Below are 70,789 nucleotides of genomic sequence, written 5' to 3' on the forward strand. Positions count from 1 at the left end.
AATCACCTCTGTCCCTCCAGGTAAAACCTAAAGAACATAGATTGAGTGTAGTTTATGGAAGCTTTGAGTTAGCTCTCATGTAACTTAGGTGCATTTTATGCAATCAACCAAAAAGTCTGCTATTTCCAGGCTCTAGGCACATGAACATATAAATCAAACTAAAATGACAATTCACCTACAAAATCTCCTCCAAAACAGCTGAAGCAATGAAAGCCTAAATGGATATAGAGGATATCAACAGGGTGCTTTTTACAAGCACAAAATTCAAAGGAAAAATGGTTAGATTATGTCTAATACTTCTAAATAGATTTTATGACTATTAGTGGCTGGTGGAACGGAAGCTTTACCTGCTCCATGGACTGGTGATATTTTGCAATTACATCAAGTGTCAAAATATTTTCAAAATCATGGTGGTGTAAGCTTTTTAAAGTGTTACCACTTTGCAATACTCAGTAGAATCCAGTGACTGTAAAGTGAGTTCAAAACCTCTGCAAACTTAGTTTAACTTTTTAGATCCACACTATTTGGGCAATTCTGCCTAATGAAGTGACAGAACGTAGGTTACAGCATCCAATCGTGATCTGCATTTATGGATATCATTTGACAGTTACAAGAGGAGGTTGGCTGAGCCATCTTATAGGATCCTGGTTTTCAGAAGCTGTGGATCACCTGCCTTCTCAAAAACAAGGCCCCTGCAAGGTGCCTCGATTTGGGCACCCACCAGCACTATTTGCTTTTGAAAATGGAGGCCCGTAGTTTTAAAGAGCTGGGAAAAGCAAGGTGGCCGTCTGCATGCGTAGGGGTTACACGAAGCACAGGCAGAAGGCTGGCATGGAGGGAAGACAGTTTCCATTGCCTTAGTGCTGTTTTGTTTTCTCAACAGATCAAGAAAACAAAAGTAGGAGCTTATTGTACATCTTAGGCAACAAGTACTCTCAACTCTACCTTCTTACTAGAAGAAATATCCTACATGGCTTCAATCTCGCCTAGATATTTAAGAAAACTCTACCTCAGTTCTTGCTTTAAATTGACAATACCTGTTTGGGGAAACCCAGTCATGTAAATTCACACCCACAGAGGTCTTTTCAGTACTGTGTATAAGCAGTAACAAATGCACTCCAACTTCCAGTAGTTTTTGTAAAGGTTTATAGTCCTTTGCAATGATTGCATGATACATTTTCTTCCCCCACAATACAGTCCTTAAACCAGGAAGTGCCACTGGCAGCTTAGGCCCCACCTTCTAACAGCTGGTCTTTGCAATCAGATCTATGCTAGCTGCAGAACATCAAATGCACTTTCAACATCTCCATTTAATATTTACATTCAAGCAATTAATAATAGGAAGCTTATAGTTTAGACATTTCTAGTAGCAGCAGTTTCTATAATAGCTTGTTTAGCTTTAGATAATGAACTTATTTTTTTCACATAGAAACAACACATGTACAGTATCAAAAAATATATACCAGGGAATGGTCCTGCAGCTCATGAAGACAGGTCAAAGGAATGAGACTAACAAATGCTGAATGGTTAAAAAGAACAGAAAATATTTGTTTGATATAGTTTATAAGGGGATCTAGGGACTCCATAAATCTAGGATTTATATTTCATTATATAAATACCTACAAATAAATATATTAGCATGGCCAGAGAGGGACCAGCTTTCAGCTCAAACAATACATTTCAATAACACCACGTACAAACGGGGGCAAGAATCACTCGACAAGTTAGCACTGTTAAAATATAATACTATGTAACTCTGAGTAACTGGCCGGCCCCATCCTCGTGTGTCCTGATACCTGCAAGTCCTGGGCACGCCCTGGGACTGCAGCGATGGAGCAGCAGTAGAGGATACCCCCAGCATAGCAGGGGTAGAGTCACTGTGTCCCACCCACCCCTCCTCTTGGGCAGGGAGGCATCTGGTGGGATCCTCCCTGCATGAGTGCTGCAGTCACCGTGGTGGGGAGGGGAGGGAGATGGGTGTCAGGGCAGTGACAATACCTTAGAGGGGGTCGAGGGGCAGGCAGCTCCAGGATAGTGTCAGGTCCCTCCCCAGGGGGAGCAGCCTCTGCCCCTTCACACTGTCACATACTCCTTGAAGGTCACGGTCAGGCAGTTCGCGGTCACATCCGTGATAATTATATTTCCAAAGAAGGGCTTGAACTCCTGCAGGGGCTCTGCCTCTCCCTCCCCGTCCGCCTCCTGCTGCGGCGGCTCTACTGCCGGCTTCTCCGTCAGCACCTGCGCCACCTCTGGCTTCACCTGCGCCACAGCCAGCTCACCCTCACCCCGGGGCTTGACACAGCGCAAGTCTATGGGCTCGTCCAGGTCCGAATCCAGCAGGATGACCTCTGGCTGGGAGGTGGCTGGAAGAGGGTGCTCGGGCCTCTCTGGTGCTTGGGGGCTCAGGCAGGTGGGGGCGCTGATGCTCCGTGAGGTGAGGCGCTTCTTGCCTGGCTCCCTCTCCTCATGCGGCTCAGAGAGGCAGCGCTTCCTGGAGCCCGGGCTGGAGAGATTCAGTCCCATGGGGGCAGGGCTGTGCTCCCGGCTGGGATCCAGGGACCAGGGCACAAGGTTGGGCTTGGTGGTGAGCTGCAGGGGCTGCTCAGAGGGAGGAGGTGCTTCCTTGGCAGGGGGAATCTTTCTGGGGCTCCTTCCGAGCTCTGTGAGGGGTTGGCCCCCCTCAAGTCCAGCTTTGCTCTTGTGGTCAGTGCTGGCCACCCTCTCCTCCCCATGCTTTCGCCAGGCCTCCTGCTTTTCCTCCCCGCCCTTCCTGGGAGTCCTCTCCTCGGTGGTCCGCTTCCTGGGCGGTTCCCCAGACTTGATCTTCACGGCCTGCATGCCATTCTCCATGTACTTGCTCATGACGATCACAATGCGCCCGTTCTTGTTCTTATTCTTGACAATCTTCATTTTGCCCCCAATGCCGTTGCTGGTCACGCCATCACGGGAAGGCGGCCCAGTGCCACTAGACAGGTTCTTCTCTGCTCCATTCTTGCCCTCTGTAGCCAGGTTCTTGACGGGGCTCAGCAGGCTCTTGGCTGGGCTGTGAGCCCATTTGTCTGGATGGGTGACCAAGGGGCTTTTGCTGTGGTCCAAGCAGGCCTGGCTCTGTGGCTCCTTGCTGCTGGGCTGGTAGTGGGGCTCGTACATCTTGGGGTCAGGCTGGTAGTGGTGGTGCTTCTTGCTGTTCAGCTGGTAGTAATACTTCCCTTTGCTGTGTGGCTGGTGCTTCATGCTGCTCTCCTTCCCATTGGGCTGGTACTGGTGGTGCTTCTTGCTGTTGAGTTCGTATTGATGCTGCTGGCTCTTGCCGGAAGAGTTCAGCTCGAGCTTCGGCCTGTTGTCCACAGCAGGGTCCTGTAGCCCAGTGAGGACATTGGAGCGCCGTGCGAACGAAGGGAGCTGCAACACAAAGTCAGCAAGTTTAGCAAGAGCCCGTCAAGGGGCTGCTTCAGACAAGAGATCAGCACTTCTGCAGGAGTCCATGCAACAAGCTCATGCACACCCAGTAAAACGGAGCTGTCACAGCAGCTGGCAGGAAGGGACACTCTAGGCCTGAACATAAAAAGCGGTGGCCTGTTCCTGACCTAAAGGCTCCATGTTGTTTGAGATTAAATTAGAGGCAGTAAAAAGTACCCTTCAATCAGTTGTCCCTATTAGGCAAGGGTAAATCGTAGGTGAAATACACCCAAGGAAAGAGTACAGATTGCTGAGAAGAGGGGCAGCTAAAAATGCAAACAGCATCATCACAGCTTAAGAAAGCACTGTGTGTACAGCCACCTTCTTCTTGCCAAAGCAAGTCTTCAGCAAGGCTTGGCACCGCATGTTACTGCCACCTTCCGTCACATGGGGCAGAAGCTAAGTTTATAACCAGAGACAGATACATACAAATACAATGACGAGATGGGGAATGAGATCTGCCAGGAAAGAAATACCCAGGAACTCCCCTGCAAGGTAGCCACCAGGAAGTGTATTCCTGCAGCAATGGGCTCCTTCCTTCTCTTCACTGTTTCTGGGGCCTGTCCCAATTTATGCTCATTGTTACACTGAGATATTGTGCATGTTTGATTGAATGATGAAGTCAGATTTGGGACTGGGGGAGTGGTTGGTTGTGGAGAGGAGTGGGAGGGGCTTCATCTGGCATTTAAAATTAACAAGGGATTTGTATGTACACACTGATCCTGAGCATGATGAAACCAGATGAAATTCTCCTCCCTGGAGATGGGAGGAAACAAGGGAGTTTATATTAAAAACAAAACGAAGTGGCTTTAATCAGTCTATTTGCAAAGATCGCCATTTAGAGATTGCATTTACTTTCCGGAGTGTGAATTTTCCTAAAAATGGCTTTCCTTAGGGAAAAAAAACATTGTGGCTCATTGAATTCACCTGAACGACCAGCGGCTTCGGTTTTGGTCCTCGTTTGCGGTATCCCATCAGCTGCTCCTGCCGCTCCCTGCAGGAACATAAAAATCAATCGCGATGCAATTACTTTCCTACAGCACGCTGGAGAATTGGGGGGGGGGGGGGTCGTTAATTCTCGGTACACATCACTTAGATAGAGGCACATTACAATAAAGAACAGGGGCCAACAGTGTGTAAAGCAAAGACGCGAGCTGCTGAGGCTCGTAGGGGAACTTTTCCGCGAGCCAGCAGGACTGGTTTGTCCTGGGAATCGCCAGCGAGCTGCCCAGTCTCCCTCCCGCACACACTAAAGACCTCCCCGAAAAAACCAACCAGCCACAGCAAATCCCTCGCTGCGGTTCCACAGCCAAGCGCAGATCACACAAAAAGCAACCGGGATTTCCAGAGGATGCTGGAGCCCAGCTGCCCTCACGCCGTGACAACGGCATCGTATGCAATAGCAGACCACGAACTCGAGCGCTGGGCAGAGGCAGGGAGCCGGAGCCCCCCGGCGCAGCAGGCGGGACCCTGGGACCGGAGGCCGGGCGAGCTGTGCGCGGCATGTGCCGCCCGGGACCCGCGCGGCGGCGGCGAGGCTAATGATCTCATTAGGATTCACAGGACGAGCCCCGCCAGCCGTCACTCAGAATCGCTGCCTTAAAGGCCAATGTCTCCGCGGGGGGAGGGGCCGCTGGGGCTGAACCAGCCAATTGCAGGGGGGGGAGGCCGGGGCCCGTCCCCCGTAGCGCGCCGGGCTCCGCGGGGCCTGGCCGGATCCTGGGCAGTGCCAGCATCGCTCGCTGCCTGCCCGGACGGGGGCCTCAAGGTGACTAGCCCCCCGACCCGCGCGCCGGGGGGCGGGCCAAGTGGGAGCGGGCCCTGGGCACTGCCCCGCTAGCCAGCAGCCGGGGAAGGGCCGGGAGCGGCTCGCCCGCCCGCGGCTGCACGGCTGCAGTCAGCGCATCTGCTCCGCGCCAGTGCGCCCGGCGGTGCCTGGGCCGCGGAGCCGTGAACTCCCTCGGCAGCGCCTAGCACTCGGCCGGGCAGGACGCGCCCAGGCGGGGTCGCTCCGGAGCCGGGGAGAGACGCGTCCCCGGCGCTAGCCGCCTGCCTGCCACGGGCTCGAGTCTACAGTTTGCGCCAAAACACCGCAGGAAATAATGCGCCAAACGCGAGCGGGGAGCAGCAGCGCCGCCGCCTCCACGCGGGGGCGTCCAGTCCCCCCAGGCAGGCAGGCGGGCGGGGGGGGGCTGCAGGGATAGGCTGGGGCCGTTAGCCGAGGGTCATGCACCCTGCACCCAGCTGCTCTCCGGGCAGGCGGGCCTGCAGCTCGCGAGCTTGTCCCTTGGAAGGTGCAATCTCCGTCCCGGACAGGGCCGGTTCTCCCATCGCCCCGCTACTGCACACGCGACACCCCCTGCCCTGTCCCCGCAGCCGAAATGCCCGGAGCCCGCCCGCCAACCTGCGGCCCCGAAGGGGTTAAGTGAAGTTCCGTGACGCATTCACAATTGCACAATGCCAGCTCGCTGCGAGCTGCGCTCCGGCTCGGCTCTGCAAGGGGGCCGGGGCCGCCAGTGCCCAGCTCGGCGCAGGGCATTCCGCCTGCAAGGCCCGGCTCCCGCGCCACCCGGGCTGCCTTAGTCCTCCCGCACTAAACCCAGGCCAGGCAGTGGCCCCACTGCCACCCGCCCCTTCCCTCCCCGCGAGCTCCAGCAGCGCCGCCTGGGTTCTGCGCCTGCCTCCCTCCCCCGCTGCAGGCCGGGTCCGCGCAGGAGCGCAGCGCTCACCTGTTCTGGAACGCGATCAGCAGCCTGGGGTCCAGGATGTTTTCCTCCGGTTCCCACGTGTTATATCTTGCAAAGGGGAGAAGAAACTCCATTGAGCAACAGACCGGGTTCCCCCCACCCAAGGGAGACGGGGGGTGGGGTCTCCCCTCGCCGGAGAGCTGCCAGGGGCCATCTTACAGGTTAGGCACATTGAATCCACGCGCACCTGGACCCACTGCGGAGGGCGCGTTTGGAACTCCAGCTACCCGGAGAGGGGGAGGGGCGGGGGTGTTTATTTAGCGCAGTTGTTATTCCCGAAGAATCCTAAGCATGCCAGGATGCGATTTCCCAAAGCCCCTGTCCGAGCCCCACTGACACCCGTGGTGCTCATCAGGGTCTAAGCAGCAGAGTCCAAACCCCAGAGCCAATGCAAGCCCCTCCCTGCAAGACACTGTCATGCAAACCCCAACTACTCCGCCACCCGCAAACATCTCCTTCTCTTCGGTGCTCGGAGGCAGGGTTTGCCTCCCCCCCCGCCCCGTGGCAGCGCCCCGGTGGCAGCCCCCTGCCTCCTCCTCGGCCAGGATCGGGGGCTTAGGACCGGCGGGGCGTTTTATTTCGTGTTTTAAATTATTTTCCCCCGTCTCGGTTCTGCAATATGGAGCCTGGCTCCCGAGGAGGGAAAGGGGGAAGGAGCCATTTTCTGCTGCACATCAGTCACCGTCTGCCTCTCTCTCCCTCCCCTTGCTTCTGCCGGGCTCCCCGGTCCCCTCTGGCCTCTCCCCAGCCTCTTTTGGAGCATGCATTGGCGGTGGCATTTCCCGGCGCAGAAAGCATCGGGGGGGGGGGGGGGGCTCTCTGCAGCTCGGGCTGGGCCGGGGATCCTGCGCCCGCAGCCCCGCTCCCCGCCTGGGTACTTACTTGGGGGACCAGCCTCTCCATTTCACCAGGTACTCGACTCTGCCCTGGGGGGGAGGGAAAAGGGAAGGCGTCAGCTGCAGCCCCGCTGCCTCGGCGGAGCCCCGACCTCCCTCCCGCACCCCCCGACTCCCGCTTGCAGCCTCCCGCTCCGCCTCACCTTGCGGATCCGCTTCTTCTCGATGCTCTCCACGGCGAAGACGTGCTCCCCCACCGCGGGCAGCTCCATGCTGGGGAGGGTCCGAGCGCCCGGGCTCGCCGCACTCCGCCTCCTGCGCCCGCAGACACTGAGCTCCAGCCGCCGCTGCACCGCAGCTCATGCAAATCCCGGCCGGAGACGTCAGGCGGGCGGGGCCTCCCCGGGCCGGGCTGTCCGTCAAGGGGAGTCGGGGCGCGCGGATTGGCGCAGATCTGCCGGGGAGCGCGAGGGGGAGGAGACTGAGAAAGGGGCGGGGTCAGGGGATGGGGGGGGATCTGGGGGCTGTTGCGCTGCGGGCGGGGGCAGCGCTCAGCCAGGGGTCCCGTGTCCCGCCGGCTCCGCGCAGCGCTTCCAGCAGCGGGCAGCAGAGCGACCGGGGGAGCAGACACCTGCCCCCCATCCCGTCCGCCCCCAGCGGGGGCTGGGGGGGGGGGGCGAAAGGGGCAAACGCGAGGCGAGAAGCAGGTCGGCCTGGAGCCCCCCAGGAAGCAGCGGGGGGGCGGGGGGATGTTACACTCGGCGCAGAAATAATCCCAGCCCCGGGTTCCGTCCGATCCCGCATTCCCGAGTCCTCCGAAATAGCGGCTCGGGGATCCCCGAGCCCTTGCGCGCGGGCTGCGGGCAGAGCGCTTGGAGATCTGCAGGGCGGCGGGCGCGATGCCGCCTGACCCCCGAGGCGCCGCCGGAGGACGGGTCGGGAGGGAGGGAGATGGAAGAGGAGGGGAGCCCAGGGAGAGCGCAGGGCTAGAGACGTGCAGGAGCCGGGAAGATGGAGGGAAGGACTGATGCGAACCAACGGGCGCTATAGAGAAAGGCGGGAGGAGGAACCAGAAGTGCTGGGGCTAGAAGAGGATGGGCCGGGAGCTAAACCAGGTTGGCTGGGAGGGAATGGAGGGAGGAGGCCCCACGTGGTACCGAGAACCTGACCCGGGGGGGGGGGCTGAGAGAGAAAATAGGACTCCGAGAAATGGAGCCGGGGAGTGAGCCGACGAGAAAGGAGGGGGCAGGATGGAGGCAGAGCGCAGAGGAGGGCGGCGAGCTGTGGAAGTCCAAGGCCCAGGAGCCCTGGCCTCTCCCCTGCGGCGTGCCCGGGATCCCGGGGAGGAAAGGCTTGCCCTGCACAAAAAGGGGGGTTGCTCTTTGGAGGGTTTAATGGTGGCCTCGAAGGGAAGCGATGGACACAGGCCAGCCCGCGGCTGGGGAGCTCCCGTTGCTGTCCGAATCCACCGCGTCCCTATCGAACACATTGCCAGCAGAGCCCGAGGCAGCGTCCGCCGAGCAGGGCTGGCAGAGCCGCGCTCAGCGCCAGCCAGGTGGGAACCACATGCAACCCGCGAAGCTCCTGGCAAGTGCTGAGGGAGCGCAACCGCCGCCGCCTGTCCACCCGTCAGCCGCCTCGCTGCCCCCGCGCCGCGGCGTGCAACGGCCTGCCTACCCGGAGACCGGGACCGGGGAGGAGGGGAGCGAGCGGAGCAGGAGGGAATTCCCCAAGCCCCAGGGGCCTGGAGACAACGGAGCGCTGCAGAGGCCCCGCCCGTTTGCACTGGATCCAGGAATCGCTCCAGAGGGACGAAACGATTTCCCTGGTCAATAATTGAATGCGCATTTGCAAAGTGCGAGGCAGGGTCTGACTATCTCCCTGGGCGCGCCCCGGTGCGAGGTGCAGAGCTAGTGACAACTTACTTTCTCTCCTAAGGGAAGCCAACGTGCCAGGGCTGGGACAGTGCCGAGCGACCCCTTTCTAGCCATGCCCTGGGAACCGGGGCGCGGAGGGAGCACGGGAAGCTGACCCGGGAATCTCGGGGCAAGGGGCTGTACCGCTCGCCGGGCGGAGGGAAGGCGCATCCTGCGCGCTCCGGAGCTGCCCGTTTTGAGCAGCTCGCAGAGCGGTGCATCGCTGTTTATTTCCCATCTACAAGCGGAGGCTCGTGCGGGGCCAGCGGGGGCCGGATCGTGAGAAACCAGCCCCGCAGCGCAGCGGCGCCTTCCCGGGTGCACAGCCCCGGGAGAGTGGGACCTGGGCGAGCGCGCCCCTCTCCGTGTCACCCACCTGCGCGGCTGCTTGAGAGGCGGTCGGGCTGGGGCATTAGCAGAGCCCCGGGCGCCTGGGTGGGACTTGGAGCTGAGGAGACCTGGCCAGAGTCCAGCGTGGAACCTGCGCCGTTGGGGAGCGTCGGGCCGCCCGGTCAGTGGAACTGGCCAGGTCCCCCAGCGATGGGCAACAACGGGATTCGCCCGGCCGCAGAGCAACGCGGGGCAGCTGGGAAGGGGATGGGGGGAGAATTTCCAGAGCGCCTCTGTGAAATCCCCGCTCCCTGGAGCGCGATTAATCCGGCCCTTGGGAAACACATCTCCGGACTCGAGTGCTGGGGATCCCGCGTGGGGAGCTCCCCGGGGAGCCGGATTTCTCTGTCCCAGGAGAGCCCTTCCCTGCCGCCCCTTCCCCGCCCCTGGACTGAAATACACCGCGCGGGCTGTGCGTAACACCAGGCCCAGGGCTAGCGCATCTGGGGCTGTCCAGTGGGGAGGGGACCGCGGCTTTCATTGCCCTTCGCCTCCCTTCTTCGCAGCTGGAGCCTTCGCGGGAGCAAACGGAGGCAGAGAAGAGCCGGTTCTAACACCGAGGGAAAACAATCACACGAGATTTCATCGCAGGGGGAGACTTTTGGTTCTTGTTTTTATTTAAAGACAATCCCCCCCCCCGAGCTGCGTGGCCGGACGGACGGAGGAGTGAGCAGGAGAGCCGGGAGGACGGAGAGTGACAAGCAGTGACATGCCCTGGGCTGGGGCTGGCGAGGAACCGTGGAGGAGGCGCTCGCTCCGTCTCAGCACAGAGATCGCTTTTCGGGGAGTCCCGCGGGCTTTCCGGCCAGGGGACGATTTCCCCACTGGTGTCAGGGTGGAGGCCTCTGCGGATCCAAACCACTTCTCCAAAAGTCCGGGGAAAGCCGGCTTCAGTCTTCCTCTGACACCAGTGGGAGCTGGGCTCGTGGGCATCTTCCCTGCCCACCCCACGCACGGGCTCGCGCCTTTCCCCCTTGGGGATACAATTTAGGAAGTCGCGTCTCCACCTGAAGCCGAGGCGAAGCTGCGGCCGGGGACTCGCCAGGGGAGGCTCAGAAGAACGCAGCAAATCAGAGCGCGGGGCTGGCAGGTGAATCCTGCAGAGCCAAGCGAAGCAAGCGCGAGGCAGGCAGGAAAATGTCAACAGAGTCTTGGGGCTCTGCGCAGCTTCGGACGTGTCTCGAGGCCTTTCTGGGCCTGCCCCCGCCCCCGCCCCCAGCTGCAGGTAACTGACACGGGCTCGGCTTTATTCCGTGCAGGGAGCCTGCGCCGCTGCCTGCGCTCGGGGCAGCGTTCCCAGCCACTGGCCCGGCCAGTCGGTTACCGAGGGGGCCCGGCGCTGCTCCCTCCAGCCGCGAGTCCGAGGGGACATCTCCCCGAAAGCGCCGTGCCCCGGGAGTCAGGCGGCACAGAGCAGGATTCCCCGCCCCAGTTAATTAAACTACCTTCCCCACGCGGGTTTTCTCGGCGCGTGGAGGCGCTTTGGGACCCGCGCAGATACCGCACCCGGGAATGACCAGTGAACGATTCAGCAGGAGGCTGAAACCCCCCCCCCCTTAACATGCCCAGGAGGGCGCCCCAGAGCCCGCCCCGAGGTGCCGAAGCTGGAGCTGGGGGTTGGCTGGTGACCTGAGCTGCCCCCGCTGCCCAGGCCGGACACGCTGCGAGACTCCCCTCGGGTGTGCCGGGGGGGGCCGGTTCCGAGGGGCCAATGACCGCGAGGGGAGCTCCAGGGCAGGCGGGGAGGCTCCCTTGGGTTAGTCAGCCCCAGGCGGCTCCTGTATTGGGAGGCGGGTTCGTGGGGGCCGAGGGGGAGTGACAAGCGCGCAGGGCCCGCCGTGGCTCGGGAGAGCAGAGCAGGGATGGTCACTGGGCCATCGCACGGCGGGGGGCTGGGCCCCTTTCACGGGGGGAGAGACGGGATCACCGGACATCCCCGCACAGGGACTCCCCGCAGGGTTTGGTGACGCCAGCCAGGCCGCTGGCGGCCACGTGTGAAGTGCGGTGCCTGGGCAGAGAGCAGCGAAGCTCCAAGATACAACGAGACAGGCCATTCGCCCCAGCCCCGCCCGCCCCATTAGCAAGTCCCGCGGCAATGAAGCGGGCTGGAAGCAGCCAAGGAGGAGTTCTCTGCTCCTGTCTCCAGCCTTCCCTTATGCGGGGGGATCTTCAGCGCGAACCGCGTGTGAGTCCGGCGAAGCACCGGGATGGGATGATCTTGACTGCCCTGGTTCTCCGTGGGAAGGATGTAAAAGCGTCCCCATCTCCTAGCCTCCGCCTGCAATTCCAGAGGGGCTTTCAGCCCTCCCGCCTTCCTTACAGAGGTGTGTTTGTTTTGCTAGTGAGTGGGGGAGGAAGGCAATCAAATGCCCATTCATGGTCCAACTGACAATCGATGAGCCCCTTCTTCTGCGCCTGACACTCATCCATCTCCCTGCAGCTCCCGTGTAGGACAGGGAGGGAGGCGGAAACAAAGCGGACTTTGGCAGCTAGTCGGAGTAGCTAGCGAAGGACGGCCGAAGAGGCCAGGATGGAATATAACGCTTTAGGGCGGGGGCGAGTCTTTCTGCAGAAGGAAAAGGCGCAGGAGCTGCAGCTGCGCACAGAGCGCAAAAGTGGAAGAAGCCGCGCAAACGGAAGAGCGGCGCTGCGGGCCCACAGCAATCTGAGGGGTCAAGGCAGGGGGCGCGCACATCCAGCTGATCACCTCACCCTCCCTCCCCCAGGCTCCAGCGCCCCATTCCGGGGCAGTTCGCGGGGTGACTGCTGCGGGCAGGGCCCAGCTGCCTGGTAGGGCTGGAGTGAGTGGAGCGGGGTATAGCGAGCAGGCTTTGCTCCTAGGCAGCACAAGGCACTTGTGCTCACCCTTCTCCTCCACCTGGAGCTGACCAGAAGACTCCCCAAGGTGGGGCCTCCATGTGAAACTCACTGTCCGGATGGCTGCTATTGAGAACATCCTCCCACCAGAGCCCTGGCCAAACAGGGGGTCAAGAGCGGGGTCACAACCAGAGTGCCCTGGCTTGAGAGCAGGTGGCCAGGCCACAGCAAAGCCAGGCGAGAGGCGGACACGCAGAGTGGGCTGATCTGGCTGCCAGGGAAGGCTGTACCCCCTTCCTTCAACAGAATTCCTCTCCCCCACCCGAGTCGTGGTCACAAGTGGGAGTATCCCCTCTCCCTACAGCTAGCAAAGCCCAGGTCTCCCTGAAATCCTGGCTGCCTGACTCTACCTGGGGAACAAATGGACAGTGACCAAAGCAGCTGCCTAGTTGAGATGATCTCTAACATACCAATGCTCTTGTCCTTGCAACCTTGAGGAGACTTTCCAATAGTCACTTACCACAGGGCCTCAGCTGCCCACTCCCTCTCGTGAACAGCAAACTCCCAGACAGGCCTGGTTCGCCTCAGCTTCAGAGTAAAATGAATCCCTGCCCTGAGGAGTGTAGAAGCCAGAGACATCACTGAAGTCCTGAAAGCCTTGTGCCGGCTCTCGACCTAGACTCACTGACTTCAAACTCCAGACTTACACTGGTGTAAATAAGAGCAGATTGGGGTCCTGCTCCTAAGTGGGTGAGCAGATCACTCTGCCCCATAGATTTAAGGGGGAAAACAATGAAACTCGAAGTGAAGTTTAGTTAGAAGATTTCATTGAGCAGTTAGCAGAAAAGAACATGACAGAACAAAGAAATGGTTTGTCACTTACAGGAGGACTACAAAAGGGAGTGCTGAATGTCTCAGTGTATAAATACCTGTGTCTAAGAGCACAACAAAGACAGTGCCTGTGCTATCACACAACTGAGCCAATAAAAAGCAAACTGATATTACAATTTTGATTTCCCTGGTGGTCTGAAGGGGCTTAATGTAAGAATTATTATCCATTGGGAATAGCAGCTGAAATAAAGCACATACTGGAAGGATTTTTTTTATTTTTTTTTTAACTAAAGAGCAATTTTCCTAAACTATATTTTCATTGACATGTATGCCCCTACAGCTTGTTAACCCCCTTTGACATGCCAACCTTCTGCTATTGCCAAAAAAGACAAGTGGAGCAAAACCAAATGTTTGCAATAAAACTAAGTGCCAAGGGAGTGGAACGCTGTGATGCAACCCCCTCAAATCTGGGTGAACTGGAAAATGTGTTCAAACATGTGCAGTTAGAAACACAGCAGAGAAATTGGGGCATCTCAGCAGTCTTGCCACACTTATCCCAAGCTGATTTCCCAGAACTTTGAATGGCTGGATGTGTTCTGAACAGCTCAGTGCTTCTTCTTCAGGCACAACCGAGAACAGGCAACAAAAGGGTCCAAAGCTGCCTCTCTCTATTTTTCTAAACACATTAATAGATTTATTCTGCATCTTCATGAAATCTGCCTCAGGTGCAAGATGCAAGCTATTGCTAAAATATAAAGGTGAAAACCACAGTGAGAACCAGCATTAAAATCATTTTAATAATTCCATTTCTGACAATTCAAATAGTTCACTACCAGATCTGACACTATAGATTTCTGCAGGATGCTCATCTGGTTTCTGTTATGAGGCTGATTGCACATGATTTGACAGTAATGATTATAATAGTGGTGATTTTGTATTTTTTGCCTCACTCAAATAGTGGAGGTTCATGAACTGATACATCCTTTCCCTTGTAGTTTCTAAAAATGATGCCTTATTTCATTCCATAGACAGTGAACCACATAAAATATCCCAAATAAAGAGAGCTGGCTCTTCTGAATATTTTTAACGGCTGTCTCTTCTTAGCCAGGTGTTGGGAATATTGCAAATGTGTGTGAGAGAGAAAAAGGTTTTCAAATGTAAAGAAGTGAGAGAGATGTTGCTGCCTTTCAAATACTAGGATAATGGTAATTTAATAAAACACATTTTATTTATTATTTACTATACAGCAACAATGTGAAAATGTATTTGTCTCTAAACTACCCCAGCACAAAGAGCTATTCCGATTACTATTTATCTGTAGAACAGAGTAAATGTACATGTGTGCTCATTTTAAGAATCTAAGCTTCTGCCCTCAACTCTACTGCAACTAGACAGAAATAGATAGAGAAATTGATTGTAGGAGCCCATTTCGATTGTAAACTCCTAGGGCAGGGACTGTTTTGTATTTGATGTTTGTGCAGAGCCCAGCACGATGAGGCTCTGATCCTGATTAGGGTCTCTGATGGGTACTGCAATACAAATAATAATAGCCAGAGACAGATGGATTTCCTGCAGGTGTTAAGGAATCAGGCCAAAAGCCACTTTGTTCAAATACTTTCAAGCCATGTTCCTTCCTTCTACCACTGCGCAGCTGTCTATCTGGGCTTAATATTTTAATTATTATTTATAAACGTTTATCTTGAAAAAGACCTGGGCATAAGTGACGGATTTTGGGTTGAATTTTGTCTCTCTGAAAGAAAGGATGTACCATCTTCTCTTCCACCTACCGTACCAATATCTTCTGCAGACCTGCTATACACTGGCTATCAAGCAGCACTGATTACATATGCAATCATTTTTCATGTCACTCATTAGACTATATCAATAGCCACAATTCAAACAGATTCTTTTTTAAACTCTAATCCTCGAATCCCCCAGAGAAGACACCAAGGCTATGGTATGGGTGTTCAGATTTTCTTTCTGTCCTCTACAGAAGGGCTGGTGAGGTCTTGGGAACCATATGGTATTGAAGGCAAAAACAGGAAGGTACAGTAAAACCCCAGAGTTACAAACCCCAGAGTTACAAACTGACCGGTCAACCACACACCTCATTTGGAACCAGAAATACATAATCCGGCAGCAGTAGAGACAAAAGAAAACAAAGCAAATACAATACAGTGCTATGTTAAACATAAACTACTAAAAAAATAAAGGGCAAGTTTTAAAAAGATTTGACAAGGTAAGGAAACTGTGTCTGTGCTTGTTTCATTTACATTAAGCTGGTTAAAAGCAGCATTTTTCTTCAGCATAGTAAAGTTTCAAAGCTGGATAAAGTCACTGTACAATTGTAAGCCTTCGAAAGAACAACCATAATGTTTTGTTCAGAGTTATGAACATTTCAGAGTTATGAACAGCCTCCATTCCCAAAAGGGTTCGTAACTCTGAGGTTCTACTGTAATTCATAAAGAGCTCCAATATTTCCTCCATGGGAAACCAGCAGGGCTTGGACTTTGCAACTAGCCTTTGTGACTGTGTTCTTGGAGGCCTGGGGGAGGGGATGTTTCCAGCTCTCACTAGATCCCATTCAGTCCCACAAGGAGTCAGGCCTGTGTAGGTGCCTTTTTGCCTTTGTCAGGCCTGGCTTGCCTTTGCTGTTGAAGCCTGGGCCAGTCTGAAATGTGGGTGATAATATCCCCTTTCCTGGGTCACACACCAGGCTGAAGAGGGAAACAAGGAAAGGATGAGTAGGTAGGCTTAAAAAAAAATCAATAGGATGCCATGAGGTAAGACGCGCACAATGAAACCCTGCTCCAGGTTGCCAAGGCAAATCTGTCAATAGAGTATTGAACAAGCAAATCTGACTTGCAATTATTGTCTCTTTCGAAATACAACCTTTCCCTATGCCTCACAGTTCAACCCCAATGTTAGCACTGCTGGGCTCAGCTACAGCAAGAGAGAGTGATTCACAATGGGGAGAAAAGAGAGAGTGCCTGCTAGAACAACAGCTGGAATTCAGCCAAAATCCCATACTGGAACCCAAATCATTTCCTACAAACCAGGGGAGTGTCCCCACCACAGCTCCTTTGGCTAAAGTGACACCCATCCATCCCCCATGTTATGGACCTTTTACATAAGCACTTTGCCCTTCACTTTTACCTTTTGGTGGAGGCACAAAGCATGTTGGAAAATAACCTATTCACCACAACATACCCATGTAGTAGACAAGGATTGTTATACCCTTTGTTATAGAGATTAAACTGAGGCACAGAAAGGCCAAAGCATAGTCATGGGCAGAAACATGGACTGTAAAATTATATCTCCTTTTTCAAGAGAGCTGCTTTTCCCTCTCCATTCTTCCTACTGAACCCAGTATTCATGCCCTACAGCCCCTGCCTTGACTGGTACAACCTCCTCCTTTCTGGCCTTCTGATTCTCCCACCACTCCTCTTGAGTCTATCCAATGTTCTGCAGCTAAAGCCATCATTCTCCCCTCACTCTGGCCCCATTAAAAGCCCACTGCCCTTCAAGGATCTGTCCACCAGTGGGTGCAATTGTAGGAGTGCGTGTGCTAGCGTAGACCAGCCATTGGCCTTAAACAGCAGATCTAGACGGCACAGGTATACAATGCTGGTGGCTACTAGCACCATGTCCATGCTGGAACTCCCACCATTGTTATCATCAATGGAGTTGCACCAGTGGCAGCAAAAGTGGTAAATTATAGGGGGAAAGGGCTAGTGTAGAGAAAGCCATTGAGAATTGGGTCAAGTGTGAGCATCATTTGTAAACGGAAACAACTTCACAAGCTATAAGGAAAGTTTGAAGCTTAAATTGCCTGTTAAGTCAGACTCCTTGGCTTTGGGAGCTACCGATCAGTTAAATTTCAGAGTGGGAGCCGTGTTAGTCTGTATCAGCAAAAAGAACGAGGAGTCCTTGTGGCACCTTAGAGACTAACAAGTTTGTTAGTCTCTAAGGTGCCACAAGGACTCCTCATTCTTTTTGCGGTCAGTTAAAGTAAATTCTGTCTTCTTGTACTGGTTTCTCAGTGAGCTGGGAGAGAAAACTCTCACCCTGGCTGCATGTAAAATCCACAAGAATGAGACACTTGTGGGACACATACAATGAACTTTTGCAGACAGATTAACAAAGCACAATGGAGCTTGCTTTCATGTGGCTGATGGAGAGGCTGGGAGGCAAAACATACATGGTACCATTTGCAAGAGGAGTAGTGCAGAATTTGCAGATGGGGTGCGGCAGTTTGGAGGTCAAAATCTGGCGAGGCAAAGCTCCTAAATTCTCCCAGTTGGTGTGATGTTCTAAGGATTTATTCCTTGTTTTGAGATGACTACATTTCATCTCTCTATTCCTGTTAATTCTCCTACTAGACAACAGGCTACTTGGGAGGAGCAGAGAAATGACAGCTCAGCTCTCTGAAGCTGGGAGGCAATGCAGGAGACTTGGGTCCTGGTAGGAAGTAAGTGTGAGAGGGACAGACTTCTTATAAAATTGACAAATTTTGTACATGTTTGAATGCAAATGCAAGAAGTCTAAACACTAAGATGGGTGAACTTGAGGGCCTGGTATTAAATGAGGATATTGATATAACTGGCATCACAGAAACTTGGTGGAATGATGACAATCAATGAGACACGATAATACCAGGGTACAAAATATATAGGAATGACAGAGTAGGTCACGCTGATGGGTCAGTGGCACTATATGTGAAAGAAAGCATAGAGTCAAATATAGTAAAAATCTTAAATGACTAAAACTGTATCGTAGAATCTCGATGGACAGGAATTCCATGGTTGAATAATAACAGTATAGCAGCAGGAATATACTGCCGACCACCTGACCAGAATGGTGACAGTGATTGTGAAAGGCTCAGGGAGATTAGAAAGGCTACAATACCAGAAAACCCAATAATAATGGGGGATTTCAACTATCCCTATACTGACTTGGAACATGTCACCTCAGGACGGAATGCAGAGATAACATTTCTAGACACAATTAATGACTGATTCTTGGAGCAGCTAGTCCTGGAACTCATGAGGGGAGAGGCAATTCTAGAGTTAGTCCTAAGTGGTACACAGGATGTGGTCCAAGAGGAGAATTTAAACAGCTAGGTGATAATGACCATAATGTAATTAAATTTAACATCCTTCTCAGGGGGGAAAATACCAAAGAAACCCACCGCAGTATTTAACTAAAAAAGGGGAACTACACAAAAATAAGGAGGCTAGTTACATGGAAATTAAAAGAACAGTTACAACAGTGAAATGCCTGCAAGCTGCATGGCAAGTTTTTAAAAACACCATAACAGAGGCTCAAACTATATCCATACCTCAAATTAAAAAAAAAAAAAAAAAAAAAGGCAAGAGGACCAAAAATAATGCCACCATGGCTAATCAACAGAGTAAAAGAGGCAGTTAGAGGCAAAAAGACATCTTTTAAAATTTGGAAGTCAAATCTGACTGAGGAATATAGAAAGGAGCATAAACTCTGGCAAGTCAGGTGTAAAAGTATAACTGGACAGGCCAAAAAATAATTTGAAGACCAACTAGCAAAAGACACAAAAACAAACAGCAACATTTAAAAAAAATACATCAGAAGCAGGAAGGCTGCCAAACAATCAGTGGGACAACTGAACGATCAAGATGCTAAAGGAGCATTCAAGGAAGACAAGGTTGCTGCGGAGAAGCTAAATGAATTATTTGCATCAGTTTTCATTGCAGAGGATGTGAGGGAGATCCTCACAAGTAAGCCATTCTTTTAGTTGACAAATCTGAGGAACTGACCCAGACTGAGGTATTGAAACAAATCAATAAATTAAACAATAATAAGTCAACAGGACCAGACAGAATTCACTCAAGAGTTCTGGGAACTCAAATATGAAATTGCAGAACTACTAACTGTGGTGGTGCATCCGATGAAGTAGGCTGTAACCCATGAAAGCTTATGCTCAAATAAATTCGTTAGTCTCTAAGGTGCCACAAGTCCTCCTGTTCTTTTAACTGTGGTTTGTAACCTACCACTTAAATTAGTCTATGTACCAGGTGACTGGCAGATGGTAACGTAACGACAATTTTTAAAAGAGGCTCCAGAGGTGATCCTGGCAATTACAGGCCAGTAACCCTAACTTCAGTACCAGCCACATTGGTTGAAAACTATAGTAAAGAATAGACTTATCATATACATAGATGAACATGGTATGCTGGGGAAGAGTCAATACAGATTTTGCAAAAGGAAATCATGCCTCACCAATCCATTAGAATTCTCTGAGGGGGTCAACAAGCATATGGACAAGGGTGATCCAGTGGATACAGTGTACAAGGACTTTCAGAAAACCTTTGACAAGGTCTTTCACCAAAGGCTCTTAAGTAAAGTAAGCAGTCATGGGATAAGAGGGAAGGTCCTCTCCTGGATTAATAATTGGTTGAAAGATGGGAAACAAAGGATAGGCGGTCCGTTTTCACAGTGGAGAGGATCTGTACTGGGACTAATGCAGTTCAACATATTCACAAATGATCTGGAAAAAGGAGTAAACATTGAGATGGCAAAATTTGCAGATGACACAAAATTATTCAAGATAGTTAAGTCCAAGCTGACTGTGATGAGTTACACAAGAATCTCACAAAACTGGGTGACTGAGCAACAAAATGGCTTATGAAACTCAGTGTTGATAAATGCAAAGTAATGCATATTGGAAAAACATAATCACAACTATACAGACAAAATGATGGGGGTCTAAATTCACTGTTACCAGTCAAGAAAGAGATCTTGGCATCATTGTGGCTAGTTCTCTGAAAACATCCACTCAATGTGCAGCAGTAGTCAAAAAAGCAAACAGAATGTTAGGCACCATTAAGAAAGGGATGGATAATAAGACAGAAACGATCATAATGTCACTATATAAATTCATGGTATGCCCACATCTTGAATACTGAGTGCAGTTCTGGTTGCCCCATCTCAAAAAAGATATATTAGAATTTGAAAAAGTACAAAGAAGGTCAACAAAAGTATAGAGAAGGGCATAAAGTACAGAGTCTGGAACATCTTCCATATGAGGAGAGATTAAAAAGAGTGGGACGATACAGCTTAGAAAAGAGACAACTAAGGGGTGAGATGATAAAGGTGGCCTATACAATCAGGACTAGTGTGCAGAAAGTGACTAGAAAATGTAATTTACCCATTCACATAACACAAGAACCTGGGGTTACCCAATGAAATTAATAATCAGCAGGTTTTAAAAAAACAAGGCAGTACTTCTACACACCACGCATAGTCACCCTGTGGAACTTGTTGCCAGCAGATGTCATGAAGGCAGGGGTGCTGGAACAAATTTTATAGTGGGGATGCTGAAAAGTGTTGAATCAAACTGTAAACCCTGTATATGATGGAAACCACTTCAAGCCAGGGGGTGGGCAGCACCCCAGCACCCCTAGTTTCAGCACCTCTGCATGAAGGCCAAATGTATAACTGGGTTAAAAAAAGAATTATAGGTTCATAGAGGATAGGCCCATCAACAGCTATTAGCCAAGATGACAATGGATGCAACCCTATGCTCTGGATCTCCCTAAACCTCTAACTGCCAGAAGCTCAGCGTGTATGCCAGAGGATGGATCACTTGATAAAAACAGCCCTGTTCTGTTCACTCCCTCTGAAGCATCTGGCATCGGCCACTGTTGGAGACAGGATCCCGGACTAGCTGGACCATTGGTCTGACCTAGAATGGCCATTCTTATGTTCTTAAATGCTGTTAATCTTGGGAGACCCATGCACATGTGGATGGGGGAGGAGAGAGTATCTTCCTTTGGGAGACTCAAGTGAGAATAATCCCCAGTCCCCGAAAGCTCTGGGTCATGTTTCTCTATCCCTCCATTCCTAACTAGGGGGGGAAGGCGGGGCCATTAAAGGACCCCAGAGAAGATCTGTCTTTAATCTTCTTAGACACCTGGCAATGAAATCAGGAAAAGGGCAGGAAAATCAGATCTGGGACACAGTATCTGCTAAGTCCCTGTCATGATGGTTTGGTTATGGACCCAGGCTTTGACTCTCCTCACATCCTTCAGTATTACCTCCATTGACTTCAGTGGAGTTTCTCCCAACTTACGCTGGGGTATGTGAGAGGATGCCAGGTCTGGAGGAGGAACATGGGGACCACTCCAGCAAAGCAGAGCAATGGGACACTAAGCAATGACGAAAAAGTGCTCTCACAGCAAGTGGAATCTTTCCCTACTATGGAGGTTGGGGAGGGAAAGTATAAGTCTGAGGAGCTAAGGGAATTCTCTTTCCCCACATGTCATAAGGACTGGGAAGCTGGCTTGTCTGTGTGAGCTGAAAGCCTCCTGGCTTCTGCTCTCTCCCTTCTGCACCTTCCTTGATGTCTCTCTGGATATAAAGCAGCCTTAGAGAGAGGGGTGGGTGCTGGGCTCTGATATGCTGCTTATCACTTAAGCTGATACAGTTTGTTGCCAGCTGAGTATAATTATGAGATTTTCTTCTACAGAAACCCATCTGTACACGTCTCCTGCAGACACTGCACAGGCAGCAGCAGCAGGAAGCCAGTCAGCTGCTCAGTGAGTTGTGAAAGGGTTGGGGTGTTTTGCACAGGGTTTTCCAATCAGCTCCATCCACTGGAATCACAAAGATTTCCATCAAAAAATAAACATGGTGCCAACACTTACTACAAGCCCAGAAAGCTCCACTTTCTAGCCATGCTCTAAAATCAGACAAGGGGTTGCTAGAGTCAGATTTAATTTTGGACACAAGACACTGAGCAGAACATAGTCAACAAAGGCTCATCAGCAACAAAAGCCACACAACTGAGTGGGGGGCTGGCTCCCATCTGGCCCCAAATGAGCTGGAGATGGCAATTGGATTTCCTTCCCCTTCAAGTCATCCTCCCCTTCCCCTATTCCCTTGTGTAGGTGCAGAGCAGGCACCAATACGCTGTCTCAGCCCTTGGCCGCCTAGTGTGTTAACTCTGAGGGATCTGGGAAAGAAACTGAAATGATCCCTTTGGGATTGTGAAATGCTTCATTGTCTCCACCAGTTTAAGGCTTAGAAAGTAAAATCCCCCTTGTCTCTCCTTGTCACTTGCTAGGGCTTTCTCCCTCACCCAGCTCACTTTCCCCTTAGGTGCCAGGCTGAGAACACTCAACACATTTCTCATCAAAAGAGAAGGGTCAAAGGCAGCAAGGCAAAATCTTTCACCATAGCATCAAACACCAAAGCCCTGCTTCTTATCACACACTATTTTCCAAAATAAATTGACAAACTACTCCTAAGAAAGGTAGTCAAAGCACAGACCTCCTAGGTCTTCATCATATTCCATGCAGGCAAACTAAGATATTCCATCTAGTACAAACAAAGCCTTGAGCTTGCAAACATATCCACAGAGGTCTAATTGCAGGCGCAGGGTCTACAAGATACTGAAGATTCATCTGTATCAATGACAGCTAATAATATTTCCAAATAGGGTTTTGTATCTCTTAATAACTGTGCATACACAACACCAAAGGTGTTACTTTCACACTTTGGTACCCAGAGCTCAAAAGAGATTGAGCTGATTTTATACAAACTTTCTTTTAAAATGTCGCCTTTGGGCTGATACTGAACATAGGAAACTTCAGCCCCTCAAGAAACAGTCTAAAGAATGAAAGCACCATCTCAGCCTTGCCTATAATGTTTGCTGCTGTTACAACTGCTGTGAAACTTGGACCCACCTCCCCCACTCTTGCTCAAGCACTTTTAAAGTGTATCCTCCTGCAACACTCCTAGATCCGGACTCCCATTCAGCTCTGCTTATGCAGCTCACTCCCGACTTGCAGCATTCCCTGCTATTCCAGACCTGGGCCTCTCCTGAGCAGAGACTGCTAATCTCGCTGAATGAGAGCCCCGTGGAACCTGGTGCCTAAGTCTATCTAGTGTCTCATTAAAACTCAGGGACCGGATGACCAGGGAGATCACTCCCACAAGTCCCTCTTGTCTTCCAATACCAGCAAATCAGCATAGTTGTTGCTGTGGGCTCCTCCTCGAGGTAGCATGCTTTAGGAAATCATGGCAGGTGAATTACAGTGGGGTGCTCAATGTGTTATCCAGTGAGGTACGTCTCGGTGACTGTGTGTCTCCAGGCAGGGCCCACAGGAATGCAGCTGAGCAGAAGTGCTTTCAAGTCATGTGCACAAACTTCTAAAGCTTCCCACCCACACAAGCAAATCCTCCCTCACAGGCAGGTGAAGGATTAGACTTCGAGTCCTCAGTCAATCCCAGGCCTGACCCAATTGTAAGGGAGCCAAGATGGTTGATTAAGCTATTGAAGTGCAGAGATTTATTTATTTATTTATTACTAAGACTGAAAATAAAGCGGAAAAGCCTGTGCTTAGCCAGGGAGACGCGCAGCAGATTTGGGAGTGGGATGGGAACAGGAGATAGGCTGGGAAGGAAGGAGGCACAACAACAGCATAAGAGATTCACTCCCAGCAGGAGACCCAGGCAGTAGTGGGGGGAGTGAACATGAGGCCCCGCTGGGGGACACCAAGGCTCACCCTGTCCTAGAACTGAAGAGTGGGGCTTTCTCCAGGGACATACACCATCTAGGGGCACCAACCATCACCCTCCCCTAGCCGTGGGCATGCTCTTCAGGATAGGGATGCTCTCTTCCTATGGGCTTGTACAGCACCTGGCACAATAGGCAGGGCCGTAACTAGGGCAGGGCAAGTGGGGCAGCTGCGGGGGCAGAAAAATAACAAAAAAAACCCAAACCCTGAAGGAGGCACAAATATGCTTGCTCACCCTGGGCGCTAAAATGCCTAGTTATGTTTGTGAAACAGGGCACTGATTATGGTTGGGGCCCTGGGAATATAAATACACAATAAAATACACAACTGGCCTGCACAACAGATACAGTTGCAACTGCCAGGTGGGGGAGACAACAGCCCTTGGGGTGTAGCTGACAAGTCATATATTAAATACAGCACGAGTAACATTCTGCCACCCAGAGCAGACTCTCCTAATTCTCCCATTGACGGGACCTCACATTGCTGAGATAACAGAAACACAAACCAAATTATTATTATGGGGTTGGACGGAGCCAGTTCTGGATGAGGAAACCTCCATGGGACACATTGGTGCTGCAGGAAGTGGTTGGGTGAATCAGTTGGTGATGCTCTTTCCTATAAATGCCAATGCCCCAGCATAGCGCTGGGCACTGACTGTACAACGGTTGCCATCTCTTGGAAAAGTTGCAAACCTGGGGCCTGAGCACCTCTTGTGGTCATCAGAAATTCCCTGTCCTTTAAGAGTTGATGTATTGGCGCTTGTGGCTTGGCCCAGCTGCATCTCATGGAATTCTATTCAGAGCCTCTGTATTCTCCCTGCAGTTTCAATTCGTCTTTACTCTCTTCCCTTCATTGTCATGCTGTGTGGCTACATGACTAATAAAGAGGTGCCACACTCCATCTCAGAGGTGAAGTGGTCCCTGAGCATTGTTTTTTAGCAGTTTTTCCAGTCCCTAAAACACCTGAGGATCCTTCTGCATGAAAGGTGCAGAGGAAATGTAAGACAGTTCACAATTACAGAGAGTGGACTGCTCCGGTATACGGGGGGAGGTGGTGGGAAGTCCTATGGCATGCGATAAGCTGGGCTGCTCTATGGTGTTAGATTGTAGGAGGGGATGTTAAAGAAAGCTGGTTTCCAGACCTGGGCTCAGATTCAGGTTCAAGTTCTGTACTCTGTTAAGAGCCAGAACAGCCCTTGATCCAGGCACACAATGTCAATGGGCCTGAGTGGAAGATTCTGGGATGATTCCAATTGCCCTAAAAGATAGTGATTGTAGGGTTCTCTGGAATGGAATTAGAGGGTGTTGCCTCATTCACAAGACAGAACCATTTGGTGTTATTAAAAAATGCTGCTGCCCAGTTTCAGAATTCTTTGGGTCATGCCATCTACTTCCAATAGGGGGTGCCAGGGAGGCATAAACCTCGCAGTCAATGTAAATGTAGGGGTAGGGGAGTTCCCTGCATGTGCACATTCTTTTCTCTTTGCAGAGAGAGGGAGGAAGCAAGCACTCTGGTTTGTGGTGAGGCAGTTTCTCTCCTCCTTGCACCTGAATCAGCCAGCAATGCAGCTCCCCACCAGCCTTTCCTTTCAGCATTCTGCTGAGCGCGAGCCCAGCCAGCTTCCTTCCGCTGACTTAGCTCTCTCAAGCATCACATCACAGGTTCAGCCAGCGCCTGTGCACGGCTGATTGCAACATGACTTCACCAGCCCAGGAACTGCCCTGAAGCTTTATCCTCTCAGTGGATTACATCAAGTATTTATGTTTTCCGAGGTTTTGGAAAGAATCATTGGGTGCATTGGCGCCAGCGGCCCTCCGTGCATCACACTGTCGCTAGAAAGTTCTCTCTTATAAAGCTGCTTAGGCCAGCTCCATTAACTCTATTAGAAAGTGTAAGTGTTGGGAGTGGGTGGTGGGTTTCTATTTTTGTAGTGGAACGTGGGAGATTCTGGCCTCAACACTCCTCCCCTAAACCAGCATTAAGGGTTGGTTAAACCAGAATCTGGAAGTTAGAGTTTAATTCCCACATTTCCTCCTCTGTGGGGTATAAGTGTTCTTTTAGGAAGCTGGTGAACAGCCGACTGTCCACAATGCACCTCCCATGACAGTTCATTCCGGCACTGGAAGCATCTCATCTGCAGCCCCAGGCCTGGCAGTTAGAAGTGTGATTTGCACACCATTTAAATCCACGAACTAACCAGTTAATAATCTCCACGTCTCATGCCTATGGGATAAGTATGATGCTAACCAGGCTCTACTCCTTCTGCTAGAAGAGCCCAGGAACAGACAAAAATATGCTACATTATTGCAACTAATGATCTAGACAACACCTTTGTTTAACTGATTAGTCTAGAGCCAGCTGCACGGAAGTCCAGAGTGAGAATGACTAGTGAGAAGCATGCTGGTCTCTGAGCTGGTTAGACTGGATGCTTTGATCTTTGCCCCTCCTTGAAATACCAGTCTTTGTTTATATAAAAGTTAAGCATTTGCTAAGGGAATCCAGGTAGGTGCTTTGTGATTCTGCAGCACACAACACTGGTGATCTAGCCCCTTCCCACCCTGGAGCTGACAGTCTGCATAAGATGCCTCAAAATCAAACAAAGGGTTCTTGCACATTAAGTATTAAGGTGGAGAGTCTGTAGAAGGAAAAAGCTTCCATTTAAACAGGTAAAAACCACAAGGGGCGGGGGGAAAGCTAAACTCGACAGACCTAGCAACTAAAGAGTGCTCCTAGCCTTGTGGTGTGGTGGCTGAGTGGTTAAGGTGCTTGACTACAATTCTGAAGAGTGTGGGTTTGCATCTCACACTGATAGGCCATCTCCAGTTCAGCAAGCTGCAAAGTGGGTACCTGCTCCATTGCGTTGCAGCAGTGAAAGGTGAGCAGATGTGATGCTGACCACATCGCTCCCTTGTGTACCATTGGCTAGGAAATCCATGTGCTTTAATTGCATCAGCCTGATGAGCCATTGGCTCTGGGGAACTTTGATACCTCAGTGGAGACCAGCGACTGGGCCAAAACTGCCTGTTAAATTCTGCTTGGGCTCTCTGGAAATCCATCAGCATCTGCAACTTCTCTTCTCTTGGTTTTCATTCCTATGGATATCTGTATGGAAACAGTGTCTCTTAGGAGTTCATTTGCTCCTCCAGCTTAGGTCAGAATCCTCTGTGCTTGACATCACAAGTGGTTTCTCTGATGCTGGTGATGATGTCACAAGCAGAGGGAATTTGCATAAACAAAGATATTATTTCCATGTGAATGTCCCAGAGAAGAACAAACCAGGGAAGGGGGGCGGGTGGAAGAGAGGAGAGAGGAACATGATTCTCTCACAACAGAGCAATGTTATGGTTTCCATGAGGTACCCTCTGTAAAAAGGGTTTAGTCTGTAATGGCTGGATAACATTGGCACTTGAAACACAGTGATGGGTGCCCTGGAATAGAGAGATCAGACATCCCTAATTCCCTGCAAGGCTGGGAACACCCTGGAGAGGGATCCCTGAGAAAAGTCCTGGAGCTGGACTGTGCATAGCAGATAATTTAACTTTAGGAAGGGGAAGTTTGTGAAAAAACCCAAGGATTTTGGTTTTAAAAAGGAAAGAAATGCTTGTCCTAGAGTGAGTGGAAGGATCCCTCCCTTCATTACGTGACACAATTCAATGGAAGCTTAGTCTGAAGTGTTCAGTGACAAAGGGCTGGGCTGGGGGGCTGTTCCATGGAAAGCTTCTAGACCATCTCTTTTCAGTTCTCATTTTGTCATGAGTACATATGCCCTGGTCAGCTATTTTTAGGCTGTCGTTTGCTGTTCTGGTTTCCCCAGGGGATGCTGAGCAGGTTCTGGGAACTCCAGCTGTCTCTCAGGCAGTGAGTGAGATACCTCATTTCCTGGGGTCTCCCCCTCTGCAAATTTTAAACTCATCCCAATTCTGCCTCTTCCAGCACCAAGAGCAATCGCAGAGGTCCCCCCAACAATCAATCTCCCCATACCTCCCCCTCCTGCTGCAGCGCTAGGGCTCTGGAAATGGGCAAGACCAACTCCTCCAGCCATGCCATTGTTAGAGGGCCTGATGTGGACTCCAGATTGGGTGTACCTGCCCCTGCTCCAGATGACTTCAGGACATAACCTGAGATAGCCCTGGAACTTTGGGTGAAGAGGAACTCAGTTAACTGCTGGGATTTTTGCTACATTCCTGGCAGTTTTGTGATATTTTTGCTATTTTAGCAAATTTGATGCTATTTTCCCAGAGAGATTTTGCACATTCCGCTCCACTTTCAGGTTTGGTGAGCCCCGTTTTCAGAGACACCAGCTGAGCATGATGCTGAAAATGTGAGGTCATTGTCTGTGTAAATGAGAGTGTCACCCTCAAAGGCAGCTCTGACTTTCACCCTCACTAAAAAAACCTCAAATGAGTTGGGAGATGTAGTGTTCAGGACAGCTCGCTGCAGCTCAGAGACACCCTGAGCAGGTCACTCACCCTGGCCAAGGAATGTTCTCTGACTGCCCCAGCAGGATTCACAAAGACAGCAATTTTAAGCCCTGAAAGGACTGTTTTGATCATTTTCTCCGAGCTCCTGCAGAACACAACACAGAATTTCACCAAGTGATTCCTGCATCCAGCCCATAACTTCTGGGTAAGCTAGAGGTCACCTTGTAGGAAGGCAGCTGATCTTGCATTGGCTGGACCTTTTGTTCTGCTTGATGTGTCTGCTCATTGTGAATGTTTATGGCATTCGGGAAGATTCAGGAAAACGTGTGAAAGGAGCTAGCCCAAGCAGCTTTCCCATCTGAACCAGGGAAAAGCTGCAGAGAGTATGCATAGTGCTAGAGGTTCTGGACCTGCCCTCCTCACCACAGCCAGCAGCTGGAGAGACCTTCTCTGGGCAGCCCTAGAAATACGTCCTGTCAGGCAAAGGGAGAGAAATGATTTCTCCTTAAAATATTCCAAACAGTCTCCAAAATCATAATGTGCTAGCGGCATGTAGGGAGAGTGCTGCCCATGCAGAACAAGGGAAGTGAAGGCCAGGAGTGTGACTGCAACATGGGAGTCATTCAGCTCACTCACTCAGGTTCTACTTTCAGAGGATTTACGGCCAGCAGTAAGAGGTCACGGTCTCCTCAGATTACTTGAGCTGAAGGTAGGGCCGGCTCTAGGCACCAGAAAACCAAGCATGTGCTTGGGGCGGCACATTTTCAGGGGCGGCATTCCGGCCATCTTTTTTTTTTTTTTTCTGGTGGCAAAAGCCTAGAGCCGGCCCTGGCAGCAGCAGTGCATCGGGGTCAGGGGGAGAGCCCAGGGCTGGGCTGGCAGGGGGTGTGGGTAGGGGGAGGGAAGAGAGAGCGCCCACGGCTAGGGCAGCAGGGGGTGCGAGTGGGGGAGGGCACTGGTGGGGAGGGGGTGAGAGCCCAGGGCTGGGGTGGGGGGCAGCCAAATTTTTTTTTGCTTGGGGCAGCAAAAAACCTAGAGTCGGCCCTGGCTGAAGGTGTCGGAGCTCAACGTTGTTTGCTCCATCTTTAGAAATAGATGTACAAGCAGAGGTTTTCAGTTGGATTCTTCTCTTGTTGCAGTAGATGGAACAGACAATCAAGCCAGGCTTTTCCCCATTCCTTTTCACTCCCTCTCCTGCTCCAAGGACCACACCATGCTGAAAATTTGCAAGAGCAGGCAGATGAACTCAGGAAAACTAATGTTAGGACTTCAATAGAGGCCTTGGGTGCACTTCTGTCGCAGTATCGATCAGGGGAAGAATTTCCTCAGTAGAACATCAATATTCCCCCAGTTAGACTCAGTCACACCTCCTCGGTGGAAAATAACTCCAACTCCAACCCATTAGCTGAGAGCCCTCAGGCAGATTTGTAAAGAAGCCACCCTACAAGAGTGGGGGATTTCAGTTCTGTGCAAGTATCAGAGGGGTAGCCGTGTTAGTCTGAATCTGTAAAAAGCAACAGAGGGTCCTGTGGCACCTTTAAGACTAACAGAAGTAACAGAAGTTCTGTGCAGTGATCTTTGGCCTTCACTAATGAATGATAAACCACACTAACTTTGAGATGGGTGAGCATAACCAAACCCCAGACAGCTAGTGGCATGTAATGAACCCTCCAGGGGGGGTCTCCTGGTTTCATAAGAATGGCCATATTGGGTGAGACCAATGGTCCATCTAGCCTAGAAGCCTGTTTTCCAACAGTGACCAGGTACTTCAGAGGGAATGAATAGAACAGGGCACTTTATCCAGTGATCCATCCTCTGTCAGCTCGTTCTAGCTTCTGGCAGTCAGAGGTTTAGGTGCACATAGAGAATCGGGTTGCATCCATAACTACCCTGGCTAACAGCAATTGATGGACCTAGCCTCCATGCGTTTCCAGGTGCTGGGCTGGCCTCACACTTCAAGAAACTAGTACTGGAGAAGGTATTTGTTTCCTGGGTTTTTCGTTTTGTTTTGCCAAATGTTCAAAGTGACTAGTTTGTACTACACGCTAAATGGAAACACTCGGTCTTGTCTCATATATTGTCCAATAGTTTAGGATTCTCCAGCTAGAGGTAGCCAGCCTTGAACTCCTTCTAGGCTCTTAGGCATTGTGGGTGGTGCTCTGTGCCATTGGAAAGGTAATTACCCTTGAATCTGTGATAAGGTCTAATATTTGACCTATGACCATGATGCCATCAGATATTAATCTTCTCCTAGCAGCTAACAGCCAGACAAGTAAAAAGAAACAGCTTTTGTAGATTTGTCAGAATTTCTATAATTTACAAAAATAAACTCACTGAGCAGAATAGTTTGATTTGCAACTGATTATTTTGTTGTATTGACTGTGGCTGTCAAGAAATGTTCTAGGTGAATGCACAATTTCAGATAAACACAACTTTTTCACACCGCCGTGCCTCAGAAAGGGTAGCTCCGTTGCAACGATTGGAGTTGGGCTTTTGTTACTTGAAAATTGCCAACTATTCTTTTCAGACAGCATAAAAGGAAGGAAACAAAATTGTTCCACAGAAGGCGATCCTGTTCCTGGAGTTGCCTGGGATTGGGGTTTCTAATAGTGTAGTTAACACATTCCCAATCCTAGAGACAGTACCAATCATCCCCTTGTGCTCAGCTTCTCTGCCTCTTGGACTGTGTGGAGGACTGATGGGGACATGAACGAATCATGCTGCATTACAATTATTCCAGTGCCTCCTGGCATGACCTTTTACTGCTTGTTCGTTTGGATTAATGTGAGTGAAGAAGATGGGCATTTGTGCCTTTGCTGCACCATGCCTCTCCTCTCAGGCCATGCTGTGTCACTCCAGAGGCAAAGGGTGGCATTAGATTTGTCCAAGGACTCTGCAGCTTTGGAAGGGTGAAGGTGATGGGTGAAGAGGCACTGTGCCTTTAATCACTAAATCTCTGTGATGGAGCTGATTAGCAGGTGCTGTGAGCATGATCTCACTAGCAAACAAGTGCAGGAAGGGAGAGAAAGGCAGCTATGCAGAGACTCTCTAATGCTTCCTATACATCCTGCATGTCACCACGGATGGGAACGGAACTAGGTGCCTTGTGGTACAGCAGCTCTCCCAGGTGAGAAAGGGTGAGATGGCTGTCAGAGTGGGAACCTTACTGAATTAGCCAGAGCTAGGAAACATCTCACTTTGCCCGAGCCACAAGAAGTTGCCCTGAGCCGTCCCCAGCCGGAAATCACTCTTTGCAGGTCTTATATTGCGGTGTTTAGAAATAGCAGAGCAGGATGGAATAAGCAGAAAGGGGGAAGGGTCTCTCTTCAACACGCCTCAGCAGCATACCTCTGCAATGGCCCATGGTTGGGCCACTGCTGCGTTAGGACCATAAAAGGCAAGAGGTGGGGGAGGGACTGGTGCTAAGCTAAGGTCCTGAAATACAACATGTAGAACAAGAGGAGTTACTGATAGAGGACATCTAGTGGAGTTTAAAAGTAACTGCATCTCTCTGCCCAAGAGCAGGTTTAGAGAGACAAGGTGGGTGAGGTAATATCTTTTATTGGACCAACTCCTGGTGGTGAGAGAGACAAGCTTTCAAGCGGACACAGAACTCTTCCTCAGGGACTGGGACCTGTCAGCACGAAAGCTGGTCTCTCTCACTACCAGGAATTAGTCCAATAAAAGATAGGGCCTGCCTCACCCACCTTGTGTCTCTAATATCCAGGGACTGACATGGCTACAACAACACTGCATACATGCCCAGCACTCCACAAAGCTGTTGTTCATCATGGAAACGGCCTGGTTGTTAAAGAGTAAACTTAAATCAGAAGGATACTGTGCCCAAGTGTGGTGTCTTTCAGCCAAGGATCTCAAAGCACTTTGCAAGTGTTATATAAGCCTCCCTCTTGTCCCTGAGGCAGGAGGGGGTGTGCACTGTTATTCCCATTTTACAGAGGGGAAAGCAGAGGTACAGAACACTTATGTGACTTGCCCATAAATCACACTTAAAGGAAGTCACAAAGCTAGGAAGAGAAAACCCAGCTTCCCTGACTCAGTTCCCTGCACTTGTCCCACTTCCACATCACAGGCTTACATAGGTGAGGCCAGAGTGATAGCAAGATGCCAAACCCATGACCTCCTGTGAGGAAATAGCTAGTGTGTGCATGCAGCAGAGCACAGGAACTGGGATCTAACTGGAGTTCACTAAAGCGCTGGATACGGAGTCTCCCTAACTCTTATTTCTCAAAGTAATTCAGATTGGCTTGAGGAGGGGCCCTGTCATGGAAGGGTTGTTACAAAGGGAAATGGGTATTCAACAGCTAAGTATTGATTTGGGAGTGTTGGCTGTGGAGAAGCTGTATGGATCAGCATTACCTTTATAGAAAAGTCCTACACAATTTAACAGAAGATGATAAACCTTAGTGTAGGTTCTTTTACCCATCCTCTGGCATTAGAGAATTACATACCTTCAATAGAATTCTACAAAATAGTTTAAGAAAAAATATGGACAGGATCTCATTTTCCACTGAACTCTGTAGGACCCTGTTACATTTCCAAAGAAGGCAATTGGATTAATTTCTTGTATGTTCTACAGGACCCATAAAAGGTAGGCCCGCTCTCATTTAACATCTTCAATGGCATGGGAGTGGTCTCATACAGTACACTATGGATATTTTCTGCTGGTACACAATTGATATTTGTTGCAAACACCAAAATAGAAATAACAGAAAGAGCTCAAGACAGCCTGATAACCTGGGAAGGAAATAGCAAAATGGGCTGCAGTCTGGGAAAATGCTTTTAATCCATGTGGGGAGAATAATCTGAAATTCAAAAACTGATTGGGAAGGAGAAATGTATGGAGCAGGAAATGGAATGGCTGTGAAAGATAAATGCAGGGGTTTGGAATGTGATATGTTTGTAGATGCTATGGGGATGAGCATGGTACACGTACTTACAAATCATAGATATTAATTAGGTGCTGCCGTAATACAAATAAAAGGCCCAGACTAGGTCAGGGCTTCAGTCTGGTGCACACTGTACAGACACACCCTGCCTTATCTAAAAGACAGAAAAGAAACCAAAAGGCAGTACAATTTTGGGCTGAAGAGAAGGGAAGGAATAGTCCCTGGGCGTGTGGCTTTGGTTTAACCATTGACAAACCGGAGAGAATCCAGAAAAGAGCAACAGAGATGAGTAGATAAATGTGATTTATGGGGAAAGCTCTGACTAGCTACATTCCTATTGCTTGGCCAGCTGATGACTAAGGATGGGGATTGGGGAAATGAGAGGAGTCTAAAAGTATGTAAGGAAGATCAACAGCAGGGAGGAAAAGGAATTCTTTAGGGTGGTGCAGGGGTGGGTACCAGTAGGCGCAATGGGATTAAACTAAGAAAGAAAAATTCAGGCTGAACATGAGAAAAGCTTCCTGTTGGTGCGGTGAATCAGGCTGTCTCCCCGAAAAGCAGGGTTGGAAACCCATTGCCTGGGACATTTTTAATGGGCCTGACAAAAGACTAGAAAGTGTTCTTTAGGAAGTGATCCTGCCCTAGCCCAAGGAGAGACACCCCAATAAGAGACACTTCCCATCTCTCACGTCTATGGGTCTATGAACTGTACCTGATACCAGTTCCCAGTCAAAATGAGTAGTTACTTTTACAAACTATTTGCCTTATTCTCTGGGACGCAGCCTGAACATCACACACTGGACATATCCAATGAACATTGTGTACTAATCTGTACACCCACAGGGCCTCCTAACTCTTAATTTCGAGTGCCCTGTTTTTTGGTAATGGAAATGTTTAATATCCCAAGGAGGCACTAAAACCAATTACAGCAGTTTTAGATCTGGGCTTAAACAAGCAAACGGCATCCTGGTAAACTGTTCCCTGCCAGTATCTAACATCTCCCAGGCCCGGATGAGCAGGTGAATTCATCTATCTGCTTGTGCCAGCTCAGCCTTTCCTGCCTCCGCTGAGGGCTCAGGGCTGATTCATCTCTTTCCTGGACTTCTGCTTACGCAGTGTCACACTGTTTACGTCGCTGCCTGAATGACCAGCCCGCTAAATTAAGCCCAGCAACAACACAGGCTGTTGATTATCCCATTATATTTCCATAGGGCCTGACTTCCTAAATGAGTCTTTAAAGGGCAGCAGCGCTGGCCACAAGAGTGATTCAGTGAAAAGATCCCCATGCTCCTATCTGCTCCCCCGGTGCCTCCTGAGTCAGACCTGCCTGGTGCACTGGCAAGACGGCCCCTTGCTCCGAGTGGGCAGCCGCTCCGGTGAGACTGCACTAGGGTGACCAGATAGCAAGTGTGAAAAATCGGGACGGGGGTGGGGGGGTAATAGGTGCCTATGTAAGAAAAAGCTCCAAAAATCGTGACTGTCCCTATAAAATCAGGACATCTGGTCACCCTAGCGCGCATTGGATCGTGCCTCATGCCCCAGCAAGGCTCAGATCCCTCCATATCCAGCAGACGCCGGGCGGAGGTAAATCCCCAGCCCTGGCAGATGCCGGGTGGAGGTAAATCCCCAGCCCTGGCAGATGCCGGGTGGAGGTAAATCCCCAGCCTTGGCAGATGCCGGGTGGAGGTAAATCCCCAGCTCTGCTCTGGTAAGCACTGAGCAGCTGATGGGGGGAAACCCCCTCTTTCCTCCAGCAGGCTCTGGGGCTGCCCCATCCGTTTCCTGGAGGCTGGGGCTCTGCTGACGCATCTGCCCCACGCATCTGCCCTTATCTCTCTGCCCTGGAGGGGACGCTACCCCTCCCCCCAAACTGGGCCAGGGCTGAGGCTCCCCTCCCCCTCGCTCCGGCCAACTGCCACTTCCAACTGCCACGGAATCTTCAGGTGCCAACGTTCCACCTGCTGCCTCCTCGTAAAGTGGCAACACCGCACTGTGCCCGAGCGGGGCACCGCCTTGCCCCCTCCTGAGCCAGGCTACTTCCCTGCAGACAAGTCACCTCACCTCGGACGCGTTAGGCCATTTCGCCCCTGGCGCAGACCCTGGTTCGGGCTGGCCTGTGCAGGCTCCGTCCTGGCTCTCCCTGGCGTGGCGGCAACATCACCCGTTTACAGTTGACAGTTTCCCTCCCTGTGACACAAATTTCATCCTTGTTCATTCTGAATCAATTAAATTTTATTGCCTGAGCTGCTGAAGAGCAATTTTTCAAGAACAAAAAGGTCAGGGTGTGCAGGTCTAATCGATTCTCCTCCCGCTCTGCTCCCACGACAAGGGGCTGGGGGAACATGCCCTCCACCACAGCGCTTTCATTGCCCTCATGATGCCCCATTAGTGGAGTATTTTAGGTGCCCCAGACTGTCCTTGTAACATAACCTGGGGTCAATCTGTGGAGGGAGGGCTGGGCCATGGCCCATTGACAGCCATTCACACCTAGTTCGATGACAATAACTAGGCTCAGGCGGATGAATTGGCCAAACAAATGACAGGCAGACGCCAGCCCTGGGATGACTGCTGGGGAAGATGGGGGTAGCAGGGAAAAAAGGTGGGAACAGAAGATGCCAGGGGGCTGGGAATATGCTCAGCAGTCATTCCTCACTAGGCTCCGGGCTGACATCTGGCCCAGGAGGGGAGGGTCTGAAGTCAGGGCCAGCTGACAATGGTGTGATGGCTGCAGTAGATGAGTCTGTCTCAGTCCTGTTCCTACTGGAGGCAGAAGGTGGGCAGAGACAGATCAGCCTTCTCACTGCTTGCCCCTGCACTGGCAGGACCCGGTGTGGAGTAAGCTTGCTTTCCTGTGGCCCATTGTGGACATAGAGGACTTCACACTCCCACCCTCTTGAGTTAGGCCCTCTCATCAGTGCTAAACAGGAACAGGCTCCTTCAGTCTTTGAGGCTAGAATTTGCAGCCTGGACTCAATTTCTGCACCTGTGGGGGGCAGGGAAGGGTGTGAGCTATGTTGCGCCTATGCACCCTTCACCCATCCAGCCTCATGGCTGGAGAGCAGGGAGCAGAGAATAAGGAGCTGGGGGCGGGGATAACTGATTATTCAGATGAGCCAGAGAGGTTCAGTGCCACTTCTTGCCCATGTGCCCCAACTCTCCTCCAAGTCCCCAGCTTCCAATACTCCACAAAGCTTCCCAGTTCCTTCCCACTCCACTGCCTGGGTGCTGCAGCTTGTGTGTGTTATGGGCCTGGCTCACCTGCACATCTCCTGCCTGCCACAGTGGCTGAATTCCCTTGCCTCTCTCTGGGGCTGTGTTTTAACCCTTTCCTCCAACAGCAGACAACACAGAGACAGCAACGTTGAATGAATGGGCAGGGGGGCGAAGGAGTGAGGCCTGCAGCATGTGTCAGTGTCGCCTTGACTTCATCAAGCAGCAGCTGGTGCCCAGGAGGAGAGTGGGAGTGGGTGGGGAGTAAAGAGGGTGGGGGAGAGAATTATCTTTCCAGCCTGAGGAAGCAGCTCCTTTGTCCCACTCATCTGGGACATCTGCATCAATCCCTCCTCCAGGAAACAAAGTTATGGGGACCCCATACTGATCAGCCACCAGTGCTAGGCAGACTGGGGCCTTGTCTCCAACTCAGTGCCTCTTCCGAGGAGCCTCAGCGGCCTTTGAGCATTGCTCTTTGCAAGGAGCTGGCAGCTTAGTGATTAAATGCCACTTGAGGCCCAGCAGGGGCTGCTCTGTCTGGCAGCACAGAGTCCCGCTGTCCGGTCTTGGCCAGCACAGAGCTGGGGTACGTACATGTCTTGGCTGGAATGGAGCCCCTCCTCAGCTCAGCCTGCAGTAAGTCATCACCACAGCTATGCCCGACCTGCTAAATGCCCTTCTGTGGTTCAGACTGCAGGAGTGCAAGGTGACTAGAAATGGGGCAGATTTACTACCCCTGGCATAAGGCCTGAAGGCCAGGCTGGGTTTGGGTGGTTACCAGGGTACCAGTTGCTGCTGAACGCTTGCAAACACAAAGCCCTCTCCAAAGTCTGGGAATCTTGGTTTCCTGACCTGGGGGCTGGGGTGGTGGAGCCAGCTTGAGGACTGGCCAGTGCAGGTGGCAGGATGGACGCTGCACATGCCCATGCTGGGTGTTCTGTCTGGAGGCTGTGGGCAGAGGCGCAGCACTCTAGTGCACAGAGTCCAGCAGCTGCAGAGGCTACAGGAGGCCCCACCCTTACACCTCCTGCTCACCTAAAGAGCCATAAATAAATACAGCCTAGTATTTGTTTCCCACAGACTCTTCCTGCTGGCCAGGTGCAGCACTACACAGGTTCCCCATAGCTTCGCTATGCGCCACAGTGTAAGTGCCTAGCGCTCTGACCCTTGCCTGCAGCCTGGGTGTCCAGCTCCACCCTGAACCAATTGCTGTTACTTGGGGGGTTTGCTCTGAGAAAGCATTTGCAGTAATTGACTAACCTTGTCCTTCCCAAGACCCCCTAAAGCCTTGCACTCCTAGGAGTCTCTGTCTCCCAAACAATACATTAGGTCTGACTCGGACACCAGCAATGAATTCCCTACCTGCCCTCCGCTGGCACCTGCAGAGGCAGCTCCTGCGCTCTCACCGCCCAGGCCAGGGGCAGGAACTCTCAAAGAGGAGAGGGAGGGATTTCTCCCTGTTCTGAGGGGTTGGAAATGGGAGGGGGGGGCTGCCGAGGCAGGCAGCTGGACAGGGGTCTGCCCTTGGAAGGAGAAGAAGCGGGACGCAGCCTTATATTTTACTGCCTATAGAGCCCTGCACAGACTAAGGTCTGGTCTGGGTCCACGCAGGGCCGGTGCAAAGAAGTTTCATGCCCTAGGCGAAACTTCGACCTTGCGCCCCCCCTCCCCCAGCCCTGCGGCAGCCCCCCCCCCCCACGACACCTCCCCGGGAGCCGTGCAGCAGCTCCCCACCCTAGCTCAACTATGCTCCACCTCCTCCCCAAGCACGCCGCCCCCACTCTAATTCTCCTCCCCTTCCAGGCTTGCGGTGCCAAACAGCTGATTGGCGCTGCAAGCCTGGGAGGCAGGAGAAGTGGAGCGGCGACCGCGCGGAACACTGTAAAAAAAAAAATTAGGGGCACTGCTTTTTGGCGCCCCAAGCAACCGCCTAGTTTGCCTTAATGGTAGCACCGGCCCTGGGTCCACGTGCTGTTACATAGCACCTGCACCCTGAGGCAGGCTGCTCCCTCTTGTCATGGTGTGTGTGCTTTACATATTTCCTAGAAGGGCAGAAAGGGGAAAGGGTAGGTGCCCTGCTGACCCTCCCAATTGCTTATTTAATTAGAGAGCAGTAACAGCACAGCCCCCGTAACTCACGGCTGCCATTGCGTCATTGAGCAGGCCCCAGTCAGAGCCCTGGGAGACCCAGCATCAACGCTTCCATCCTGGCTCCTTGCCAGCTACCCCTCCCCATCCCCACTGTCCTATTAGCTGAAAGACAAGCAAGAGGCTGGCTCACACTGGAACAAAGGTGCGCACCTCCCACCACGTACAAACCGCTACCTCCCCACACATAGCAACCAAAGGCCCCTTCGAGAACTGTACTTGCATCAACGGCTCCCTGGAGGAGGGGGCAGGAGAAGCTACGGCAGCAGCTGGTCACTGGAACACGGGGGACGTTACATGAAGCAAATGGAGAGACTTGTTGCCTCATTCCCTCCCCCGTGCCATTTAAACTACCCAGGGAACTAACGTTTAGATGAACCACAGCTATGCCCACCTTGTCATCAGTGACCCTCTCTCCAGAGCCAACTGCCAACTGTGAGATTAGCGGAGCAGCTTAAGGCAAAGCCAGGCTTCTCGGGTACTCACAGGCCATGTCTACATGGGACAGCAGGACATCAAGACCAGCTTTCTCTCAAGGTCATCCTAGCATTGGCAGGCTGCTTGGGCCATCCCTGCCCCACTGCTCACAGATGGAGTCAGACAATACAACTTCATGCTAGCTGGTGATAGTTCCTCTCTGCTAGGGGACAGGGGCCCATCCGCGCTTGGGCTGGGGAAAGCGAGCACATTTCTGCCCCTCTCAAAGGGTTGAGCCAGCAGCTTTGTAAATCAGCAATGGCTTCAGGGCTTGTAGTACATGCTGCAGTCACAGAGGGAGTGAAAGGGTGAAGCACATTAAACTTGAAGTGGCCTGTAAGTTGAAAAGAGGCGAGAGCTCAGGGGCTGGCTGCCAGGGTCAGTGTCAGCCTGTAAATGCACAGTTGAGAGTCCCTTTTTGAATGAGCACTAAAAGCCCAGAGCATATCGCAGAGCTACTTCTGATTCTCAGCCCGAGTGAGAGCCCCTTGGCTTGTGGTGTCTCATGCCCCTCCCGCCCAAGTGGTCTGCAGCCACAAACACACAGCCCCGCCTGGCCAGTTACCTAGAGAAACATTTGAGGGCAGACAGCAACTTTGCTCACCGTTTATTCCAGAGCCTGGTACTGAAAAGCCAGTGCTGGCTGGGCACACAGCAGGCAGCAGTTTCATCCCTGTGGCTTTTCCTCCTTTTGTGTTAGACTTGCTTTGAGGATCTAGATACTGGGGCAACAGGCACCTTAGGGCTATTTATAGGCAAAGCATTAAGACACTCAAACCTAAGGAAGATAACATCTTATGTGGGCAGCAACAGCAGAATGACAACTGCTCCCCCAAAACTCAGAGGAGTTAAGAACATAGGAATGGCCACATTGGTCAGACCAAAGGTCCATCTAGCCCAGTATCCTGTCTGCTGACAGTAGTCAATGTCAGGTGCCCCAGAGGGAATGAACAGAACAGGTAATCATCAAGTGATCCATCCCCAGCTTCTGGCAAACAGAGGCTAGGGAAACCCTCCCTGCCCAGCCTGGCTAATAGTCATTGATGGACCTATCCTCCAGGAACTGGCTGGTTCTTTTTTCAACCCGGTTATAGTCTTGGCCTTCACAACATCCTCTGGCAAAGAGTTCCACACGTTGACTCTGCACTGTGTGAAGAAATACTTCCTTTTGTTTGTTTTAAACCTGCTGCCTATTAATTTCACCCTAGTTCTTGTGTTATGAGAAGGAGTAAACAACACTTCCACTAGCAACCTCTAATACAGTAAAATGTTCCCCACCTGGCCCTTAGAGGTATCGGTTGGGACAGGGCATGGGCAATCAAGCAGATCTATGCTCAGAGCCTCCTTGTCAAGGATGCACATTTAAGGACAGAGTTCATGGTGCGTTTCATTGTCCAGGCAGGGGCGTAGGGGGCTCCAGGGCTGGTAGGTGGTGAGGATCCAGGGGAGAACAGTTACCAAGTTACTGGCGTTCAGAGTATAAGCCCTCATTGCGTGGAACAGGCTCTCACCTGTTGACAGCCCACCGTTTCTGAGACTGCACTTGCTCTCTGTGGTTTGTGCAGTGAGTGATTAGCCATAATTCACCTCTCCAACAGAAACACAGTTCTGCATAGTGTCACAGCAGTGCTGCTTTGTTATCTTTGTTCCTAGCAGGAGCTGGAAGATATTGCAACAGCAGCAGCAAGCGAGCTAGACACCCAGAAGAGGTGGATTAAAAAAAAACAACAGTCCCAAAGAACCAACTGCAAAGATCAGCTGGGCCTTGAGAGGCCTTTCTTCTCAGACATACCCACCCCCTATATGCCAAGTAGCCTCCAAACGTTCAGGCAGGGGCATGGGGAAGGCAGAGGTTGCTTGCAGGTTTGGATCCAATGGTGTACAGGTTCTCAGTTGGGGTGGAGGGGCATGAACAGATTTCCAGGATTGTAGGGTTTTTCCTCACACTCGCCTGTCCCCCTTCCATGCCAGACCCTGCCATGAATATGTTCCCCTTTGCAAGTGCCTTCCTCTCACTAGACACTTCCCACTCTCTCTGCTGGCACCCTGGCTAACACTTTACCATCAGAAAACAAGTGTTACAATGCTGGGGCCCACAGTGTTTTTTGAGCGTATGAACTAAAATAATTCTTGCAGTTTTTGCCATGGCAACCAACCAGCCACCCTCCCTTATCCCTAGGGACCCAAGTGTCCCAGCATCATCTCCCAAAAGCCAGCCCAGGCCCTTCTTCAGCAGGATGAGCATGGGCTGAGGAAAGCAATGCCCAGGTCTGGGCTAGAAAGAAGCCGGCCCTGGGGTTAACCTGCGCTGGGGGAAGGATGGAGCAGCCTGACGGGCTCAGGCTTTATGGGTTAAGGAATACATTTAAGAGAAGAAGAGCATAGTGTTTCTATTTCCACACATCGCTGAGTAACCAGCAGTAATGGAGCAAACACAATGAGGACGAGACCATCGGAAGAGCCTATCCTTGGTGCATAGTGGCCAACACATAGTAGCAACTTGCTTCTGACACCCGAATACACCAGTCATTGGACAGGAAAGGGTTAAAACCCAGTCAGAGGGTATTCCCATTCTCTGCTTGCCACAAAGGAAAAAGTGTTGCTAGATACAAAAAGAAAGCGAGGGACAGTTAATGACTTCAAAGCGGCTCCAGTCCCCGCTTTATTCCTTAAGACAAAACACCAGGCTGGATTTAGCCATGAGGTCACTAACTGATCCAATGTGTTTCACCTTGGAATGGACACGCTTGGCCAGATTATAAAGAGAAAAAGGAAAACACTGGGGAAAAATATTTTCAAAAATACCCTGAGAGGTTTTTCCCCTCCCCTCCCTTTGCGTTCAGGTCTGGGGCACGTGCAGGGAGGGCAGCCTCCGGAAAGGAGGAGGAAAGAAATGGAAGAGGGGAGATAGCAGGCAGTTTGGATCCAGTTCCGTGGGAACCGCAGGACCTCAGAGCCAAAAGAAAACACTTGTTATTAACGTCTATCCAACTGGGAGAGAGGGCAGGGACCAGTCTGTACAAGGCCCAGTGCATTGTTGACTTCAGTGGGTTTTGGATTAGGCTCTTACTGTGCATAACGGGGGCTCTGGAGTTAGGATGAAATTGATAAAAGCTCCATTGAAGCAAAAATCTGAGAATAGGGTTTTGATACAAGGAGAATCCTCCAACTCTACCATTAACACAAGAACGGAGGGAGACACAGGGTGCAGAGTTGGCCAAGGTTTGATGTAATTCAAGGAACCCAAGCTCCATAAAACCCATTTTTACCCCTGAAGAGAATGTTTTTGCCTCAGTGAACTGGCAAGCAGAGCAAACGGCTGGCTGGGCAGATAGCAGGCTCCCCTGGCAAAGGGTTAGCAAGGGCTGGGCACAAGAGACTCACTGCAACTCGGACCCAAGTACAGAGTGGAGGAGAGAGTCAGAACAGACCTTACCCTGAGTGGGGGGATGGTCTCTTAGCCCCATAGCTGGGTTTGCATAAGCCACATGGTTAAACAGCCCATCTCTCTAGCTGCCAGAAAGGAGAAACACTGTCTGGTTCCAAAGGGGCCTGGAGAAGAAACCCCAGCACTGATGCTGTCACAGACCTTTTTGCATAAAAGGCACTAAAAGTCCAATCAGTCATTTGCAGGCACCTCTGCCTCCTCCTTCCCCTCCTTTCAGGCTCTGCACGTCTTAAAGCAAGTGGAGAAAGGTTCACCTGTCAGACAAATCCTATTTATGTCTAATACAGAAGACAGCAAATTTGATATTCTCAGCCAGTCAGTGAGGCACCACACAGCAGAAACTATCCCATTTGCTCAGTCACTGGGGAGGGGAGCAGGTGAGGCACGGACAGGTGACAGTGCAGCCCTGAAGTAATTCTGGGCACATGCTCAGAGCTGCTTGCTGCTCCTGCTCCGTTAGTTCGGCTGAGGCGGTGGGGAGCTCAGCACAACCCCCTGCGTCCCATCAGCTCTCGGACACGGCTTGGTCTAAACAATGCCATCGACTCCCACCGAGAACACAAATAAAGCTTGTGAACGACTGACTTTGACAGCCAAAATCTACGGGCCTCAGTTTATTTTATTTTATTTTATTTTGTAAGCCATCCTCCTGGTCCCTGCAGGCCTTTGAAAGGCGGAAACACAAACAAGAATTTCATGTACAAAGGGAGCCAGCGCTGGCCATGAAATGGAGACATTCATTTGTCAGGAAGCGACTTTTTCCATGAGGAGGACCTGGCCTAGCATAGGCCTGGGAGCCAGGGACCCCTAAATCTGAGCTCAAGTCATAGACTCTCTGCCTCAGTTTCTCTCACTGTAGAATGGAACAATAATACTTACTTCCCAAGCGCCCTGGGAGGGATTGTTAATATCTGTAAAGCACTAAAGTGCCTAATAAATGTTATCAGTGCCCAATAAATCTCACTAGCTGAACATCTTGTTGGGTGCAAGATAGCCACCTTTGGAGTCTCACCAGCTCTAGTTTGCAGCAGCTGTAACTCCTTTGGCCTTTTCCATCATCACCAAACCTTTTCCCAGCTACATGAGACACCGAGAAAAGCGCTAGGCAAAAGGAAAAGAAGAGGAACTAGTTTATGGCTCCTAAAAGGCAAAACTGGGCACACTCGTTATGCTGCCTCCATCTCAACATCATTCTTGCTGGTACACAACACAAAGCAGGAAGAACCCAGGATTGTTGTGCTGTGCACTTCACCTCCTACAGACTAAACACCGTCTCCGTGGAGCTCTGTGGAATTCCTCTGCTGACAGCGGCGATAGGAGGCCAGGAGGGTTTTGTGAATTTCTCTTGCCCTTAATTTCATTCAGGAAAAATTGCTTATAAATGCTGCCAACTTACACTATGTCCTTCTTATTAGATTTGCTTAAATTGGCTTTATCATTGTGGCCATTAATATTTATTTGGAGCACACCTGCCATTATTAGATTAGTAACAGGCCCCAGGGAAAGCGGACAGCTCAACCTTTTCAGTTTAACCACGAACAGACACTGAGTTTCAAAAGCTAATTTTCCCTTTGTCAAGAAGGCCTCATACAAGGACAGTCACTTGGTTAATTCTGTTTGATAATGCACATTTATTGGAGGGGTTGACTGTACTTTGGGGAGTAATTTTAGCCCTACAAGTGCAACAAAATGTATAAGAGTTTACATGGTATGTGTCCAAAATAGCGACTGGACGGGTTGAGTTCCAGGGTCCCCCCCAAACACACACAATTTGACGTTTTTTGCCACTTACACGTTACACAGCCAGTGACAGCCCCAGTTGGTTTTTGTAACAAAGCTCATTAGTAGAGCTGTGTCTTGGAGAAGATCCTCTGCTGCTTCAAAGAAACAAAATGCAGTGGTTTGTGGGAGGAAAATGGAAAGAGCCTGTTTTATACGCCCTCCCCATGAGTTCAACTGATGTGTCGTCTCAAAGGAAAACTGCAAAACTCGAGTGTTTCAATACTGGCAATAACTTGCAGAAACAAAGGGAAATTCATTCAGCTCCCTAATTTACCTGCCAAGTCAGGGGTTCAGGATCCCATGCAAACAGTGGGGGCCATGGCAAGCACCTGTAGCTCTGGAGAATGCATTTTCTTCCGAACCCCATTAGTTAGAGGCTAGTTTAGGCCCCGAAATAGGAGGGTTTCTCTTCTATTTCAAACCCCTCTCCCGCATCTAATGTAACTTGGGCGTTCTCATTCTCCATACAAGTATCCAGTCCTTGTTTAAACTTACTAAGCTTTTGTCCTTAAAATCTTGTGGCAGGGAGTTTCACTAGATATTGTTTAGAAAAATATTTCCTATTATCATTTTAAGCTTATTCCTTTTATATCACTGAATGCTCCTGGGCAAGTGAAGGAAACACCAGCTTCCCAGTATCTGTTTACAAGCGTAATCAATCCTGTTCCTGCATCAGAAATCCTGGCCCTCCACAAAAGCTTTACAGGTCATCTAGAAGAAACTACCCCAGATAAATTCCTAGCATGTTAAAGCATCCCACATCAAAACCAAACCAACCTGTTGGGTTCATTAGTAAGACCTGTTTTATAACAACCTTATTCAAATATTTTGTTATAAAAGCAAACAATCATCCAAGCAAACCCTCTCCTTCTGCTCCTGGGTGGGCACACTCTGAGGTAATGGGGCTGGATGCAGCCACTTGGAACCGCTGAAGTCTCTGGATATGTCCTAAAATAGAAAATCATCTTTTTTAAAGGCCTTCACCTGCCTATACAGGGAACAGAGACAGACAGACACCGGTTCCATTTTCCTCGCTGAGATCCCACACAAGCCACGTTAACCCACGTGCCTTTTTTAAGTCTGGCACCCCTTCGCAAGTTTACTTCCAGAAATACCAACCAGCTGACACGCTGGTGCTTGCTATTCCCAGCGCGTTTCTGCCATGGTGTAAGAGAGGGGTGAGGTGATCCTCTGCATAAAGATAAAACACCCACTGCCCCAAATATAGTTTGTTTTTCCTTTTTAAAAATCTCTTTCACCTAATCTGAATGGAAGTTACCCGGATGTGGAATCTCCTGTTGGTTCCCCTATGAATTCAACCCATTCATATGTTTGTTTTAGGCGGACAGAGTTGCAATCCCATAATAACCCTCCTGTGGAGTTAGTGCTGCTATAATGAACTCTATACATGCTTGCAAAGCGAATGGTGCTAGGCTAGCCCTAGAGAACAGAAATATTTTAAAAAGAAAAATTGACTTTGACCACATAGGGCCTGTCTAGAATACAATCCATGAACAATAATGTCAGGGACCTGGTTATGGACTGGTTCAGAGTTTTAACACATTGAGGCGTGTGCACCAAGATCTCAGCTGGATTCACACCCCCACCTACGCTACAAGCTGGATCTGTATTGGACCCTTACTACTTTAACAAAGAAACCCCATGCAATGTAGAGCACAAGAGCCTGGTTCCCCTACTGAAGGTGGGTGGGTGGGTTTGAGAGAGAGAGAGAGTGTGTTTCAATGGATATCTCAAATCATTTTCATTGGTCAGACTGTTTTTGTCTCATCGATTGCCCCAGTCTAAGGGAAGCACAAAGGGCAAAGCAACGTTCTTTGCGGGAGCAATGGTCAGCAGCCTCAGCTCCCCACACGGTGCACAAGAACATCTAACCAAGAGGGCTGCCAGCTCCCTGAAATGGTGGCACGAGGAATAAGCAGTGGTCTGGGCAGAGAACAGGAACTCTGAAAGGACTCTGCATTTTGTTTAGAAAATTTCAGTCCACAGGAAAAAGAAAGGCCAAATGCAACCTTTGCCCCCCATGGGAATGGAGCTGGCACATTGTAGAAAATGTGGCTCAGAAGCACTGAAGCCTGGTGGAGGCCAGAGCCCAGATCTCAGGTGTACGATTCGTACAGATTTCAAAGCAAAAGCAGCCTGACCCTCAGCAACAGCAACTTAGTTTGTGCCTAGAAAGAGCTTTGCTCCCTCTAACTAGAAGGACAAACTGAACAACAAGAACAGGTGGCCATTTTCAGATGTTTTCATTATGCTGGAGTGATCAGACCCCAAAATAAGATCGTTCCCCTTTTCTGCATCCAGTTTAGCTCAGGTGGAGAATATGCACCAAAGCCAACAAGTGGACACACCCTTTTAGTACGAGCCATTGAAACCCATCCCTTCATTGGCATGGAATATGGGCGCAACGTACAGCAATTCAGGTGGGAACTCTTCTAGGGTTTCAGGCTAGAAACGCAGCCCTGGGACTACAGCCAGCCTGGCACAAGCTGGTACAACTTCCCAGTGATGTCAATAGGAGTGATGCCCACTTGCCCGCAGGCAAACCGGCCCATGGACTCCTTTGGAAGCGTCGCTGGAAAAAGGCGATTCCCTGTCTAATTATAACCAAGGCAAGCATCCTGCTGCGCTGCATCTTATTAGGTGCAGCAGCTGCTGGAGTGTAATTTATTGCAGATTTGCTACCTAGCAATAAAACAAGTATATAGAAATAGCCAAAAACGTAGCCAGCCAGTTTGTCTACGATTCCTGAGACAGCAACAAGCAGCCCAGCCAGTCTGGGTGTGCAGCCAGCATGTGTGTTCCCAGGTAGCTAAGCTCTCTGCGCTAGTGGAGCAGCCAGTGCAGGGCAGAATTCAGCAAGACATGGACTCACAGCACAGGCCTCCCCAGGCTATCAGTCATCCCCCTCGGCTCTCTGGGGACTAGTATGCCACTCCTCGTTCCTGCTGTAACTTCTCAAACAAGAACCTCACACTCATAGTCAAATGCCTTTTTCTGAATGGCCTCACCCTCCAGCCCAAGGGTTTTCAGCAGCCTTTACTCCACTCACCATCTCCCTCTTATGGCAGCAGCTCATTACGGTACATGCACCAAGATCTCAACTGGACTCCCGCCCCCAGCCCGGTGCCCAAGCTCTACTTGAATGAGGTTTTTACCACCTAGGAGCAAAAGTTTAATTTTAAAAAGTTTCTGATGAAAAATGGGTGGTTTATCTTTACACCTTCCCCGGGAGCATGTGCCAGTAGTGCATGAGACCCAGAAAGGGCCTATAAACCAAAGCCAGACTGACTAGTCTATTATCACGGCCCAGGCAGAGATTAATCAGCCAGCCTAAAGAAGGGCGAACAGGATGTGACATTTTAAACTCTGAGCTGGGTAATCACTCAGGTGAGGGGCTTTGTTCTTTCAAACTGTTCATTTTTCACTTGACAGATAGTTTTATGTTGTTAAAGAGACACCATGTCCTAACACACGCCCCACTAGCCCTCGTGACGGGATCAAATGAATCTCTCCCTGCCCCTCTCCAACGCTAACGTCGAATCTGTGAGCCTTCGGCAATGGTTCAGTTCCATATGGCTCGTGCTCCACAGCTAGCAAGGGTGGCTAGTGCGTCACGCTAGGCTAGAGCTACATGGAGCCATTGCTCTGATCTTTCACATCATGCCCGGTTCGAGCTGGCTCAGCTGCCCCAGAGTACACACAAGTAGCGCAGTCATCGCTGGGGAGGGACAGGCCAGTCCAGCACGTTCTCAGCACTGGCAGGTACGTGTGCCATACACACTAGTCTACCTAGCTTTCCAGGTGCAGGGAGATCATGTTCCTTGCCGGGATTATGAAGCATAATGTTACTGCTGTTAGGAGTGCTGGGGGGTTCATTTTCCTTTCCCTTTTCAATACACCTCCCACACCAAGAGGGGGGAGGATATGTGAGCTCAGGACACAGTTTAAAGAAGCTTACGGTGTTTACCTTTGCCAGGGCCCGTTTTTGACTTGCAGCCTGTGCTATAGAACTGTGGCTAATGCACTGGAACAGGGAAGTGATCCAGGGGTGGTAAATAATAGGCAAGTCGTCACATATACCAACTGGATTCCAGCAAGCAGGAGAGCAAAGAGGCCCAGGGATGCGCCCAGCCACTGCTTGGTTTTTAATTAGAGATTTTGAAGGTTTCTTTTAATACTTTGCAATGTCTGTTGCTAGGGCACTGAGTGTTTTACAAAGGAGGGGTGGGACCATTATCCTCATTGGGAATGGGAAATGATTTGGGGCGATTCACACAGCAAGTCAGTGGAAGAGCCAGAAGAACCCAAGAGTCAGGATTCCCAGCCCAGTCCCCAATCTACTAGCTGAGATGCCTCTTTTTTCACTTTGTAGCAAGCACACAAGCAGTGCTCCCTACTCCTTACATATCACCTGCTGCTAGGTTGACCAGATGTCCCGATTTTATAGGGACAGTCTGGAGTTTTGGGTCTTTTTCTCACATAGGCACCTATTACTCCCCACCTCCTGTCCCGATTTTTGACACTTGCTATCTGGTCAGCCTACCTGCTGCCCAAGCAGCTTCTGGATTGCTGCTCTCCCCAGCCTCCCATCACAGCAATGTTCCAAATCTTCATTAGCAGCTTTGAAAGGTTTCCGTTCAGCTCAGCTCTGTTATCTCTCGTTCCATGCCAGTTTGGAAGCATGGGAGATTTCCAGCAGATCAAGCTAGTTCAAGACTGGGCTGATGCCAGATAGTTCCCCTGACAGTTCAGGAGTGGGGTGGTGCCAATCTCTACCATATAAACCCTAACAGGTGTGTGGTACTGCTGCAGGGCAGCTTCTGGTGACTGTAGCTTTCTTGGCTTTTGGATTCCGCCCCCCCCCCCCCCGAGGCAGGTAGGAGGAGAAGCTAGATTAGTCACTGTTCAGAACAGAAATGTGCCTCTTTGTAGTGAACCAAAATAGGGCCACTCCCCCCCCCCTGCACAATGTAATCCAAGGGCTCCCCCACTGCCGGGGTGGTTAACAAGCCAGCTCCTTCCATGCCTCTCAGTTGTAAGCAACTTGGCATCACACTCAGGGCTGCTACAAAGAGATCCCTTAAGTTTCCATTCAGCTGGAGCCCACAGGTGGGATAGAGACTAAAATGTCCATGCAACACACATGCGAGTTGGGCTATTTCATCCCCCTACACCCAAGGGATTCACTGTCACATCCAGACTGAGCACATGACAGGAGCTGGGACTCCTCATACGGCTTGCCCTCTGGCCTCAGCCAGCCCTTACGATCACCTGCATTGGCCTTGTCCCATACACTCGCGGTGTGCTATTCTCCCAAGCTGCTTGCACGGTGGAGTTCTAAGGCTGTACAACACGTTGTGAAAGCGCAGCGACAGTGCCAGCAGCACAGCATACCTGAGCACCACGCCTGAAGACGCTGGAGCTAGGTGTTTACCATTATACTGAAATGGGACAGGACCATTATGAATGCAGGAGAGCTGCACAATTACAAGTTTCAGCCTATGTAATATGCAAGTCCCTGCACTTCGGTTTGCTGCTGCCCTCACTGCCTGCAAACAGGGGAACACTTCCCATCACTACAGAGTTCACATCTTGCACTGAGAGTTTATGGGTGTTCTGTGAATTCAACCATAATGGTAGCCAGAGCTAATGAACACCTTGGAGTCGAATTAACCCAGGATACGCTTATTACCTGGCAAACAGGAAGCAGCCCAAGTAAGCATCTCAGTAATAGTCTCTTTATTACTCTCAGTATTGTTAGGTTTTTCACTATTTCAGTATAAGAAGAGAAACTATCAGCAATGGTCAAGTTGTGGACAACATGCAGCAAAGGGACACCTGAAAATTCAATGTTAATGAGGCCAGCAGGTAACATCAGGCATGGAAATGCTCTTGGGCAGGTAACACACACTGCTTGTTTAATTATGCTCCTCCACACAGATGTCACTTAAGTGTGTGGGAGTGTGTGATTTTTAAAAACAAAACAAAACAGCTCTTTGCATGTGCTGGAAAATTCCATCAGAGTGTGAACCAAATGACCCTGAATGATTTCCACTGCTGAATGGCCTTTTAATGGTGGAAAGGGGAAACTATAATTTTAAAATATTATCTACTTCATCTCTTCCCATTACCTGTTATTGGCTGGGAACAACAATTCCTGCAGCAAAACCTGCTCTGGGTCTTTTGGTAGGTGTGGCCTGTGATAGCTTCAGGTTACTGTGTTAGTGAGTAAATCAGGCTTTCCCTTGGTGGTGCCAAGTGGCAGGTATCTGGAGCTCCTGCCCACGCTACCCAGTCACTAGCAACTCAGAACATCAGCTAATGCCCCCATGCTTTTTGAATGTTGGCTAAAACTGTACATGGCACAAGCGCCCAGCTGTGGTTCATGTCATTCATAAAGTGGTGTAATAGGAAATGCAGACAGCAGGTGGAGCTCTATTCCTATTCCCTCAATAGGAAACAGCAGTCTTGTTTGTGCTGGGAAGCTGTCTGGCAGATGGCTCCCTAGTACTACTCTGCATACATCACGTTAAGTCAGTTACCACTACTTGCAGCTAAATGAACATGCCAGCGGGGTCTCCTGAAATCACAGCTGAAGGGCAATGCAGATGATGCTCGTCTAACACAGCCTGCCAGCCACGTTAACGCTGGCCCTGCACCCAAGTCCCTCTTCTGAGAGTTGGGGGATCAGTCCAGACCTCAGCAAACTGCCTAGGCCTACCAGTCTCTGCAATGCCTCTCAGAGAAGGTGCAGCATCAGGTCTGACCGCACCCCGTCCGCAGAAGCCAGAGTCGAACCTTTACTATTTCTTTGAAGCTTCTGCCAAGTTTTGGAGAACTCCCTGCTTCACAGCAGAGCAGCCCACCAGCCTCTGCCTATGTAGACGGCCCTTACATATCAAATGAGGATAGCAGCCATGAGCACGCAACGGGTTTTTTGCGTATTACATAGAGACTGAAACTTGTAATTGTGCAGCTCTCCTATGTTCATAAGGGCAGTAAGCCTCGTAAGCGGGCCGAGTTGGGATCACTAGTGTATAACACTAGCATGGGCTTTGTGGCTGTTTTAATGAAGGCTCAGACCTCACCCAAAAGAAGTGGAGGCAGTTCAGGCAGGTGAGCAACAAGTGTGGCCGAATATTCCCAGCTGCTTCGGCACAGCCAAGCCTTCCCAGCAGGGGTACAGCCTGCTTAGGGGTTAGTCCTCTCCCTCCCCTTACAAAGGCAGTCAAACACTGGACATTTACTGGCTACGTGTAAGGTTCTAACTGCAGCCCTGCTCCCCAGACTTCAGCGAGCACAGCTAGGACTGCTGCTGCCCCAAGCAGGATTCAAACAGGATCTCTGCAGCAAACACAATGGAAAGAATTGCTTGTCATGTGGGTGTGTCGCTACTGCAGCCCCAAATGACCCAGCCTGGAGGACAGAGAGTTTGTCACACCTGTATCAATATGGATCACAAAATAAATTAACTTAGAGAAAAACCCCACACACAACAGGCAAAGCCTAGAAATCAAAATGGTCTCTCTGTTCGGCACCCTGCCAGACCACTTACCAGCCCAGCTCAGTGACACAGCAGAGACTGTGCTACAAGGAAGGGGAAGAGATAGCAACTGGGAAAAGACTCAAAAGCCTACAGACCGAGGTATATAAGTAGTGACGTGCTTGGAAGGCGGGAGCCCCATGTAACCTGTCCTCACACTGGGACTCTCTTTACACTCCCAGGTTAGCCACTCTCCCGTGTCTCTCTAGCACACATTTCTACAGAGGCCACATTGTAACCCCCAGTATGTACTTTTGGAAGTCCAGTGGATTTGTTAAGGACCTCCCAGGTACCCCGCTCCACCCCAGTATCTGCAGTTGACACACAGATTTTGGAGAGTAGGACTGGAGAAACTTGCTCCTCACTGAAAAACTGAATCAAAAACTGACGGCAAAGACGGACCTGAGCACAGGCTGCTGCACTGCGGTTTGTTTCACTTTTCACTCTGAAGAAACAGAGTACCTCACGTGCACCAGCTGGTGTGCAAAACGCCCACCTAGAGAGGGTGTTGCAGCCCACAGTGACGACCGGGATATGGACATAAAACACTTGGGGGGGGGGGGGGGGCGCAGAAGCACATGAGCCCACCTGGAAACCTGCAGATACCTGGGGCCAGACACACTGGAAACAGATGTTTAAAAGCCAATGTCTCTAGTCTGCAACTATCAGAACGAGGAAGAAGTTTTGCTGAAGAATGTGATGGACAAGGAAGTGAACCCTTGGAAAGATGACTGACATACTCAGAATACAGACAAGCAGTGCTTGCAAGACCTACGGCAGAGTGGATTCAGGACAGATGGAAGATCACTCAAGTTTGCCTTTGCAAAACAAAGATCTCTGGGTGACTGGTCCCACAACACTGACCAATGAAATACCTACCCCACAATCCCAAAAGTTTGCAATTTTATTTTTTGGCAGATATATTCAAAGTGATAATCATGGATTTAAACAGAAGCCACTGAGTTGTGTGTTTTGGTTGAAGCAAAGTATGTATGTTCAGGATGGAGGGATGTCCGAGTGAGGTCACGCCAGGGCTCTGCTCTCGCTACTCTTCCCACAAATGTTGCTGGTTGCACTCGGTTCTCTTTAGCGTTCTGGTTTTCTAGCAATGAGTGAGAAAGTTCTTGGCTGCTAGTGATTCTGATCCAATGGGCAGAGCCTTGGGAAATCTATAAATACTTCACATTCTGCACATAAAACCAAACCCAACTAAGAGACACACGGATACTGTTCCTGGTTTGTTAAGTTTCATTCGGGTTCCAGGACTCAGTGCAATGGAATTTGCTTCCTGTTGTGAAGTATCTCCATTCTCCTCCCATCTGCCTTCTCAGGAGTCTTGATAAACTTCCACTTCATTTTTTCTTTCCATGTACTCAACCTCGCCTTTCCAAACGAGCCCATTTCTCTCGCTGCCACCCCAACTTCAGCGGGAGCTATTTGCGGAAAGCAAAGACCTCCCGTGTTTTCGGTCCCCTCTTGCCTTCAGTTCCTGGTTTGGGAGAAGGCACTTCCACCATCCCCCCGTAAGGACAGCTCTCAGATTCAGGGTGGTGTCCAGAACACTCCACAGCAGGGATGTAGCCACTGTCCCACATGCCAGTCCCACACAGCTTACACAGGTCATGCAGGCTACAGGGGACCCGGGGTAACAGGCGAAACTGATAAAGCAAACTCCTAGCCTGGCGTGGGAGAGAAGAAGGATATAACCCATTAGAAAGACAGCCAGAGCTTGGGCTACCCAATGGCCCATCCTGTGTAACACTCACATAAAGCTACACTGAAAGTGCTAAGTATTTTCAAGATCTACAATAACCCGGCCATGAGAGGAACACAAATCCTAGGCTCATGCATGAAAGCTAAAGGAGGCTTAGGGAGAGTTTCCAGCCTAGGAATTCAGGATTCGTTAGCAGCACCAGGCTCCTGGCCCCGGATGCTGAAATACTGTCATTAACTACAGTGCAGTGCAAGTCTCCCTCATACTGCCTGCCGCCCTGCCTCAGCCCTGCGCGGAGGGACTCCCCAGCTTATTTACTACCCAGCCTTTCTGCTGAAGCTGCCAACAGCGGCGGATGGATGCGTGGGGGCGGGAGGGTAATTAGTCCCAACTGTGTTGCTGTTGGCTGATCACTAGGAACTGACCTGACCCCTCCCCCATCAGTGTCATGTGATCTGCTGTCACTTCTGGACTGGGAGCCAGGACACCAAGCTGAGCAGCAGGGCCCCCATTTCTACACCCTTGAGTTTGTGTTAATTACGCTGTCTTGTACAGGGCTAGTGCCTCGCAGACCCCCTGAAACGATCACTGGACTCCCAACAAGTGCAGCCTAAGGATGGACTCCAAACTAACCCTACCATCCCACCCTCAACATCTGCAAGTCCTGCAGGGCGAGGGGAAGGACATAAGGGAATGGGAAAAAGCTGTAGTGTCAACCCTAGTGCTCCTGAAAGGCTGACACGTCTCTGTGGCTGCCGTCAGCACGTTGGCATTTACCTTCCTGAGTACAAGTTCCCCATTCATGTGCATGGCCAGGTTACCGAAATGCAGCAGCATCTGGTCAGTGGCCAGCTGCTGCTCAATGACATCATCGCCGTAAATCACCACGATGGCCACACAGATAAAGAGGTGGAAATAGTCCGTCTGCAAGGAGAAAGCAGGAGTTGGGGATTACAGGAGGGGAAGGTGGAGGACTGACTAAACTAGAGCTCCCGCCAGCTCCACACGGAGAGACTCCTCTTTCCCAAAGGAGCACCGTTTGCTCTCTCAATGCTGGCTTGGTTTCTGCACAGAGGGAAAGGGGAAAAACGCATCATAGACCACTGAGAGGTAATACAGGGGTGACAGTCACATGACCGCACCACCAACCAGCACCCAACAAGACCCACAGTCCTGATGCTAGGAGTGAGGTTTGTGGAGTTGTCACCACTCTGTCACTGCTTGCCTGGCGAGTTCTCTTCCAGATGGCCCGTGACAGTCCAGGAGGAACAGTCCCCTTAGGCAGATACTCCCCTAGCCCCCCCGTCCCTCTCACACACATGCCCTGCCCCTCCCCCCTGCAGGTCAATACAGAAACGAACACCCCGTCATGCAGCCTGCTGAAGAAAGCAGTCCAACTGTCAGGGTCCTCGCTCCCAGGACAGGGACAGAGAGGAGCTCAGTTTCGTGCTCTCCCTGCCACTTGGTCCTCTGGCTAGTCTTGCAGGAAACCAGGCTTTGCAAGTCCTCAGAACCGCAATTCAGGACTTGAGGAAAACAGTTTGCGCTGAACTTTCAGTGAAGCAGCGACCCTTCAAACCGATCAGTTGTGACAGCAGCAAGATCAGCCCACAAACGCAGTAATGAGCCAATCAGGGTGCAATTTGCATTCATTTAAGTTACTTTTGAGGCAAGCGGCAGGGGATCAACCCAACAGATTGTCAAGACTGGAAAATCATGCTTTAAGTGTGTCATAGTCAGATGGGGGAGGGGAAGCGGAAGGGAGGCTGGATACCTGCAGCCACACCTACACTGGCTCCTTTTCTGCCCAGCGTCTAGCACGCCAGCGGTACTCGGCAAAGGGAACACTCCCGCCCATTATGTCCTGCACCCATCGTCTGTGCTCTAACCTGATAATGAGCCCAGCACGCTTCCCACATGCGCAAAGCCTCAGCATCCGGAAACTCGCGTTTAAAACAGAGGAGGATCCACCGATGACAGAAAAGCATCTGCAAGCCATCCTCCCCCAGGGAGACGAGGTGCTGATAGAAGCGCAGGTGCATGAGTCGCAACAGCTCTCGTAGGTACATCTGAAAACACATGTTGTCATTCAGTGGAGCCACGACCTCACAGGCCTGGACACTCTCTGGCACCCCCATCCCGTGAGCATAACAGCAGCTTATGCCTTCCCACTGGAGTCACTGGAACCAGGCCCCATCCCTTCCCCTCCACGTTTGCTGTTACAGGCCAGACTTGCTTATGCGGTCAGTGGAGACAGGGCCTTGAGGCCACTGTGGAAGTTTAGGAAGGAAGAGCAGAGAGAGAAGAAAATCTCCATGACAGGTTTTATCTTAATGATGGTAATGAAAAGGAAGCCTGGGAGCTGGGCTGAGGCAGGGAGCTTGGAGCTGGAAACCCAGGAAGGAGGGGCTGGTTTTGGTAGCTTCTTTTAGCTGAGACTAAACGCTGAGAAAGTGACTTTGCAAAATTAACCCATTCAGCATGTTAGCGAAACCTGGAGCTGTCACATGTCCCCAGTCACTGCCAGAGAAGTCTGGACCAGTGAGATGGAAGCTGAATGGTGCCATGGTGACCAGGACGTCACACCTTGGGTTTGGGAGAGAAATGGTGGGACTGCCCAGGACGCTAACCAGAAAGGATTCAGCATTCCCTCTGCAGTCAGAGGTGTCCGGAGGCTCTCGTTCTCAAAATGAACCATTATATAGATTAGGCCCAACACCTAAATTTTTGTAAAAAATAAAATAAATAAATAAATAAATAAATAAACCTTCAAGTTAAAAAATGTTTTCCTGGTAGATTTAAAACAAGTTGCCAGTGAGAAAGTTTGCGATTTGCACTGAATCTTTCTTCTGCCATGTTTGAAACCTGAATGCTGCAGAATTAAACGTGATTTTAGTCAATTAATCAACAGCGTGCCATCGCTGGTAAACAATATCAATGGTCAATGAGGGTCAGGCTGGAGAATCTTGCCTGCATGCTCGGGGTTCTACTGATCGCCATATTTGGGGTCGGGAAGGAATTTTCCTGCAGAGTAGATTGACAGAGGCCCTGGAGGTTTTTCGCCTTCCTCCGCAGCATGGGGCGGGGGTCGCTAGCTGGAGGATTCTCTGCAACTTGAAGTCCTTAAATCACAGGATTTGGGGACTTCAACAGCTGAGTCAAGGGAAAGGGGGTGGGTCAGCTTTTGTGGCCTGCATCATGCGGGAGGTCAGACTAGATGATCATACTGGTCCCTTCTGACCTTAAAGTCTATGAGTCTAATTATGCTACCATCCCGGAACCAGGAAGTGAAGCGGACTGGTGGGTTTCCATTGTCCAAGCTGAGTGAAGTGCAAAGCGTAAGCGACCAGTAGCCCCAGAGCAGAGTATATTAGAGTGTAAAAGATAAATTAAGAACCATTTATGGTTTACAAGGAATCTGGGATTTTTAAAATATTTTTTCATCTTACAACATCCTGTTAATAGTTGCCACTAACTCAGCTCGGTTCACCCAGGGTGCCTGTCACCCTCTGTGCATTTACTCTCCCTGAAATATGGCTTGGCATGCTGGGTGCCACAGTAGCTGCCTAGCTAATGGGTTTTGGGTATTTGTTTTATGGCATTTTTTGAGGAGGCTCGGAGGACGTTCAGGAAGGGAACAAAGAGAGCCCACTGCTCAGAGCTCACCAGTTGTTTCTCCATATCTTCATCCCGGGGGGAACTGATGAAGATAGTGTTCTGCATCAAACCCACGAAGCACCAGAAAGTGTCTGACTCATCCAAGACCTCTGCCAGAATGGGGGCAACCAGGTCGGACATCCCCTGGGAGTAGCCAATGGTAGGGTTATACACTGCATAGTTCAGCAAGATTCTCCTAGAGGAGACATTCAATAGGAGAGGGTGAGATCCAGGGGGTGCCAGGCACAGCTGACCTCCATCACCCTCCCCTCTCTACCCCCACCCCACATATGGAGTCAGACAAGATGTAAAAGATCAATAAATCTCTTGCCGTTTAAGGACACAACTGGAATCTGGAAAACAAGTGACCCTAGCAGCGCTACAAGACATGGCATCCCATACATATGCATCTATTGGTGTCTGTGGCGTGCTTTTCTAGTGAAAGCACCATGTCTAGGGCACAGACCTAGGGGATTAGGTTATCTTGGACTGGTTCAGAAGAGGTCTCTGGTTAGCAGACAGTAATCGGAAATCAGAATCTAGGCAGAACTCATTGAGCCCCCATTTCCCAAGCTGGGGGCTGGTGACATTAGAGAGGCGGGACAGAGGAGAGGCGCATTCAGGATGGGGAAAGCAACATGAAGAGGCTCAGCTGTGAAAGCACTCCTGGCCTGGCTCCAAGAAAACTCCAGCGTACAGAGACTCCTTGCCCCACACAGCTGTGGGGTGACAGAGAATGGGAGCGCATGAGGGCATATGTGTGGAGCAACAATGTGAGTGAGAGAGAGAGAGAAAGGAAAAGAGAGAAGGTCAGAATAGGAGCTGAAGTGGTAAAGAACAGAGGAGCCCGAGGGGCAAGGGTGCCCCCATGCCCATCTGCGATGCTCAGATCCACTATGTTCAGGGGGTGGCATACACGGGGTCATATGCCCATGCTCAGGTACCAGAGCGCTCAGCCTTCCACCTGGCCAGTGAGAAGCTGGGCACTGCACACAACCTGCCACCCACAAAAATCCAATCTCCTGTCACACTCCAGCAGCAGCAACTCAATTCCCAGGCTGCCTTCACCTTTCAGCTCCCACCTCTTGGCTTCTCTGTCCAAATGGGTCTAGGCAGGGTCAGCACAGCCAGAAAGAGGTGGGAGGGGCGGGGAAGCAGGGACGGGGCTGAATGGGGCCCCATGTGCATTACTGGGGGTAGGTTGCCCTACACATGGTATCCCTTAGCACTCCCAAGGCAGGCGCTTCGAAGCTGCTCTCTCTAGGCTACAGAGCTCCTTACAGAGTTTCCCCATAGTCAGTAGGGTTCCTTCCTTAGGGTGCTGGGGAAAGAGATTGTCCAGCTTAAAGCAGCGTCACCTCATGGTTTCCACATTTGGGTTGCCCTCGCCGCGGAAGAACTGGTTGCTGCGGTCAGTCCTCACCACGTCTTTGTCAACCGTGAACTGCACGTTACGCCAAAACTCTTTGTGTTCATCTGGAGTCATCGAAAGCCTGAAAATTAAGCAGCAACTGAGTGCACCGGACAGCCCCCAGTGATCAAGGAACAAAGGGCCCAATCTGGAAAGACTCTGGGCATTACATTGGGGGCAGAGACCGGTCCCTCCCTCTCCAGACATCTCTCACCACTGCCAAGTCTGCCTGGAGCAGCTGCTCATCTGAGCAATGCCCAGGCGATTACAACTGCCGCTTTGGGCAAGCTTGCATCAAAGAATTTGAATGACCTGACACGAATGAGATGGCACCAGATCCATGTGCTCAGAAAGTTCCCTTTACCCATCACTCTTAGTCATGCCTCCCTAGCAGGGCAGGGCTGTCATTCAGTATTGGTACATTTTTGATCAGGATCAGAGAGATGAGAAGAGTAAGGTGGGGCCTCTCCCTGGTCACCTCTTCTGCTGGATCTCAAAGTATTCCCTCCTCTTCTGCACCCTCAGCGCCTCTCTCTCCTCCGACGTGGACTCGTGGCTGTAGTACCGCAGCATGAAGGGCCAGACCTCACCTCGGATAGACACATCAATCCCGCCAAAGAAAATGGCCTGAAGGAAAGTGCAAAAGTGGCAACAAATACCATTTTTAAATTTCCAAAAACACTGCATCGAGAAACCACCAGCCCTTGCACTGAGGAGAGAGCAGCAAAGCCGCCAGACAAGTGATGCCTTGATTCAAAGTCCTGCAATTTGCACATGTTTAGAGGGAAAGCACTGGCCTTCTATTCCCATACGAGACACGAATCAAGCTCATTTCAATGTCAATACCCCACCCCCGGAGCAGCTCTACGATTAACGTGTCGCTCTCATGTCACGGCTTAATCCCCAATCCTGGAGACGCTGCATTTCTCTGCACACTTTTCTCTAAGGAGTTGGACACAGTACTCCCCCAAACCCTTGAATTACTTTACACAGGAGCCTTGATTGCTTTCTTTGGTTTGTTCACACTGCATTGTACAAGCATGTCTGGGATTGGACACTAGTCCACTTACTCCAGCAGGCAGAAGGCAGAGGCAGGACAGCAAACCCTCTCTGCTCAGAAAGATGTTCCATTATTTTGCCTCTAGCTGACCTGACTGCAGTCCCAGCGACATCTCCAACCAAGCACCATAAATAATAGTCTCACAGTATAAAGATAACCAGTGCCTGCCACAGCACAACGCAAACTGCTTCAGCTTCTACCTGGGGCCTTTTCCTCGAAGAAAAGGCCAAGCAGACCAAGGCAGCAGCTGCCAAACCCCTCACCTTGCGCAGCTTGTACTCCTCTTCCACCTGTCCAGATTCATTCAGGTGATTGAGCCAGGCAGTGACATCGAGACGCTTGTACGTGTTCTCCTCTGGATGTGTCTCGGAGGACGGCAGCTTGGGGCGGCGGATTGAGAACTGCATGCATGTCTTCTCATCAGTGAGCTGCTGAATGGGAGACAGAACCGCAGCAAAGTTCCTAAACCAACTGCTTTAAAGCAGGAGACCCAGTTAGCACAGCTCCCTTAGGATTAAAGCCAAGACCCCGACGTTCAGGAGGGAGGGGGAGTTTCTGTACAACACCAGCCATTAAAACAGCAAGAGTAATTGGAGCCATTAAAAATCAGAGAGCTACAAAACAGCTTCACTTAGAAAAACAGTTTCTTTCCACTCCTCCCCCAACCGTATCCCGAATTAATGCTGCTTACAGCAAAACTTCACTCTGCCAGGAATGGCTGCGATAAATTACATATGATTGGCCAGACAAAGGGCTGCTGTTAGGCAAGCCAGAGCTGCACTGCCAGGCTCTCGCTAAGGGCACTCATGATCCCAGTGCGAAACTGCAGCTGACATTTAATTTAAAAATCAAAGGTTGCTCACTGCAAAAGTGAGCCCATGCTACTGTAATAAGGCAAGCAGCAGGGGGCTCAGTGAGAAGGAAGGAATTTAAAAATCACTTTCTAATAAGCACATACACGATCTTAAACAGATAATTAAAGAGCTCTTATCACATTTGTATGTAGATTGAGCAAAATATGGCAAGGTGACTTGTCAAAACATTATTTTCAAATGCAGCGTGCCCGGCTTCACAAAATGGATGGGAGACGCACGGAACTGCCGATCGAATATTGCTGATCTCCCAGCCATTTAGTGGCCTAACACCACCAGCCCATCTAGCTATGACCTCTAGGAAAGCAGACACCTAAGCAAGCCTTTTGGATAATCGTTCCCCCTAGAACAGACGTGTGCATCAGAGAGTGGCCATTTGGTCTGCACTTTCATCTCCTCAAATTGTCCAAGTACGCCAGAAAGCAACAATGGGTTTGTTGCATTAATACACCACTTTAATTAGCCCTAGCCCACCCCTGCTTAATAACAGAGGTCTCACAGATAGAACCTCCATCTTTTGGGACATCTCTGCCTCACTAGGCCTTGCTCGGTTACCTGGTCTTTGAGATGGGTCTCCGTGCAGTATTTCCATTGCTGAAACACCTCAGACAGTTTATCCAGGCCACCATGGTGAAAGTGGAAGATCTTGTATTGACTCTCCCTGCTAGCAACAACCAACTGCCCACTGGTGCATGCCTCATCGCTGAAGGGCAATCAAAGGGGGAGAACAACACACATTTAAGAGCTGGTTTTATGCCCCAGGAGAACTTGGGGTGAGGGTGGGCAGCAGGCTAGACTAGAAAACAACGCAGATAAATGAGAGAGAGAAGAGCAAACACACCCAGTTGCCTCTTGCTGACAGAGGCAGAATGTTTCTACAGCATAGGGAATGAGGTTTCATGTGGCCCCAGTGACAGCAGGGGATGTTCTGTGCCCTCGACCCTTAAAGAGTGACTCTGTCTATACCTGGTAGCATTGCTCCCAACCCTTCCCCTTCCAGTTCAAAACACTGACTACATGAAGGAACTAAATTCCTGCCAGGTGCTAGGGGACAGAACCCAGTCTAGGAACACTCGGACAGTATGCATAGAGCTGGCTCTTAGGGATGGGGGAACTCTGGTTGCAAATGACACCCTCTGAGGGTCCAACACAAAGGGCTTGGGGAGAGGAAAGCCACGCATTTATAATTAGGAAGAAGAGGGAAGAGAAGTGAGAGCACAGATGAGATGGGGAGGGGAGGTACTGAAGAGATAGCTGTTCCCTCACTCTCAAGCTATTCTTGATCTTCTGTAGACAGGTACACCTTCAAAGGCACCTACACTGGGCACCTTCAAAGATTTCCTAAAGGTCCAGAAAGGATTCTGCATGGAGGTAAGCTAGTTCAGCAGGCTGCCACTTGGATTCAGATGGAGAACATTGCTGGAGAAAGGCTCCAGAAGAAACTTTCTGAAACAATTGGTCTCCAGACAACCTAGCTCCCACTACCCTGACAAGTCACACACACACACACACACGTCACTGTAACGGGCAGAGGCAACAACGAGGATAGAAGATCTAGAACTACATTTCTTACCTAAAGAAAAGGCGAAGGGACCTCATTTGTCCAAGGTCCACTCTGAAGACCCCACAGATCTGCTCCAGGGCAAACACCTTCTGCTGTTCGTCCCATCTGGTGTTCTGAGCTTGCCTGTTATTCTCCTGGAATTGGGCACTGGTGTCAAGGCTGGAAGTGGAGCTGTTTGAGCAGGTCATGTGATTGTCACATGTCTCCCTACACGACAGAGAGGGGCAAAACCAGCAGTATGTTAACCACAGATCTAGGTTCTGCAATCACTTGACAGTAACTTCAGTCTCTCTTGGCAGACAAATGGCTTTTGCTAACAGAGCTATGAAGTCAGAACACTATGCAGTGCTGAGAAATCACTAAATGTTACTCCAAATAGAATGGATTTTAAAGTGCATCATCCAGAAGATCAGTCCCAGGAGAGCCACCCTTCTTGCAGCCAGTGCTCAAAGAGCATGTAGGCTTTGGAAGGTGTTGGAGACGGTCCATGTCTCCCAGGAATACAGCAGTATTGAATGGCAAAATTAAGATAGAGGCTTAACCCTTTGAGATGGAGGCAGTTCAACCCCCTTGGGAGGGAAATCCTGCCCATTCTCTGCGGAGAGGCAGATGTCTACTGTAGCATGATAGGTGCAGTTTGTAGAGCCAATCCAGGGGCACTTTTCTCCCCTCCCCACCAGGTGTCATGGAACTCAGATCTGCAAGCGCCCCCATACCACTGTGCATGGTGGCTGACAGCTCCCCTGTTTTTCCATCCCGGGTAACGGGGCACAGATGCTTGGCAGGTGACTGCAGCAGCTGCACTAGCACAGAGCGGATAAGGTATGAGGGGGAAAGGACATTTTGCCTCACAGCCCTAGAGAATTCCTCAGCACAGCGTCCAGCTGCCCAGAGCCCTGACTGGGACAGGATCTGTGGGCACACTGAGAAGGCATCACTGACTGGAGAACTCATTTGTTATGTTTTCTCTGTAGCCAGAATGATGATGAAGAGGAAAAAAAAAAAGTAACGAATACATACAACTCTGGGGCAGTGCCTCCCTCGCTAGGGCATATTTCCTGCTACCCACTTACAAGGGGGCCCACCAAGCCTAGTTTCATGTATGCAGACTTTGGAAAATGGTTTCCACGTCCATGCTTGAAACTTTGGCTAGTGAAGTGGTATCTTCTAGACAAGCCCTTTAACTCAATACATAGTGGAGAAAGTGAGTCAGAATATGCTTTCTCACAAGCTAAGAGGCTAGCTGGGTCAACAATGTATTTGGCCTAAAGGACAGCCTGGGTGTAGATTAACTATCCCCCACCCCCAATCCAGCCCAGCCCCAAAGAAAAACATCATTGCTGGGAATTAAGTGAATCTGAAGCTGTGACCCCTTGGCTCTTAAAAAGGCCAATACATCTGAACAGTCTTTGAGGGGGCCCCTGAATGGGTTCCACTGTGAAATCATGGTTTGCAAAACAAGGCAAGTGGCAGGTATAAAGCCAGCCCCCTGCCATGCCACTTAATGCAATGTTTTCTAATCCGCTTATCTAACAATGTAGGCGCTGAACGCTGAAAAAAAAAATCACACACTCAGCAGGCCTCTGCAGTACAGCCCATCAGTCCGCTTCCCAAGCCCAGCTCCACTGCTTCTTACACAGGGGCCACTGGACGAGCCTTACTGTCGCCAACCACCAGTGGGTCAGGTCGCTGCATTCCAATGCACAGGTCTTTGGACAGCTCAGTTAGCGATGGGTTCAGTTTTGAACAAAGTCCTAATGAGCAGCCTAGTTCAACCGTATGGCTCGAAACCTCAGTGCCCACACGCAGGAAATCAATCCACAGCTTCTTCGCTTGTCTTGTATTTAAATAAGGCTACAGAATAAAATCGGTTCTCTCTTAGCCAGACGAGTGAGCTTTCCTACTTCGTTCACGTATGTTCTGCAGCTCAACACTCCTGGAGAGAGGGTTCCAAACAGAAGTAACATCTGTCCCAGTCTGGGGGTTTGCAATCTTAGGATAAGACGCGGCAATATCACATGAGCAGAGATAACATGTCTTCACTGAAGTAAATGCACCAACCCTGACAGAAGTCACTTTTCAGGAGCTAGCACTGTTTCTGAGAAAGGCATCTGGCTCCTTCCAGTGTTACCTTAAAAGTAGAGACAGTCACCTTTGCTGCAAGCAGCTTTCCTGATTTAATGGTATTTGGTTTTGTGAAAATCCAGTGTTATTTTATCTGATAAATCTGTGTCATGGACTGCTTCCCAGAAATACAATACCACACATCAATGCAAAGTCCTGGCATAAGACACCCTGCCCTGGACTGCCTGCAACAAGCAGCTGGTGTTTACGCAGCAACTCAGTTAAAGCCACAGCTGATTACATAGGATTTTCCTGGAAGAAATGAGACAAAGCAGTTTAAAAACTAAGCAGAGCTAACCACGTGTTCTGAAACCCTTGTGAAGATGAACTGGTCAGTAAGACAAGAAGATGGAACCTGCTACTATGAAGACACTTTCCAGTGTGGCTTTCTTATTGCAGAAGCAACAACCCCCAACATTCAAACACATCAGTATCAAAGGATCAACGCTTAGTACTCCAATGCTGAGATGCAGCATTTACTATGTGTACGGGGCATCCTGTTTGCTCCTAAACTGGAGAAACATCATAAGTCACATACAAAAATCATGGCACTGCCGGCTGCAGTTACCTGTACTATTCAAAACCTGCTGTGACAGAGATCCAATTAACTGCTCCCAAACTTAGCACCTGGAGACCTTGGTTGCAAATATAGCTATTGGCACCACCACATTTTCTGGCATTGTTTCTGAGGGCTGGTCCACACTAAACCCCCAGTTCGAACTAAGATACACATCTTCAGCTACGTGAATAATGTAGCTGAAGTCGAAGTATCTTAGTTCGAACTTAAAGGTACTTACCGCAGGTCCACACGTGGCAGGCAGGCTCCCCCGTCGACTCCGCCTACTCCTCTCGCAGAGCAGGATTACCGGCATCGACAGCGAGCACTTCTGGGATCGATTTATCGCGTCTAGACAAGACACGATAAATCGATCCCAGAAGATCGATTGCTTGCCGCTGAACTAGCTGGTAAGTATAGACGTACCCTGAGAAACAGTGTTTACAAACAGCAATTAGTCACTGGTTTTTAGAAGGCATTTCAGCTGGAAACAACTTTGAACATGTAACCAACTTCAGTAAAGGAGACCTGAAGCAGAGAGCATTTGTGGATTTACCACCTCTGGACTACAAAAACCAATGAGCAACAACTTAGAGCCTCAACATGCAGCAAAAGTGTGCAGTCAAGGGAGACTCTGAAATGTTTGTATTGTTTTAGAATACGAACAGTAACGAGGAGACACACTCACACACGGCCCCCTTCTACGAAGAGAGAACAGAGGAGCTGGTAAATGCACACATTAATAGACATGACAGGACAGATGATGTACTGTATATAAAATACCAAAAATATTCAACAACAATTCAGATTATACATGGACTAGTAATTAAGAAAAAACAATTCCATGTTTTATGTTTAGAAGCATAAATGCTGTCTCCTTTGTACATCCCAATGATGAACGCATCTGAAAAGACGTCATAGTTTTGTAACAATTTGAACAGTGATCTAATGTTCAGACTGCTTTTTTCCTTTGCAGTGACTGAATATTAGAGGTACAGTGTTAGTTTAGTTTGTTTTTTGGGAGTCATCTATAACTACCCCACAAAAGCCATGGACGTCAGTAGAGAATTTCCAGATCTGTTAGATCTGAGCCTTGCACCAGACTGCCCTCTTCAAGAACAGCACAAGTAAGTAGCCGAAGAAACATTCCAGGGAGATATTAGCTTATAGGATCCAATCATTAGAGAGATACACTTGATTTGCAACACACTGCAGTCAAAACAAGTCAAAACCAGTGCTATGGTCCATGTGATGTAACGACTTGGAGAAAAACCAAACACTTTTTCAGCAGCATTAGCAAAACCTAAGGCAGGAAACCCATTGGAACAGACACATTCATGATTTCACTTAAGCTTCTTCTCCTTCCTTAAGTCTCTTTGCTCCTCTGCCTCAAAACAAGCCTCCTTCTTGTTAGTTAGAAATATCAGGTGGTGATGCACTGCCACAAGTATTTTCTCTTGAGTAATTAGTGATTAACTGCCTACACATTCCACCCATTTCTGTATCCAAAACCCTTCGGGACAGACTATGCAAGGCAACCACCCAGTCCAAAGCTACGCGTGAGCTAGTTTTGGGCACATGATGTCAGCAGAACATACCACTACTCACCGTCTTGTAAAGCACACAGACACCAACAGCGTAGTGCGATATAAAGCCAGATTTAGTTCTGTTGTGGTAACACCCGAAGTTCCTAACCAGGATCAGGGCCCCACTGTGCAAGGCCTTCCACAAACACACCGAAGATAGTTCATAAGCTCTTTGAGGCAGGGGCTAACTTGAAGGTGTAACAAGTGTAACAGAGAGGGAAGGGTGACAGAGGTTACCATAATACGATTGTGTGGTTACAGAGGCTGACACAACGCACCACTGGATTCCAATCTATTCTCTTGTTACGACCAATCTCTGGATGGCTGGTTTCTTGTAGGCGTCCAACCCATCCCCACCCCTCTAGCCTGAAACTTTCCTTGTGGAGTGTCAGCTCCAAACATGAGGGGAGTATCATGACAGATGAGTGTCTGGTGGCAGGTCTGAGTAAAACCATCCCCATTCCCCACCAAGAGCCCCAATCCCCACCAAAGTATCTGGTGGCTCCGCCTACCGGCTCCTCTCCCTTCCCAGCCTGCTCTCTAGGTCCTTCTAATGAGGTAAAGAATCTCGTGGCAGTATCACTGGCTGCAGTGTCTATGGTACCTATCGTTGCAAATCAGCCAGTTACTAGTAACAGCCCCCAGACATCCTGAACCAGCTTCCAAAGACTGGATGTAGTAACTCTCAAGCCCAGGTGAATGGCCTCAGACACCAGGAACCCAAGAGCAACTGTTTTGATAAAATGTGTCTTTTATGAACGATACAGTGGCAAGTCGGTAAAAATTGTTAATGAAATTATAAATGCGAGATATGCAGTGGGGACAGATTAGTAATCAGAAACGAATCAGACCTGACTTCATACTTTTGCTGGTTGGGAACAGTGCTCAGAGGAAGGACTCCAGAACTCTGATGGGCACACTGTTCTGGAAATGCTAAAACAACTGTCACAAAACTCTCACTGAAACAGAGCCACAAGATGGTGTCTCCGCAATTTTTTAAAAATTCATTCAGACCTGGTTGGCAGGGAGTAGTAACTAGGTTAAAACCTGCACTAAGGTCATCCTTAGGCTGATAAGATCTGGAACAGATCCAAAAAGCTTTGCATAATCTCAAAACACTTGTGCAGATTCAGTTCACACTGATCTCTGCAAATGGTTAATAATTATTTTCTTTACTTTGATTTTTTAAGTTTATGTCAAAATAAACATACATAGACACACAAGGACACACATGTGAGCATGTGGGGAAACAGCAGACTGTCAGTCTCTCTCAGAGTTGGTAAGACAACTCCCACCTGTTCATGCTCTCTGTATGTGTGTATATATTTCTCCTCAATATATGTTTCACTCTATATGCATCCGAAGAAGTGGGCTGTAGCCCACGAAAGCTTATGCGCTAATAAATTTGTTAGTCTCTAAGGTGCCACAAGTACTCCTGTTCTTTTTGAGGATACAGACTAACACGGCTGCTACCCTGAAAAAAAATCACTCACTAGGTAAATCCACATTGTCTTTGGTAGAGAGACTTCATAAGACATCACAGCAAAGTGCTCAAACGCCAACGTGGATTTTCTGAAACCTTGTTCCATAAGCTTTCCATTGATCTGTTTGCTTTCGAAACATAAATTTCCCCACACTGAACTGCGCTAAATGCTATTTAGTAGCTAATTAACTTTCTGTGCTGGAAACCTCCTGTAATTGCACTTCTTTCACCTTTTTAGCCTTTGTCCTCGAGGGAGCTGAAGCTGTCCTATGGCATTTGTTCTGCTCAGTCCTAGCTTACAAGCGTAAGTTCTTTCCTGACAAGAGTGGCTGCCAATCACAGCTGCAGAGGTCATCGGAGACCAAGTTGGAGCACGACACTACTGACAAATGGGCTTTGCTTAGCGCAGCGTAAAGGGAAAATAAATGATTATGAAAAATATTTTTTCCCATTGAAACTCAGTGCTAGGGGGTGGATTCAACAACACTTTTAAAAGCTGTGTTATTATTAAACAGGTTCAGAGCACGAGCGGTTTATATTTTGACTGCACTGGCATCTGCTCCTCACCAAACAGGGAGAGAAACAAAGAATGATGCCTTGCAACTAGATCACTTCATCTGCACAGACCACAGGAGAAGGCAGCAGCTTTTACAGTCTCCCTTCCCTTTCCTCTGCCCACGAGACACTAAGGCTAGGGCTACACTGGCAATTGAATGACAAAAGTTTTGTCATTCAGAGGTGCTAAAGTCTCCCCGCCCCCCGAAAGACAAAAGTTTTGCCGTGGCAAGTGTCAGTGTGAACAGCGCATTGTCTGCAGGAGCGCTCTCCTGTCGACAACACAAATGCCACAGGTTGGGGGTGTAAGTATTTTGTTGGCAAAAGTGCCGACAAACAGCAGCTACACTGCCCGACTCTTAGCGACACAGCTGTGTAGTGTAGTCAAAGCCTAGCAGTAAGATCAGAGATGGGGTTTTGCCTTAGTGTTAAACATCACGAACACAAGCATGACAAAGCGTGTCAGTACAGTGCAGCAAAAAGGACGAAAGGAAACCTGACTGTGCCACTCTGCCTTTTGATCAGCACAATATGTTTGTTCCTGAGGAGCAAAGATCAAACAGTTTAGTTTGGTCTAAGTGCACATTTCTCTCCAGCAGCTTTTCCTCTCTGAACACGCAGATTGCTCAGAGCTCGGGAGAACACACATTGCAGCCGGTGCCTTATCACCCAGAATCTTTTTATGTAAAAGCAAATCTGCAAGGCTGAGAAAGCAGCTCCCTCCACAGCAGTACAGGGGTGCTCCTTTCCTGCCCGAGCGCAATAGAAACAGTCGAGCAAGAGGGCTAACTACACTGGAGGCTTTGTTGTCTACTAATTCTTACCGTGATGAACTAGTAGTGAGTTGGAGGGAAGCAGAGTGGTTCTGGCTGGCAATAAGGGCATTATGAGACCAACCAGGGTGATCTTCAAGAGGGCTCCTAGCTACTATACAATAAACAAAAGGAAGACAAAAATTGACAATTCTTGAGTTAATGGTTTTGAATTTAAATGGGAAGGAAAAACCATCAGGAGTTTGTAGTGGATCCAATCAAATTGCAGAATTTAATATACACATACACACGCTTTAAACACAAGTAACCTTTTCCAAAGATCAGACTGATGAACAGGTGAAGTCTGCTTAGGTAAAACCAAAGCAAAGACTTTCTCCGTAGTGGGTAATAGTGGCAGGGATAACAGTTTGATGTTTAGGAATAAAAAAAAAAAACAAAAAACACAGTACCTGAAAAACCAAACATAACAAATAATTTATGCTATTCAGTGATGTAAACTTTACCTTTGTTTTAAAGGGAAGTATTTCAAAAGCTGAATGACAGATTTTGCCAACATTCCATACAGAGTAGGGGCACCTCAGGCCAGGGCTTTAACTCATTAATAAATTAATCAAAATGTAACACAAAGTTCCTGAGATGAGAAAAGTGATTTCTCAGCAAAGCCCAAAGAAGAACATTTACCTTTCAGCCCACAGCAGCCTGGAAAAGGGGAGAGTTCTTAGGAATTTTTTTTTTTTTTTTTTTTTTTTTTTTTAAATCAATGGATTATTCTGGTGTTGGTTTTTTTTCCCCACAGTTCCATCCAGGCAAAAATAAAACTGTCAACTAATTAGGCTAATTACAAACAAGCCTTCAAAACCCCAGCCCCTTGAAAGCCCCGAAAATTATCTCTGTTCTTATATTCTTGGCTCCAAGCAATGAAATAGGAATTCAGAAGGACTTTCTACTGTCAGATCAACTCTCCAGGCTCTGTGCTGCGGCTGCCCCAAAGTTAGCACAGCCAGCCTCACCCGGAGAGAATCTTACTGCCATTACAAAACAATGTGAGCGACTTCCCAGGGGGAAACGTTTCTCTGAGGTGGCAGAAGGGGAGGTGGGGGGGGGGGGGGAGAGGACAGCTGACTAAAAGGTTGTTGTGGAGGGCTATTGTAAGTGCTTAATATTGTTATTATTGCAAGGACTAGCCAAGGTGATAGCTATGTTGCCGCTGTACATTTAGAAAGGACCCTTGTTGTTCTGGCTCAGGTAAAGCAATCCTCCCTCACAAGACCAGTTTTATCGCCAGTCTGGATTAGGGTCTCTGGGTGTCACCATAACACAACTAACAATCATAGTACCACCAATTACCTGGAAAAACTCATTTTATTGTAAGGCCTCTTACAACAAGCTGGTACAGCTGCCCTTTCCTAATCCCACCTAGCAGGCTCGGCTTCTCAAAGCACATCCTTGTGGGATCCAATAGCACCACATGGTTTCCGCTCCTCCTATGGGCAACTGTGCACATGGCCCCATTGGACCCCTCAAGGGGATCCAAATTTGCTCCTTTTGCTGACAAACATGGATCTGCTTTAGTAAGGAGTAGTCTACTCACTGTTTTTGTACTGCTCTATCGCTTTAGAAACAGATACAGTTAAAGTGGTGCAGTTCCCTCGTAGCAGTATGCAAGAGCTTAGAGCTTATTCTCATAATGACAATGTGTTTCTAAGCCAGTATAGTTATAGCACCACAAAAGCTGTATGTAGACAAGCCGGAAGTTTCATTAGCTAAAGTGGGATCCCACCTATGCCTCCTACAGACTAGCTGTTTGTTGAAGAAAGCACCCATGGCGTGAATGGCTTGGACTCCAGAAGAACTGCACATCTCCCTGAGCCTGTTCAGATGTTTACAGGACCCACCATCTCTTTTGCCCCCGGGGAAAGGTT

The 70,789-nt window shown here is 49.8% G+C and overlaps 2 protein-coding genes across 5 annotated transcripts in view; both read right to left on the reverse strand.

The window, feature by feature from the left end:
• Positions 1-1,129: 1,129 nt before the first annotated feature.
• CBX4 (chromobox 4) lies at positions 1,130-7,402 on the reverse strand. Its single transcript, XM_054047159.1, has 5 exons — positions 7,246-7,402; positions 7,089-7,132; positions 6,189-6,254; positions 4,387-4,453; positions 1,130-3,402 (listed from the first exon to the last, which is right to left on the reverse strand). The coding sequence occupies exons 1-5, from the start codon at positions 7,312-7,314 to the stop codon at positions 2,074-2,076; spliced, it is 1,575 nt and encodes a 524-aa protein (XP_053903134.1). The 5' UTR covers positions 7,315-7,402; the 3' UTR covers positions 1,130-2,073.
• Positions 7,403-52,403: 45,001 nt separating this feature from the next.
• TBC1D16 (TBC1 domain family member 16) overlaps positions 52,404-70,789 on the reverse strand; it is a 41,896-nt gene continuing 23,510 nt past the window's right edge. For 3 of the 4 annotated variants that reach the window (XM_054047478.1, XM_054047477.1, XM_054047480.1), the window contains 9 exons: positions 61,800-61,997; positions 60,782-60,929; positions 59,618-59,785; positions 58,773-58,921; positions 58,242-58,376; positions 56,893-57,079; positions 55,116-55,295; positions 54,004-54,150; positions 52,404-53,191 (listed from right to left, as the gene is read on the reverse strand). In XM_054047478.1, coding sequence (XP_053903453.1) covers positions 52,946-53,191; positions 54,004-54,150; positions 55,116-55,295; positions 56,893-57,079; positions 58,242-58,376; positions 58,773-58,921; positions 59,618-59,785; positions 60,782-60,929; positions 61,800-61,997 — 1,558 coding nt within the window. In that variant the 3' untranslated portion in view covers positions 52,404-52,945. The remainder of the gene's footprint in view (positions 53,192-54,003; positions 54,151-55,115; positions 55,296-56,892; positions 57,080-58,241; positions 58,377-58,772; positions 58,922-59,617; positions 59,786-60,781; positions 60,930-61,799; positions 61,998-70,789) is intronic. The other variant, XM_054047479.1, reaches the window with a different exon arrangement.

The sequence above is a fragment of the Malaclemys terrapin genome, chromosome 13 (assembly GCF_027887155.1).
Source record: "Malaclemys terrapin pileata isolate rMalTer1 chromosome 13, rMalTer1.hap1, whole genome shotgun sequence".
NCBI classification, from domain to species: domain Eukaryota; kingdom Metazoa; phylum Chordata; order Testudines; family Emydidae; genus Malaclemys; species Malaclemys terrapin.

Bases quoted from the DNA above. Each gene is read 5' to 3' on its own strand.
- CBX4 (XM_054047159.1), bottom strand. From the start codon at position 7,314: ATGGAGCTGCCCGCGGTGGGGGAGCACGTCTTCGCCGTGGAGAGCATC. The intron at 4,454-6,188 runs GTGAGCGCTGCG...ATGTTCCTGCAG, and splicing joins CTGATCGCGTTCCAGAACAG to GGAGCGGCAGGAGCAGCTGA. The intron at 3,403-4,386 runs GTGAATTCAATG...TTTGTGTTGCAG, and splicing joins CGAAGCCGCTGGTCGTTCAG to CTCCCTTCGTTCGCACGGCG.